This window comes from Oncorhynchus mykiss, chromosome 4 (genome assembly GCF_057628025.1).
Source record: "Oncorhynchus mykiss isolate SJ-2025 chromosome 4, ASM5762802v1, whole genome shotgun sequence".
Taxonomy (NCBI): Eukaryota; Metazoa; Chordata; class Actinopteri; order Salmoniformes; family Salmonidae; genus Oncorhynchus; species Oncorhynchus mykiss.
The window spans coordinates 65997426-66069136 of record NC_143025.1 but is presented as its reverse complement, the minus strand read 5'-3'; the positions used below and the strand labels follow the sequence as shown (position 1 = coordinate 66069136).

The window sequence follows — 71711 nt, the reverse complement described above, 5'->3', positions numbered from 1 at the left end:
TGAAAATTCGTAATCTACAAAAAGCTCAGGTGGTAGGATCTGTAAAATAGTTGATACGTTTGTTTGATTTGCCCTCAGTAATGAGCACTCATCCAAATGTATATGAGGGTAATGAGGGCATACTGTGTGTGTGTGCATACAGGGTGTGTGTGTGTGTGCGTGCTCTGTCGATTGATATGTGAGCTCATTGCCACTCTGATCACTGGTTGCCGAGGCTCCAGGGCCACATCATTAATTAGAGCTGGTATAATCTGTGCCCCATGCTGAACTTTGCAGGGATTTCAGGGCTAGTGCAGCTGCCATCAAATTAATGTCAATGTATTTGTATGTAAATGAGCGTCTCCTATTTTTGTACTGCCCTCACAGACATCAGTGGCTCTAATGCTCATTTCTCTGCCATTCAAGAAGTGAAGCTACACTAATTGCATAATCCCTGACACAACTATTTTTGGTAAATACATAAGTAGAAACTGTATACAAAACATTGATTTAGCATGATACGAATATGGTTAAGGTTATTGATTGGCACAAGGACAGACTTTGACCATGACAACAGATGGTTCACAAGTCTACCTACTGCTAATGAATCCATCCAGATAATGTAGCTTGACGGTAGCTCTCGATGTGAGGGCCACCCCTCCCCTTCTCCTCTCCTCTGCTGGTCATGCCAGTGGGATCAATAGCAGCATGACGAATGTGATCTTTCCAGGGTTAATGAAACTGGAGGAATATTTCAAATGGTAAAAGGAGGAAAGGGACAGGCTGCATTTACCATGCATGTCAGCGTCCCCACTGAATAATCAATCTCTCCATCTCCTCTTCTCTATTTCTTCCCTCACCTCACTCCATCCTGACTGGGACACCTCTGCACACAACAGCATTGGACTTTTTTTGTTATGTCATATTATTGTATTTAAATATTAGTTCAAATGCATTGCCTGCAGTATGGTGCTAGGGGGTGATTCCAGGACTTGCTTTTACAGGTGCAGTGTGATCTGATTTTGTTATCTCTTTTTTTGTAATCAGCAGATGAGATGCTGTTGGCCGTCCGTCGCTGGTGAAAAAAATATAGATGACAGAGGTCATGTTTATTGCATGGCTGAGCTCACCGGCCCATCCGATCTGATTACTCAGCCCATCTCGCTTACTGACCTTTCATCTCCTCTGTACAGGGAGAACTCCTGCACCTCACCAGGCCAAACTCATTTACTGTTGCACTTTTATCCCACTCTCTCTCAAACTGCCAAACTGATCCGCTGCTGATATCCAAAGGGGAATATCAAGACAGCCGACAAGACGCCATGGGAAAACGCCCTCGGTTAGTCATCGTAGCTATTCATATTAATACATTATTATTAGCTTTTGTTTAGCTTTATAGATTGCCTGGCTAAGAGCTAGATTCAGACTTTTAGTGAGTCTGCAAAGCCTTGTCATTATCAATCTAATCTCTTTGCATGACTTGCAGAGTGGACCACTTTTCCATGACTGGGAGCTTGCAGAGTGCACTCATACTCTGTGACATTATGATTCATATTTGACTGGAACTGTCCCTGGACTCTTGTCTCTCCTTCCCCTGGAGGGGCCTGTATTGATGCATGAAGAGCACTAAGTTCAGCTTGTTTGATCTGCCCAGTCAAGGCTATACAATAGAGAACAGTTGCATCCCAATTCACCGGTCTCATCTATCTTTCACCCAATGTTGTTTGTCACATCCCCAGCAAAGCAGGCCAGTGATTATTTTTATTGCCTTATGTCACTGTAATAAATCATGGTGAGCAGTAAGAAAAAGTGTCTCTGTAATCACATTGATTTTGTATGGACACCTTTATAAGGGTATCACTATACACAGTATACACAAACTGTATTCATGTCAATAAATAAAGCACCTTATCACTGGCATCGCCAACCCTGGATAAAATAGGTTTTAAGCACGTTAGAGTGGTACACTCAACAAATAATGTCACTTTCAGACCGACAGGTTTCTTTCTCTACGTACACTACTAAACCCCTGTAAACAATGAGTGACATTCAGCTCTGACCTTTAAAGGCAGCCATTGTTACGGTAAAGTTTAGCATCAGCTGTTGACCGGCCGTGCTCTGCTCCAAACAATGTCTCTGGAGTTGTGACATTCAACAGTACAGAGCAGCTAACGCAGCTATGAACACTCTGACACTAGCGTGACATTTCCTCACACCAATACAAGCTGTCAGAAATAGCCCTCGTCTGCACACTGATGCCCATGGACAGCATTTGAACTCAAAACGCTTGAGCCGCAGGTGCATAATACTACGACAGAGAGTTAAACGCATGCATTGTGAAGAGTTAAAGATATTAACTACCTGTAAGGCCTACACTAATCCATCATGACTGGACTACCGATGTAATCTGCTCGAGAGTTCTTTTTCCAACAGGACCCTCCGTCGCAACGTCCCCTGAATCTGCTAGCCTGCTAGCCACGGCCCACTAGCTGTCTAGAGCATTTCGGACTGTTAGCTGAATAGGTCCATCGGCCAATTTCTTGGGCCACTATACCTATTTTGCCAATTGGACTGGGCAGCTTTACTACACGGAACCTTACTAATCCATTACGGCTGGTCTGCCGACGGAACCACACGAGGATGCTACAACAAACTTCTTCCGTCACGACGTCCTTCAAAGGCCCTACCGCTAGCTTGCTAGCCCTGGCCCGCTAGCTGTCTGAATTGCCGTTCTCCAGCCAGCTTACAGTTTTTTTCGATTGCTAAACGACAGTGGGCACAACTGGAGTCACATGTGCAAAACTCTAACTACAGTCTGCACTACCAACAGTCACCTGAGCTAAACAGTTCACATCACCTGCAAAACTCATTCCAAGCAACACAACTCTTAACACATGGCTCAAAACACGCTCAGTGCAGCCAAACACTATGCACAACCCTCACTGAGATAACACACACTGTCACTCAGAACACACTGAGAGTAAAAACACTAGCATCAAACACCAATACAGAAAATACAAACTTTTCATCTTTACAGTTTGAACAATTTCAGTGACTTCATACAAAGTAATATTTTCTTCAAAGAAAAGAGTGACATTCTTTCACATGATTTATTAACATTTTTAGAACATAACAATTCTTTAAGGTAAATGAAAATTAGCAGTTTGCTTCAATAGTCTGTAGTAATTTACGGAATTACAGTAATGAGAAAAAAAAGGTAGAAACTAAAAGTACATACTGTAATTCGAAATAATTATTGAGGGGCTAATCCTGCCTCTTTCTAGCATCAGGCCACAGGTTTTCTTCAACATCACATCTAATGTTTTCTCTTGCCATGCACCTGGGGAAGAACCTTCTGGAGTGCCTTATCCATCCCTGGCAGTCCTCTGGACTCGTGTCCTCACATCCGGCACGCATGGCTTCCAAAAGAGACATTTGGTCATGTGGGTGGTGACCAAACACTTTCCACCTCCAGGCAGAGAAAAACTCCTCTATTGGGTTGAGGAAGGGTGAATATGCAGGCAGGTACAAAACCATAAATCTGGGATGTGCTGCAAACCAATCTGTGACAGCTGCAGAGTGGTGAAAAGCAACGTTATCGCAAACTATGACAAAAACTTGGGGGTTTCTTACTGGCTCCCCCTGTTCTGCTGGCACTAGCTGAGCATAGAGCTGTTCTAGGAAAGCAATAAGCCTTTCTGTGTTGTATGAGCCAATGAGTGGTGTGTTGAGAAGCAAACCATCATTGGCCATTGCAGCACACATGGTGATATTTCCCCCCCTTTGGCCTGGAACCTCCACAGTGGCCCTTTGACCTATAACATTCCTTCTTCTGCGCCGTGTTTTGGCAAGGTTAAATCCAGCTTCATCGATAAATACAAATTAATGTGGTCTTTCCAGTGCTTCCACCTCCATTACTCTCTGAAAAACAGTAAGTGCACAGTTTTACTGTAGAAATGCTAGTGTTTTTTTTTACTGTAAATATTTTGTATAGCTGTGTACGTAACCTCAGACGTCTTACCTGGACATATTGGTATCTTTGCTCTTTTACCCGTTCACTGTTTCTCTCGAATGGTACAGTGTATAACTGTTTCATTGTAACTTGTTGTTTCTTTAGGACTCGAGCAATAGTTGTTGTGCTGACAGAATTAACATTTTCAAATATATCATTATCAGCCAGCACTCTATCTTGAATCTCCCACAGTTTTATTGCATTGTTGACAACAACCATGTCAACAATAGCATTTTCCTGCGCATCTGAAAATATTTTTCCTCTTCCCCCTGTTGGGGGCAGCCTTTGGGTCCTGTTGTAAAAATATATTTTACAGTCAAACTTACTGTAATATATATCTGTGTAAATATTCTATAATTGCAATACAAAATAGATTCCTGTAATGTTTTAATTTACTGTAAGGATGTAACTCTCACCTGTTTGCATGATGGAAAATTCGCATTACAGATGCCACTGTGGATCTTTGCAGATTGGGTTGCACCCTCAACCCTGCCTCTCTCAATGAGAGACCATGGTTCACGACATGGTCTATAAGTGTAGCCCTTATTTCATCTGACATAACAGCTCTTTGTCTTCTTTGTCTTCCTCCACGCATCCGCCCTCTCCCTGCCACCCTTCTCCCTCCACGAACCCATCTTCCTTGTTCCATTTCCAAAATGAGTCTTTCTGAGCTCTACCTATATATACTGTAATATGTGTGTGTGTTCACTAACAAGTCTAAAACAAGACACCTGCTTAGCCTTTCAGCTGAAATTGCAATCAGCAGTGTTTGAAAGGCACAAGGCTGAAATCTATTCCGTTTTGAATGTGTGGTTCACAGTTTTGACAGCAGTGTGTTAGCATTTGAACAAAGTGCTGTAAATCCACAGTGTTGTGCAGGTTGTGGTTAAAGTCATGGGATAAGTGTGTAGAGTTTTGAAAACTGTGTTCAAGCAATGAAAAACGAACTAGAGTTTGGTCCACATGAACTGCTGCTGTGCAGACTGTAGTTAGAGTTTTGCACGTGACTCCAGTTGTGTCCACTGTCGTTTAGCAATCGAAAAAAACTGTAACTACTCACTGGACCCCTATGATCAGTCAGCTACGCATGCCTCTCCCTAATGTCAATATGCCTTGTCCATTGCTGTTCTGGTTGGTGATTATTGTCTTATTTCACTGTAGAGCCTCTAGCCCTGCTCAATATGCCTTAGCTAACCCTTCAGTTCCACCTACCACACATGCGGTTACATCACCTGGTTTAAATTATGTTTCTAGAGTCAATATCTCTCTCATCGTCACTATTTGCCTAGGTTTACCTCCACTGTATTCACATCCTACCATACCTTTGTCTGTACATTATGCCTTGAATCTATTCTATCGTGCCCAGAAACCTGCTCCTTTTACTCTCTGTTCCGAACGTACTAGACGACCAGTTCTTATAGCCTTTAGCCATACCCTTATCCTACTCCTCCTCTGTTCCTCTGGTGATGTAGAGGTTAATCCAGGTCCAGCAGTGACTAGCTCCACTCCCATTCCCCAGGCGCTCTCATTTGTTGACTTCTGTAATCGTAAAAGCCTTGGTTTCATGCATATTAACATTAGAAGCCTCCTCCCCAAGTTTGTTTAATTCACTGCCTTAGCACACTCTGCCAACCCGGATGTCCTAGCCAAGTCTGGATCCTAGCTCAGGAAGACCACCAAAAACCCTGAAATTTCCATCCCTAACTATAGCATTTTACGACAAGATATAACTGCCAAAGTGGGCAGAGTGGCAATCTACTGCAGAGATAGCCTGCAGAGTTCTGTCATACTATCCAGGTCTGTGCCCAAACAATTTGAGCTTCTACTTCTAAAAATCCACCCTTCCAGAAACAAGTCTCTCACCGTTGCCGCTTGCTATAGACCACCCTCTGCCCCCGCCTGCGTCTTGGACACCATATGTTAATTGATTGCCTCCCATCTATCTTCAGAGCTCATGCTGCTAGGTGACCTAAACTGGAACATGATTAACACCCTGGCCATCCTACAATCTAAACTCGATGCCCTCAATCTCACACAAATTAGCAATGAACCTACCAGGTACAACCCCAAATCCGTAAACACGGTCACCCTCATAGATATCATCCTAACCAACTTGCCCTCAAAATACACCTCTGCTGTCTTCAACCAAGATCTCAGCGATCACTGCCTCATTGCCTGCATCCGTAATGGGTCTGCGGTCAAATGACTACCCCTCATCAAACTGTCAAACGCTCCCTAAAACACTTCCTGTTATTCTTTAAAAGTGCCTCCCTCACCATCTTAAACAAGCATGCCCCATTCAAAAAATGTAGAACCAGGAACAGATATAGCCCTTGGTTCACTCCAGACCTGTCTGCCCTTGACCAGCACAAAAATATCCTGTGGGGTACTGAATTAGCATCAAATAGCCCCCGTGTTATGCAACTTTTCAGGGAAGTTAAAAACCAATATGCACAAGCAGTTAGGAAAGCTAAGGCTAGCTTTTTCAAACAGAAATTTGCATCCTGTAGCACAAACTCCAAAACGTTCTGGGACACTGTAAAGTCCATGGAGAATAAGAGCACCTCCTCCCAGCTGCCCACTGCACTGAGGCTAGGAAACACTGTCACCACCAATAAATCCACGATAATTGAGAATTTCAATAATCATTTTTCTACGGCTGGCCATGCTTTCCACCTGCCTACCCCTACCCCGGTCAACTGCCCTGCACCCCCCACAGCAACTCGCCCAAGCCTCCCCATTTCTCCTTCACCCATATCCAGATAGCTGATGTTCTGAAAGAGCTGCAAAGTCTGGATCCATACAAATCGGCCTGACCCTCTCTACAAATCAGCCGGACCCCCCAATCTGGACCCTCTCTTTCTGGAATGATCTGCCGAAATTGCTGCAACCCCTATTACTAGCCTGTTCAACCTCTCTTTCATATCATCTAAGATCCCCAAAGATTGGAAAGCTGCCGCGGTCCACTCTTCAAAGGGGGTGACACTCTAGACCCAAACTGCTACAGACCTATATCTATCATACCTTGCCTTTCTAAGGTCTTCGAAAGCCAAGTTAACAAACAGATCACCGACCATTTCGAATCCCACCGTACCTTTTCCGCTATGCAATCTGGCTTCCGAGCTGGTAATGGGTGCACCTCAGCCACGCTCAAGGTCCTAAACGATATCATAACTGCCATCGATAAGAGACAATACTGTGCAGCCGTATTCATTGACCTGGCCAAGGCTTTCGACTCTGTCAATCACCACATTCTTATCGGCAGACTCAGCAGCCTTGGTTTCTCAAATGACTAAATCGCCTGGTTCACCAACTACTTCTCTGATAGAGTTCAGTGTGTCAAATTGGAGGGCCTGTTGTCCGGACCTCTGGCAGTCTCTATGGGGGTGCCACAGGGTTCAATTCTCGGGCCTACTCTCTTCTCTGTATACATCAATGATGTTGCTCTTGCTGCTGGTGATTCTCTGATCCACCTCTATGCAGACTACACCATTCTGTTTTCCCTGGCCTTTCTTTGGACACTGTGCTAACTAACCTCCAGACGAGCTTCAATGCCATACAACTCTCCTTCCGTGGCCTCCAACTGCTCTTAAATGCAAGCAAAACTAAATGCATGCTCTTCAACCGATCGCTGCCCACACCTGCCCGCCCGTCCAGCATCACTACTCTGGACGGTTCTGACCTAGAATATGTGGACAATTACAAATACCTAGGCATCTGGTTAGACTGTAAACTCTCCTTCCAGACCCACATTAAGCATCTCCATTCCAAAATTAAATCTAGAATTGGCTTCCTATTTCGCAACAAAGCATCCTTCCCTCATGCTGCCAAACATACCCTCGTAAAACTGACTATTCTACCAATCCTCGACTTCGGTGATGTCATTTACAAAATAACACTCTACTCAACAAATTGGATGCAGTCTATCACAGTGCCATCCATTTCGTCACCAAAGCCCAATATACTACCCACCACTGCGACCTGTACGCTCTCGTTGGCTGGCCCTCGCTTCATACTCATCGCCAAACCCACTGGCTCCAGGTCATCTACAAGTCTTTGCTAGGTAAAGCCCCGCCTTATCTCAGTTCACTGGTCACCATAGCAGCACCCACCCGCAGCACGAGCTCCAGCAGGTATATTTCACTGGTCACCCCCAAAGCCAATTCCTCCTTTGGCCGCCTTTCCTTCCAGTTCTCTGCTGCCAATGACTGGAACAAACTGCAAAAATCGCTGAAACTGGAGACTCTGATCTCCCTCACTAACTTCAAGCACCAGCTGTCAGAGCAGCTCACAGATCATTGCACCTGTACATAGCCCATCTGTAAATACAGTGCCTTGCGAAAGTATTTGGCCCCCTTGAACTTTGCGACCTTTTGCCACATTTCAGGCTTCAAACATAAAGATATAAAACTGTATTTTTTTGTGAAGAATCAACAACAAGTGGGACACAATCATGAAGTGGAACGACATTTATTGGATATTTCAAACTTTTTTAACAAATCAAAAACTGAAAAATTGGGCGTGCAAAATTATTCAGCCCCCTTAAGTTAATACTTTGTAGCGCCACCTTTTGCTGCGATTACAACTGTAAGTCGCTTGGGGTATTGCACATCGAGAGACTGGCATTTTTTCCCATTCCTCCTTGCAAAACAGCTCGAGCTCAGTGAGGTTGGATGGAGAGCATTTGTGAACAGCAGTTTTCAGTTCTTTCCACAGATTCTCGATTGGATTCAGGTCTGGACTTTGACTTGGCCATTCTAACACCTAGATATGTTTATTTTTTAACCATTCCATTGTAGATTTTGCTTTATGTTTTGGATCATTGTCTTGTTGGAAGACAAATCTCCGTCCCAGTCTCAGGTCTTTTGCAGACTCCATCAGGTTTTCTTCCAGAATGGTCCTGTATTTGGCTCCATCCATCTTCCCATCAATTTTAACCATCTTCCCTGTCCCTGCTGAAGAAAAGCAGGCCCAAACCATGATGCTGCCACCACCATGTTTGACAGTGGGGATGGTGTGTTCAGCTGTGTTGCTTTTACGCCAAACATAACGTCTTGCATTGTTGCCAAAAAGTTCAATTTTGGTTTCATCTGACCAGAGCACCTTCTTCCACATGTTTGGTGTGTCTCCCAGGTGGCTTGTGGCAAACTTTAAACTACACTTTTTATGGATATTTTTAAGAAATGGCTTTCTTCTTGCCACTCTTCCATAAAGGCCAGATTTCTGCAATATTCGACTGATTGTTGTCCTATGGACAGAGTCTCCCACCTCAGCTGTAGATCTCTGCAGTTCATCCAGAGTGATCATGGGCCTCTTGGCTGCATCTCTGATCAGTCTTCTCCTTGTATGAGCTGAAAGTTTAGAGGGACGGCCAGGTCTTGGTAGATTTGCAGTGGTCTGATACTCCTTCCATTTCAATATTATCGCTTGCACAGTGCTCCTTGGGATGTTTAAAGCTTGGGAAATCTTTTTGTATCCAAATCCGGCTTTAAACTTCTTCACAACAGTATCTCGGACCTGCCTGGTGTGTTCCTTGTTCTTCATGATGCTCTCTGCGCTTTTGACGGACCTCTGAGACTATCACAGTGCAGGTGCATTTATACGGAGACTTGATTACACACAGGTGGATTGTATTTATCATCATTAGTCATTTAGGTCAACATTGGATCATTCAGAGATCCTCACTGAACTTCTGGAGAGAGTTTGCTGCACTGAAAGTAAAGGGGCTGAATAATTTTGCACGCCCAATTTTTCAGTTTATGATTTGTTAAAAAAGTTTGAAATATCCAATAAATGTCGTTCCACTTCATGATTGTGTCCCACTTGTTGTTGATTCTTCACAAAAAAATACAGTTTTATATCTTTATGTTTGAAGCCTGAAATGTGGCAAAAGGTCGCAAAGTTCAAGGGGGCCGAATACTTTCGCAAGGCACTGTAGCTCATCCAACTACCTCATCCCCATACTGTATTTATTTTGCTCCTTTGCACCCCAGTATCTCTACTTGCACATTCATCTCCGCACATCTTTCACTCCAGTGTTTAATTGCTATATCGTAATTACCTCGCCACTATGGCCTATTTGATTGCCTTACCTCCCTTATCTTACCTCATTTGCACACACTGTATATATACCTTTTTCCTACTGTATTATTGACTGTATGTTTGTTTATTCCATGTGTAACTCTGTGTTGTTGTATGTGTCGAACTGCTGTGCTTTATCTTGGCCAGGTCGCAGTTGTAAAGGAGAACTTGTTCTCAACTAGCCTACCTGTTTAAATTAAGGTGAAATAAAAAATAAAAAAACCACTATGCTCGGTACTAGCTTTGTTGCTAGTACGGAGCATGGTCTAAAAACATGACTGTTATTGGTTAGCCATAATCATCTGTCATTCATTACAGCCTGCGCAACATGTGAATCCCAATGAAGCACAGCTGAGACGAACGCAACACGACTAAATTATGTTTCAATGCTGACCATTACGAGGGCTGAGGTGATGAGAGCACTTGAGTCAGAATGAGAGGATCTATCCATTATTTGCGCAGCGGTCAGGCCCTTCTAATGATGTCTCCAGCTAGTGACCTTTCTCCGCGGGTGTCTGAGACGTGAGGAAGTGTCCCTGCTATCATGTTGCTGTGATGTATGGTGAGGAGCTGCTCTGACTTATTGCCCTTCACGCGCGTTACACAGTGCCTGTTAGTCAGGTACTGCTCCTTCATTTAACGGATGTATCCGAGTGACACTGGTACAACCCGGGCTCTCTAGCATCTCTTATTCTGCAAGTGCCAGCCTATTAATTATGACTGGGTTGCAGCTTGATTTCCTGTTTCATTGTTTTGGATGGATACTTGAGTGTTGGTTGGAAACCTAATGTTTGCAGGTGAGTGTGTGTGTGTGTGTGTGTTTATGTGTGTGTGCATGAGAGTGTGCGCGCTGTTATCAGTGTGTGTTCCTCTCTGTATTGCAGTTCAGGTCTGGGTTTCTTTGCCATTTCTCATTTATTTTTACTTTCAGTATTCTAACAGGACACATGGACCAGTGCATGTTGTGTGTTCTTTGGAAAGATGTCCTTCAACTGCAAAAGCAGAAGTTAAAAAACATATATTTTGTATAAATAGAAAGCAAAAGAGACCAGAGTTTTGACTAATTAAACAAGTGTTAAATGAGTGTTAACCTTTATCACTCACCTCAGTTGTACACCACCAAACATGTCTTGTTGGAAGCTCTTCATTACTACACTTCTGCCTGTGTCACCAAACCCTGACAGATACAACAGACAGCCGAACAAGGAGGTGTGGAATCTGGAATCTTTTGCAAAGAGGTAAAGAATATGAGGGTGCTGTGGCAGAGTGTTATTTGTGTGAAAGGGGAGTAATAAGAGCAAGTTGACCAGGGTGATTAATGCGCTATCGATCCACTCACCTCTCCTCTCTAAAGCGAGGAGTCTCCAAGCAATCTACAGGTCAATTTACAGTTCTCCTTCACAAGGTCTCCCAAAGGGTCAGAGTGCAACGGCTTGGATGACACAGAATGAAAACATGCAAAGCTGATTCCTTTGCCAGCCAGGTGCCACAGTCGTGCCTCTGCACCTTTCTAGTTCAGTCCTCCTCCACTGACCTGGGACCAGTGAGTGGAATAAACACTTTGGGAGTGTGGCCAATGCAGTGATTACAACTGATAGACACTTAGAGGGAGTTTGTTTGGCCGGGTTATCATTTACAGTTCACTCGTTGCCTTTGGTTCTCATTCTACCATTCTACTCTCTCATGGGCTCTATACAAATCTCTGTACAAACGCCTACAACTGCTTTTCAAACGGCAACAAACAATGATGTGGATCAACAGTGATGAAGTCGAAGTGTGACTGTGGACTAATACAATTATGAAACGTTAGATCATGGAGGCATTAGATTAGATGTGGAGAAATGGATAGGGCATATATAGCCAACCACTTAGCCACTATGTTGGGGACAGCAATGCTATTACAATCTTAAAAGACCAAGCAAAATGTTGCCTCGTGAATATCTACCAATTCAGAACCTGTGCCCATGACAAAGAATCTTTCTTCAAGAGTTGTTTCAAGTTTCCTGATTGGTCTCCCTATTATCTTGTCCTTTCCATCCAATTCCTTCTTCCACCTCTATCCAACGAAGAGAACGGAATGTATTATTTTCTCTCCGTCGTTCTGTTCTCTCTCAGACGGGACAAACTGTCAATCTAGGGGTTGACGTAAGCAGGGTTTAGGCAGAGGGACTACGAGAGTCTACCTCTTGCATTTTAATAAACACCAGCCCATTTCAAATTAAAGGGGAGGCAGCAATGGAATGGAAACTCAAGTTATGGAGTTTCTACCGCTGTTTAATGCACTTTTGGATCAATAAACAATTGTAAATTGTTATAGTCAGCAAAGACGTGGTTGTAAAATACTAAGTTAAGATGGCATCCAATGACCTATACTATTCTGTGAGTTGGTTGCCCATCAATATGTCTGATGTAATGGTGTGCGGTGTTGAGTTGTTATTCCCAAACCAACCGGCTCCACACACATGCAAGGTGAACAGTATACCGCACCAACATAGGCATTAGCAACCATTTGAAATACAAGTACAAAATAAATAAATAAATAATAAAATTGTGAATCTGCTAAGAAAAGGTTTGGCATGGTAGTGTCGCACAGCAGCTGAGGGTGTGCCTTAATTACCACAATCAGTGTAATGATAACTAATTAGCCAATTCAAATGAGTTCCTGTAATTTAAAGTCTATCATTGAGATGAACTATTAGAGTCATCATTACCGTAAAGGTTGCTGTTGTCATTTCTAAAAGGTAATCTAAGCGCCATCTCCAGCAGATGCAGCAGTGTTGGCCGATGAGATTTTTCACATCATTTAAATAAACAGCTCATTACACTGAAACTAATTGATTTAGCACAACGGAATTATGGGACGCACCAACAGGGGACAAAGGACACTGACAGACAATCAAACCTAGACTGAATGTTCAATTTTATTTAACACATGGAGATCAAAGATAAAGAAATAAAAGTCAAACTCATTTTAAAACCTCACTTCAAGTGCTTATCGGGTAAACATTTTGTGGCACTGATTTCTATCTCTTCTATCGACCTCTGCCCTACGTAGATGGTAAACAGTATATAATATTTAACAGTCGTGTTGGAGCAACCAAAGGCTTTAACGATCTCATTCATTATTCAGAGGCGTTCGTATCAGATGGTTCAGCTGAAAGAGAGAGAGATGGGCTGTTTACTAAGACTTGTGACAACAACACGCTGCCTCTCCACGGTCACTATCAAGCCTCTCAATGAGGAGATTGGACCCACAACATAGATACACTTGGTAAGCGACACTTGTAGCACGTACACAGACCATACACCTCCCATTACGGTTAGGAGCTTATGATCTGTAATGCATTGACGAGTAGAAGTGGAATTAAAAGGTGTGAACAAACAGTCATCATATTGTCTAGTGGAGGTATTAGTAGGGGCTGTATCGGATAGGAGAGGTCAGTAGGTTTACAGGTAAATATCATTATGCCCTTAAGGTTGGATTAATATAGAGAATGATCAGAACATTTCAAGAAGATCCATGAAGATGTAAATAGACAAGCAAGTACGTCAATCAAGAAGTTAATTACCATGTATTTCATAACATTCTCAATCCGTTAAATAACATGGCATACATACATTATATGCCACTGTACATCTTTAAATACGGCGAGAAATATCAGATCTTAGAGGTTAAAAAATACAAACATTTACAGAGAGCATACACAATATCAAATGTTAAACCCGTCTTGAGAATCCTTTACCTTGTTATAACCAGTCCCAGTGCAGCCTGGTGAGTGGAGACTATTGCGTGTCTTAGCACTGCTAGCTGACTCTCTGGGAGATATTGTTCATGTCTGTCAGTACCATTGTTCTGTAACTGCGCTCCAGACCCTCCATGTACTCAAGGTAATTACTCACTCTGAAGCCTTGGATGGGTTCCTCCTGATGGGAATCAAGGGGAGAGAAGAGAACACAACAACTCTGGTTAGGCTCCTAGTCCAGAGCTTAATGGGCTGTGTGTGCGTGTGTGTGTGGTAAGGAGGGTGGCATAGCAATATACAACCAACAACAACGTGGACTTAACAACCTGTAATAGTGCAGCCAGTATGTGGTATGACCTAACTTAACAACCCCAATTGGATCAAGGCCAAAATGCTAGGGACAAGAAGATAACATTTAATTTGGTCATTTGTACTGTTGGCAATTTACTTTAAGGTATTATAATTACTCTGAGTGACACATCCTTTATGGGGATTCTCAAGTTCACAGACAATGAAAATGAAAAACACTTGGTGTGCAGTGCAAGTGTATTCTGTTTGCTACCTACAGAACACAGCACCCAAAGGGCAGGTTGGCATTTATTGTCATGAATCTTGACCTGGAGGCAACTATGCAGAGTGGTCACTAGCTAGCACAGTCACAAAATCTTAAAATCTGATTTAAACCGAACCTTAACCATACTGCTAAGCCTAATCTGAACGCCTAACCCTAACCTTCAATCAAGATCAAAAAGCACATTTTACTTTTTCATGAACAACCCTGATCAAACAAGTGCAAAGCTAATTTCACATTCTTAAATTCATGCTTTAAATGATGTAGAGAGGTACAGGTACGAGGTCTTTGTGTCTGAGTACATTGCCAGACATAAGATAGACCTGTTATTTGCAGTATGTTCAGGAGTACATTCACTTAATCACCCTGTCAAAACATGAGAGTGCCGTCATGATAAATGTGAGATTAGCCTGAAGAACATCCTACATCCTGTTTTTTTCTCTGTAGACGCCAATCTTTGTATGAAAATCCATCAAAATGACCAAAGCAATTTCCCTTTATCACTTGTCACCCAGAAAAGAGCTGTAAACACCGTCAAACATGTGGAAATAGTGAACAGATAAGAATTCATACAGCAAGAAGGTATACCAACTGTACCGCAGCCTTGATCTTATTGTTACCGTGAGAGAGAAGTAAGTAGGGGAAGAAGTGGACATGTTGGAAGGCACTTTAGAAAATGTTTCGGAGCAGTTCTTTGGGTGATAAAACCTATGGCAGCATTGTGTAACGACAGGCATCTTCTTTAGAATTTTCACAAAGAAAGGCTTTATTTTCAGTTTTTCCATGTAACATCTGAGTCACTGACGATGCTTTTTCACTTTGTGTCTTCCACCGCATCAAGCTGCAGACTGACATCAAGAACAATTGTAACAAGTCATTTCCATTTCAATGTTTTATTGACATGAAATATAGACTCAGAAGGTGTAGATACGTGAAAACCCAACAAACCCATCCGAAGTCCGGCTTAAACCCTTCTCCTATTACTCAAAGTGTGAACCTCAATGAGCATATACAAGATGGCATGTTTCAAACTTTCCAAGTTGAACCGAGGACAGTGAAGCGACTGCGTAAGTGTGTTTCTGTCAAGCTGTATTTGCTACAAAAATGCATGCTACAATTCATCACAAGCATATCTCCAGATACAGCCATAACATGATCTTTTATTCAAACTACTGTCAGAGGCTGTTGATGGAGCGTGGACTCTGCTGTTATCTGCTGAAGACCCGATTCACTAACCCCAGGTAGACAAACACTCACCTTGAGGAAGACCTGCAGGTCCTGGGTCTGTGTGTGCTGCAGGATGTCCTGCTGCAGGTGTTTCAGCACAGCCACACACATGTACACCTGGTAGTCCGGCCCCATCACCACACAGGTGGACACGTAGTGGCAGATCTCAGACCAGTCCAGGTAGTTCCAGAAACACTGGCCTAGCCACTGCACACACATCTGGAAAAACATCCGCCCACACATTAAATCAATTATATAAAGAATGTAAACCATAAAATTAGATGGTTGAAGTGATGAAAATAAAGGGCTATGCTTTTTAAAAAATCTAATGAAAAGAGTATTAAGGCTTTGAGGCAATAGCTTTGTGGAGCATGCAGAGTGGTTGTAAGTCTACCATGTGCTTTAATAACTGGGGTTACATGAAAAATAACTGGACAGTCTGACTGACCATAATAAACTGACTTAACACTCTACCTAGGATACTGCAGCACACAGAGGACAAGAGGTAAAAAAAAGTTTTTTAAAAGAAACCTCCCTTTTTCAGGACCCTGTCTTTCAAAGATAACTTGTAAAAATCCAAATAATATCACAGGTCTTCATTGTAAAGGGTTTAAACACTGTTTCCCATGCTTGTTCAATGAACCATAAACCATTAATGAACATGTACCTGTGGAACGGTCGTTAAGACACTAACATCTTACAGACGGTAGGCAATTAAGGTCAAAGTTATGAAAACTTAGGACACTAAAGAGGCCTTTCTACTGACTCTGAAAAACACCAAAAGAAAGATGCCCAGGGTCCCTGCTCATCTGTGTGAACGTGCCTTAGGCATGCTGAAAGGAGGCATGAGGAGTGCAGATGTGGCCAGGGCAATAAATTGCAATGTCCGTACTGGGAGACGCTTAAGACAGCGATGGAGGTTCCGTCATGGTCTGGGGCGGTGTGTCACAGCATCATCGGACTGAGCTTGTTGTCATTGCAGGCAATCTCAACACTGTGGGTTACAGGGAAGACATCCTCCTCCATCATGTGGTACTCTTCCTGCTGGCTCATCCTGACATGACCCTCCAGCATGACAATGCCACCAGCCATACTGCTCGTTCTGTGCGGGATTTCCTGCAAGACAGGAATGTCAGTGTTCTGCCATGGCCAGCGAAGAGCCCGGATCTCAATCCCATTGAGCACGTCTGGGACCTGTTGGATCGGAGGGTGAGGGATAGGGCCAATCCCCCCAAAAATGTCCAGGAACTTGCAGGTGCCTTGGTGGAAGACTGGGGTAACATCTCACAGCAAGAACTGGCAAATCTGGTGCAGCTGGTGGTCACACCAGATACTGGCTGTTACTTTGATTTTGACCCCCCCTTTGTTCAAGGACACATTATTCAATTTCTGTTAGTCACATGTCTGTGGAACTTGTTCAGTTTATGTCTTAGTTGTTGAATCTTATGTTCATACAAATATTTACACACGTTAAGTTTGCTGAAAATAAACGCAATTGACAGTGAGAGGACGTTTTGTTTTTTGAGTTTATTTTCAATGCATAATGGATTACTATCAAGCTCATATAATGCACCAATAAAAACAATGACAAATCCTAATTGGTTTTCCTGTCAGAATTACCAGTACACTGGACACCCTTTACAGTTCTTTCTAACTGGGCCTCTAAGAGCATGTTGAGAATGCATTGTCTTCTCAAGTTATTTTCAATTACAGTATTTTGAAGGGAAAGAAGTGAATTCAACTTGAACTATTCAGTCAGACAGAGCTAACTCAAGTCCCAGCCTGTTCTGCTAGGCCCTCCACCTCTGCCCACCAACTCCACACTGCAATTTACTCTGTATGTTTACATTCTCTGAATATCTTTCCGAGCAACTTCAAAGGATGTGGCGTAGCTGCAGCTGGAATTTTAACGAGGCACCCAGGAGCACAATAATATCTTGCCCTTCCTGATGGAGGAATGAATCTGACCTTCATCCGATGGTCAGATTCATGACGTGATTCCTGATTTGTCATGTTTTCAAAACTCAACTTATTAGGGTATATTTTCATTTATGGCAAAGAATATACTGGATTTATATATAGAGCTGTGATTGGGAAACTGGGAGGAAGTGCATTCAATAGTTTGCACCCAATGACTTTGACTTAAAAGCTATATTATAAACTTTTTTTTTATTGTGAGAGACTCTTTGGCTTATAGTCCCTGTTGACACACATTACGTCTGAGATGACAGTCCGCCTGAAACACTGAGCCAAAAGGAGATGAGATCAAAAGGAAGATTTTTCAAGGTGAACTCTTTGTTTGAGGATGAAAGTTGACGTCAAGGGAATCAACTGTGGCAAGCCGAACAACAGAGGGATTCCGCAGCCTCAGTTCTGAACTTTTATATGGAGAATAAGTACTACTGTCACCTTGAGGAAAACGTATTATGCCGGTTCATGAAAACTCATTTTCTATCCCATTTTAATGGTCATAAACATGGTCAAAATAGTCCCTTAGGGTGTCCATTTCATTATAATAGCACCCTGACGAGTGAAACATTTGGACGAGTGAAAGGACGGAGGGTGATATTATACCTGGGAGGGGGTAAAACCAGACATCCTGAAGGCAGAGAAAACTAGAGGCACTTCAGTCTTCAGCAGCATCTCGACATAGTGTGCTGTGCATGAGTAGACCGGATGGATGCTAGACTGAGCAATCTCCATGGGCAGGTGAACCTAAAAGGCGAAGAGAAGTTCAGATTTACAACGCATAGTAACTAACTACAAAAGCCAAGCTCTGTAGGTTAATAGCTAAACTTGCCAAATGTGAACGCCAAATGCCACACAAACAGCAGACAGCGGATTGGTCTGATTTTCACTCCTTAATTTCCTCCAAACAGAATTGTCAGAGCCCAATGCTTTCGGAGAACGCAGTGTGCGTGCGTGCGTGTATGTATGTGTTTCACTGGGTACACTGTGTGAATTTGCTACTATCACTTAATCACTTGTCCCTCTGTTCTTCTAGGTATTGACAGCATCGGCCGCATAAAATTTACAGAGGATTGTGTCGCCACTGTTTAGTAATTCTCCCTCATCTGCGACATGGTGTGCTTACTCCCATCTGTCTGCATACATCCTGATTTGCATGCACTGCTGTTCGGATGGCAGAGCCATGAAGATTTGTAATCAGTTGTACAAACGCTTCCACCATTTCCGAGACATATTCTTACTGCTGAAGCACTATTAACGGCTGAGTATTCAACGTCATCAGCAGCCAGAGATGGCTGTTTCCAAATGTAAGTGGGGACATTGATAATGACTATTCCAGCATAATCTTATCATATCCACCATTTCCATCAAGAAAACACACAGTATTAAGAATCCCTAGTCTACACAGATACAAACGATAACATAACTCAAACGCGTATGATTTGGCTTGTGGTGCATAAATTGGGTGAGAATATTTAGCATTAAAATGCAACTCTAAAATGCATCTTTCCAATGTATGGCCATACAAATGACAGTATTTCATAAGAATCCAATTTTGCAGCAGGATTCATTACACGCTCCCACCAAATGAAAGACGTGTTTATCTCCTTACATACTTTTAACCGTCCTCTTCCTTGACTACTTCCAGAGCTGCCTGAAAATAGAAGGCAGGGAGAAACAAAGGGAGAGAGCAGGGAGAGAAAAGAGCTACGCTCTATCTGTCAGACTGGAGGCAACTTAGTATTCAGTCCCTTCCTGGAAGAACGAGGGGTGGGCTGCTGGACTCACCGATCCGTGGAGCCTGGCGGGCCAGAGGAAGGCTGATGTGAGCAGGGTGGAGAGGTGGAGGAGGAGGCGGAGTGCTCTCTCCATGTCTCCAGCCATGATGAGGAACACGGTGGAGGCGAACCAGTCATGACCGGGGTAGGCTCCCTGCAGAGTGTCTGGTGGGGGGGAGTTATGGAGAGGCTCTGACAGAGTGCAACATCTGGGCCTGTCTGACTGGACATCACCAGGGCCACTATAAAAACCACACCTAGAGCACCACAGGTCAGTCTCAGCAGGCAGGAGAGGGGTTAAAGATTGAGGGGCCCGAGGCTGGATGCAGTGGGCCTCCTCAATGTGATTGACAGACACATACTGTAGGGGAGTGGACGATGATGATGATAAACATAGACGTATGAATCTGAATTTAAAACAGAGCATAGTCATATGAGAGGCTCTTATCAGGGAATAAAGAGAGGAATCTCAGCAGAACTTCAAGTATCATTCAATTGACAAAAATGTAAGTTTCTGAAAGCCTCTTGAGGGTTCATGTTGCGTCCTTGAAAAAAGCAGGTGTAAAATATATTTTCTTCCTTCTGAGAGAAAACAATATATGATATCACTTTACTGACTCTGGAATAGTCAGCGGATGCTTAGTCAGTCCCATTGAGATTCGTATGGTTGTCAACATAGCTGATAAGGATACAAAGCTCCGACGTGAATTTCGCTCTCTGTTGAGATAGGAGCTCTTGGCAATGCTTCATCAAAAGACAGAGGTCCTGCTCAGAGTTATCCCTCAGTAAGTTCAGATGTCTCCCATACCTACAAACAAACAGACACAAATTCAAACATTCAGGATCTTACTGTAGATCACACTTTGACTCATCTATTTAACAAATGATGTGGTGTTCAATCAGAACAATTAGGGTTAATAGAAGGATATAATTAGCCTAAATTAGCCTTGTCTTAACGCTCATCTCTCATTAGCATATTGCCCAAAGAGTATGCAATATCTCATTTGAGTTCATAGAACGTTGACCTATTGTTCTAGAATGTCTGCAATAGTGCTGATCACCACATCATTCTGTAATAATCGTTTTTTTGTTATCTTTATTGGCCGTTGAGTACCTGCCCTCTCTGAGAAAATGGCTGGTGCCTACTGGGGAGATTGGAACAAAGCTGGGAGGTTCAGACTTTGAGGATGCAGATGGCGTTACCTGAGAGAGGCCCGAATCCCCAGCTGGTCCACAGACGACAGGCTGCCAGTCTTTATGCCGCTCCCCGACGCTATAAAACAGGCAATAAAGGAACTGGAAATTACCAGGGGTTTACTCACTAGCGCTCCCCAGCCATCAATAAAAATGTCAATTCAATGACTGTGGCAAAGCAAAGCGACTGTGCCTTTGACAATGCTCGCTCATTTGGCGAAATGACTCAAACCCTAATCTCGCATCAAGTGATACATTGCAGAGATGATCAGACGAGCGTTCTGTATTCATCATAGAAACCAACGCATGCTTTAATTGAGAAAATGGCCTTGATGAGTGTGAAGTAAACCTGCAGCTCTGTGGAAACTACTCTTCCCTCTTTATTAATATCAGTGCCACTCCCTGATTGAAATGACTATCTAATGGAGATGAATGGCTTCTCTCTCCCGTCTGCCATTGTTTCTTCTTGATAGATGAGCCCCTGAGAAAGGCCTGGGAGTGAGGTGAAGGAACTCCAGTAAATTATTCTCCACCAGATAATGGCAGCCCCTCGACATGAGCAAATCTGCGAGCCTGTTGTTAATGTCAATCACAAGCCATGACAGGAGAGGGGAAGAGAGCTAAACCGCACAGGCTATGACAACTGCTCCCCTGATGGACCATTTGGTGAAAGGAATAACTTCACGGAGGAAAGGACAAAAGGGGAAAACAGGGCATTGGAGTGTGTGTGTGTGCATGTGTGTCTGAGGGGGAGATGGAGAGTGTGAGGGAGAAATGGTTTTCTTGACTTTTCAAGTTTCTTTAGACTTTTTCTACGATTCACCCTCCTTTGTGAGCTACAGTACAGCCCAAGAGTTACAGCTCAGCTCTAATGAGCATGTCTCGCACAAAGAGACTCCAGTGTGTGTTTGAGTTAAGCAAGCGAAGCGGAGAAAGAACACTTCAAATCAAAATCAAATGTAATTTGTCACATGCGCCAAATACAACAGGAGTAGACTTTACAGTGAAATGCTTACTTTACAGTGTAGAGTTAAAAAGTAAGACACATATTTGCTAAATAAAAAAGGAAATAGTAACGCAATAAAAACAATAACGAGGCTGTACACAAGGAGTACCAGTACCGAGTCAATGTGCAGGGGTACGAGGTAGTTAAGGTAATACAGTATGTACATGTGGGTAGGGGTAAAAGTGACAGGGCAATCAGGATATATCATAAACAGAGTAGCAGCAGAGTGTGTGAAAGTGTCTATCTGTGAGTGTGTGTGTATGGCACCAATATGCATGTGTGTGTGTGTGTTTTGTGTGTGTGAGCGTATGTAGTGTGAGTGTGTGGGTAGAGTTTAGTGAGTGTGCATACAGCCAGTGCAATGGAGTCAGTGCAAAATAACTAAGATAAATAAATGATAATAAAGGGTCAATGTAAATAGTCCTGGTAGCCATTTGATTAATTGTTCATCAGTCTTAGGAGCTGTTCAGGTGCCTTTTGGTCACAGACTTGGAGCTCTGGTACCGCTTGCCATGTGGTAGCAGAGAGAAGAGTCTATGACTTGGGTGGCTTGAGTATTTTTAGGGCCTTCCTCTGACACTGCCTGGTATAAATTTCCTGAATAGCAGGGAGTTTGGCCCCAGTGAGGTACTGGGCCGTACTCACTACCCTCTGTAGCCCCTTGCGGTCAGATGCCGAGCAGTTGCCATACCAAGCGGTAATGCAGCCAGTCAAGATGCTCTCAGTGGTGCAGCTGTAGAACTTTCTGAGGATCTGTGGGCCCATGCCAAATCTTTTCAGGGGGAGGGGTGATGTTGTGCACTCTTCACGATTGTGTTGGTGAGTTTGGACCATAATAGGTCCTTAGTGAAGTGGACACTGAGGAACTTCTCGACCCACTCTACTACAGCCCCGTCGACGTGAATGGGGGCGTATCGGCACTCCGTTTCCTGTAGTCCACGATAAGCTCCTTTATCTTGCTGACGTTGAGGGAGAGGTTGTTGTCCTGGCACTACACTGCCAAGTCTCTGACCTCCTCCCTATAGGCTGTCTCATTGTCATCAGTGATCAAGCCTACCACCGTCGCGTTGTCGGCAAACTTAATGATGGTGTTGGAGTCGTGTGCGGCCACGCAGTCCTGGGTGAACAGGGATTACAGGAGGGAACTGAGCATGCACCCATTGGGGACCCCTGTGTTGAGGGTCAGCGTGGCAGATATGTTGTTGCCTACCCTAACCATCTGGTGGCGGCCCGTCAGGAAGTCCAGGATCCAGTTGCAGAGGGAGGTGTTCAGTCCTAGGTTCCTGAGCTTAGTGATGAGCTTGGAGGGCACTATGGTGTTGAACACTGAGCTGTAGTCAATGAACAGCATTCTCACATAGGTGTTCTTTTAAAACAGGTGGGAAATGGCAGTGTGGAGTGCAATAGAGATTGTGTCATCTGTGGATCTGTTGGGGCAGTATGCGAATTGGAGCGGGTCTGCAATGGTGGTGTTGATGTGAGCCATGACCAGCCTTTCAAAGCGTTTAATGGCTACAGATGTGAGTGCTATGAGGTGGTAGTCATTTAGACAGGTTACCTTGGCATTCTTAGGCACAGGGACTATGGTGGTTTGCTTGAAACATGTAGGTCAGGGCTGCCCAACCCTCTTCCTGGAGATCTACTGTCCTGTAGGTTTTCAGTCCAACCCTCTTCCTGGAGATCTACTGTCCTGTAGGTTTTCAGTCCAACCCTCTTCCTGGAGATCTACTGTCCTGTAGGTTTTCAGTCCAACCCTCTTCCTGGAGATCTACTGTCCTGTAGGTTTTCAGTCCAACCCTAATTTAGCATATCTGATTCAGCTAGTTAAGGTCATGTTGAGCAGCTAATTAGAATCTGGTGTGTTAATTTAGGGTTGGACTGAAAACCCACAGGACGGTAGATCTCCAGGTATGGGGTTGGGCAGTCCTGATGTAGATATTACAGACGGGGTCAGAGAGATGTTGAAAATGTCAGTGAAGACAGAGGTGCGCATGCTTTGAGTACTCGCCCTGGTAATCCCTCTGGGCCTGCGGCCTTGTGAATGTTAACCTGTTGAAAGCACTTAAAATTCTCTCACATCGGCTACGGAGAGTGTGATCATACAGTCGTCAGGGGACAGCATGGTTCAGTGTTTCTTGCCTTGAAGCGAGCATAGAAGGAATTTAGCTTATCTGGTAGGCTCACATCACAGGGCAACTCTCAGCTGGGTTTCCCTTTGTAATCTGTGATAGTTTGCAAGCCCTGCCACATTCATGGTATTGATCAGGACTAAAACCCAGAGGGCTCAATGAGAAACACTGACGCACCTCTGCATGTTACCAAGTCAACCATATACTATTAGACATTTATTAACAGAATTCTACAGGAACACATAACGGAACATATATAAGGGAAGGGGTCTCAAACAGTGATAAAGGCATGTTAGCCTAGGTTTGAGGAAACACTAAAACTAAGCTCCAAGAAAACATGAAAAAAAAAATTTCAAATCAGCACCAAAGCTTTAGAAATGACAGACCATCACTGACTGGTCTAAAGTTATTAGCTAGCTCCCATTAATAGATAATGGGCAGTGAGGTCTCATTGGACCCTGAAAATGTTGATGTGTGTTGATAGCATAATGAGGCTAAAAGAACACCAAAGCACTGAGGTTCCTTTGAGCTTCAAGGGAAAGTTAGTTAAATAACTAGTGATGAGATGGAGAGAATGTGCTCACTGAACAGTAAATAACCTGCCTTTGGATTTCTGGACAAAGAGCCAGATGTCATGATGGAGCACATTGCATGAGATAAATAATACATGGGAAATGATTATATCACTAGGGGGAGATGGAGAGTGAAAAACTAAAAAAACTATATTTGAGTTGGATTTAAAATGTTCCATTCTATATGAGTGGCGGATGGATGCTGATTTGTCCTGACATTAGATATCCACATACATTTGAAGTCGGAAGTTTACAAACACCTTAGCCAACTACATTTAAATTCAGTTTTTCACAATTCCTGACATTTAATCCTAGTAAGAATTCCCTGTTTTAGGTCAGTTAGGATCACCACTTTATTTTAAGAATGTGAAATGTCAGAATAATAGTAGAGAGTGATTCATTTCAGCTTTTATTTCTTTCATCACATTCCCAGTGGGTCAGAAGTGTACATACACTCAATTGATTAACTTTTTTTTTTACATACACTTTAAATTGATTAACTTGGGTCAAACATATCGGGTAGTCTTCCAAAAGCTTCCCACAATAAGTTTGGTGAATTTTGGCCCATTCCTCCTGACAGAGCTGGTGTAACTGAGTCAGGTTTGTAGGCCTCCTTGCTCGCACACACCTTTCCAGTTCTTCCCACAAATGTTCTATGGGATTGAGGTCAGGACTTTGTGATGGCCACTCCAATACCTTGACTTTGTTGTCCTTAAGCCATTTTGCCAGAACTTTGGAAGTATGCTTGGGGTCATTGTCCCTTTGGAAGACCCATTGGCGACCAAGCTTTAACTTCCTGGCTAATGTCTTGAGATGTTGCTTCAATATATCCACATAATTTTCCTACCTCATTATGCCATCTATTTTCTGAAGTGCACCAGTCCCTCCTGCAGCAAAGCACCCCCACAACATGATGCTGCCACCCCCGTGCTTCACGGTTGGGATGGTGTTCTTTGGCTTGCAAGCATCCCCGTTTTTCCTCCAAACATATTATGGCCAAACAGTTCTATTTTTGTTTCATCAGACCAGAGGACATTTCTCCAAAAAGTACAATCTTTGTCCCCATGTGCAGTTGCAAACCGTAGTCTGGCTTTTTTTATGGCAGTTTTGGAGCAGTGCTGAGAGGCCTTTCAGGTTATGTCGATATAGGACTCGTTTTACTGTGGATATAGATACATTTGCACCTGTTTCCTCCCACATCTTCACAAGGTCCTTTGCTGTTGTTCTGGGATTGATTTGCACTTTTTGCATCAAAGTACATTCATCTCTAGGAGACAGAACGCGTCTCCTTCCTGAGCGGTATGACGGCTGCGTGGTCCCATGGTGTTTATACTTGCGTACTATTGTTTGTACAGATGAACGTGGTACCTTCAGGCATTTGGAAATTGCTCCCAAGGATGAACCAGAATTGTGGAGGTCTACATTTGTTTTTCTGAGGTCTTGGCTGATTTCTTTTGATTTTCCCATGATGTCAAGCAAAGAAGCACTGAGTTTGAAGGTAGGCCTTGAAATACATCCACAGGTACACCTCCAATTGACTCAAATTATGTCAATTAGCCTATCAAGTAGCCTATCATCCTTCTAACCCACTGGAATACAGTGAATTAGTGAAAAGTGAAATAGTCTGTCTGTAAACAATTGTTGTAAAAATGACTTGGCAAAACCATAGTTTGTTAACATGACATTTGTGGAGTGGTTGAAAAACGAGTTTTAATGACTCCAACCTAAGTGTATGTAAACTTCCGACTACAACTGTAGATGAGGGACTCATCACTAATTAAAACAGTTAATTATAGATAACAAAACTGCGAATGTGACACCGATAGCAGCATTTTATCATTTGCTCTTTACTTTTGATTGATAAATGTGTCACCACTGGGAAAGCTTCAAGGCAAATTCCACAAAAATGCAAGATGAATCACTCACTCACAATGCCACACTCACCTATGTAGTCCGCAGGTGGGAAGAAACATTCTGATGGCAAAGCAGAAAGGTACGACACAGCCTTCTCCAGTAGATCAGCCAGGACTGGGGGCGGATACAGGAAACACATAGTGGGATTTAGGAACATCACAGATGCCTTTGAAAAAGCCATCTCTCTTCAATGATACATCACGCAAGTACAAATTGAGCTGCTTTTACTGTACACACAGCCGGGAAAATAGGAAGGTAATCAAGCATCTTGTTTATCTAATATATGAAGAGAGGAAGCTCTATGTAGACAATTTTTATAATTTAAGCTACATCAAAGGCCCTCGTCCTGGGCGCTTCTTTGTCTCTGAATTAAATAAGAAATCATGAAGTCTCTTACTCTGCACTCCGTGATCCCTTCACAAGAAATAATTCAAAATGTAACTACTTTAGATTGACATTCAGAGGAAGCAATTGAACACACAATGAATCATGACGGTTTCGATGATTAGCAACCAATGAATGACACGAACACCCTCAAAGACCGCAACAGTTGACACATGACAAGTATGGTCAATTACAAGTACAGTGAATGAAAATCTTATATGGGAAAGATAGTAATCTTAACAAATTGGTCATTGATACACTTGCAGTTATATGCAGATAGCTATTGGTTCTTCATTATCTAGTTGTCAGGACACTCAATATGGGTCTATCATTTCATCCACTGACAAATTGATCATCCACTGACAAACTGATCGTCCATTTATTCATGGGAACTTAACGGACTATCAAATGTTAACATACTGTGTCCTCCGTCTGTGGTTTGAATATAAAACACATGAGTTATAACCCAACTGAACTATCGTTCTCAAATACAGTGTGTAACGTATTGATTGTAGCATATCATGTAATGGCAAGAAATATTGATTCAGGGTTTTTATTGATAAACTATTCAGGGTCAGAAGTCTAGGTCTGGGTTTTTTCCCTTCTGACCATGTGACCTGACCAGGAATATCTCTGTATCGTATCTCGGGCCCAGAGGTGTTCCTGGTTAGACCATGTTGTCTAGAAAAACGTATTGCCCTACACATAACATCATTGTATATCACCCACCGTTCCCTGAGACAATGTTGGACTTGGTGGTCATGACTTTGCAGTACTGTCTCCTACAGGTATCCATCCAGCTCCCATCCCTCTCCGTGTTCTTGGTGGAGGCCAGGAAGGCACTTATCTCACAGTCTACAGACAAAACAAAAAGACATTGCTCACTCCGACTACCAAATGCATTTATTCACATTCTTATTAACTTCCAGGAGAGACTTTTGCCTCCATTATGCAATCAGAGATATATTTTCTTTCTTGACCCTGACCTTTTAAACAACACTGACATACAGTTGAAGTCGGAAGTTTACATACACCTTAGCCAAATACATTTAAACTCAGTTTTTCACAATCCCTGACAATGTATAATGTAATATTTACCCTGTTTACCCCAGGTTATCTTTGGAAGATTCAGTATGTAATGCTTACCCTGTTTACCCCGGGTTGTCTTTGGAAGATGCAGTATGTAATTCTTACCCTGTTTACACCGGGTTGTCTTTGGAAGATTCAGTATATAATACTTGGGCAGAGGGTATGATGAAAACATCGGCCATGGATAAGGGTCAGTGCCCTAAAAAAAGATAAATAATCATTATGTTAAAATGTATGTGATCTCTCTGTTTACAAACTCCTACAAGCTTACGTATCTCATATTATTGACACGCCTAATACAAATATGGTGTATTACTGATTGTCTGTAGATGCTATGTAATAAGTGAAATCTGAGCTATTCCACATGTAAAGATTTTGAATATAAATCACATATGAACCATGGTTTACTTTTCAGATTCAGTGTACTGTGTTAATGGAGTTTTGTTTGCTAATCCTTATTATCTTGTCTGTGCTATTTACATTCATTGAAGACATGGTGCTATTGAAAGCATGTCTTTCCAGGTCACGGAAGATCACAGCATCCCTGGAACAGGTTACCATGATGAACCTTTTGTATGCAGATGATAGCACTTAAGTGTAACACACAGTTCTGGAAAACCATTCCTTCAGTCATCAGGACTTCCTCGACTTGATGTAAGGCCAAGGGGTGTGAGTAGAAGGGCACTGACCTTCTGGAGGACCCTAAGGGGAAGTCTCCTCTCCGATGGTCCTCCAATCACACTCATACGCACCAGGATGTGGTTCCTCTCCACAGATAGACCATCAATGATGAAATCGCTGAGAGAGGAGAGGGGGGAAGGAAAGATGGGAGGAGAAATCTCCACTTCAGAAATAAAACTAGCGTGCATGCAGATATATATTTTTTTTGTGACAGGACAATATGGAGCATTTCAATTCATGAACAGTTGCAATATCCATTAAGGAGGTATTCAAAACAACCTTTTGGAAATTGCCTTTTGTTTACGCTTTATTTCCATGACAAGGCAAATGATCCATTTCTTATTTTGTTGTGATTAACCTCTAACGGTGGAACCAAAGCCTGCCATACCACTATGAGGCACAGGAAAACAAAACCCTTTTCAAATACCCTTCACCGGACGATGGATCGGTGATGTTGTCCTTCTGACATTGCAGCAACATGTCGGAAATGTTGTACTGTGACTCCAGAAGAAGGAGGGAGTCTAGGTTGCAGCACATCACACTAAGTAATCTGAAAGTACACCAAAATACATAGATAAACACATTTTTACTTCTCAAGGACATAGAATTACAGATCGTACAGACGTAATAGTTTTAAAATGACTCAGCCACAACCAAATGTTGCTCTGACAACCCATTGGGTGCTTGCTCTGACAACTCATTGGGTCTAGCTGCCTACTGCTTACACACCTACAATGGACATCATGTTGTCTTTTTCCCAGGTCTTATGAAATCTATCATTTGTTTCTGCTAGCCTGCCTTATTGCCTTGTATATTAACAGACTCCGCAGAGGACCAAGCCAGAGGGCTTTGCATAATAGGGAGAAAGAATCCCTAACTGAGTTGTGGAAATAGATTTCAACATTAATGCAGCAGTTGTGAGAGTAATAAATCATGAAAGCGGATGCAGGAGCGATGTGACGGAGACATTGTGTATTTTTGGAGAACATAGCTGGGAAATAAAACAGGCAGGTGGAAGTGAGCAGTAAAATATGACAACCTTGGGTTATATTGTTAAGTGACAGAGATGTCCCTCTCTAATGGCTATAATGAAGGGATTTCCTACCTAGCAGTCAGTTCATATCAGCCTGGTCCCTTTACAGTGACAGTGACACAATCCTACTGAACAGAATTTGGGCAGCAAACACAACATACTGTACTGAAGCTGCACTCAACCAAAATGGTTATTCCACTGCAGCCTGCTCTTTAACTCAAGACCAAAACCATCTTGGGACCCTCAGAGCAATTCTAGATATAATTCTTTCAACACAGACACCAAACTGCAGGAATGCAAGTTCTTGTAAACAGGAAAAAAATATCCAGTCCTTGAGCAGAAATAATCCCACCAGTCAAATCATTAACTACAAGTGAAAGATTGTGTAGAAGCCAGCCAGGAGGCAGTAAACATTATAAATGCTTGTTCTGCATTCAGGGAGTAAGGAGCTCCATCTTTGTTCATATCATTACAGGCTCTGATAAGGAGTGCAGCGTGAGGGCAATTCATGATCATTATTTTAAGCATGAAAAATGGGAGCCAACGTGTTACTGAGACACTTGTGAAATGAACACTGAATAAAACCGTTCAAGCAAATTACACAGCCACAGCGTTTTGTCAACAGGAAGCCATCCTCTTCAAAAACAAGAGTCTCCTAATTGATCCATTTTGCATATTTGGTGGAGCTGAGTGGGGCCCTCCTAAGAGAATGCAGCTCAGGCTCTTTCATCTGCAGTTTCCGCCACGCTCCCTGAAACACCAACACTGACTTGCCCTCCTTCTGACTGGGGCGGCCATCGCTAAGGATTCACTTTGACTTCAAAACCAGTGTGTCCCTCCGGCAGAAAAATACAGAACATTCAAAACAGCAGAGAGAAAATAAGTCTAAAGTAGTGAAAAATTCAGGGGCAATGTGTTAAAAAACAATAAGGTGTTTGTAAGAGAACAATCTAGAGACAGCCCTTTGAGATGAGGTACACAGGGATGTGATCTGGTTAAGCAAGGAGAGGTGTGAGTTGCGGCTGTGATAGAGCATTCTGTCAAAGCAAGATGATTCATTTCTGTGCTGCTGTCAACTGTCATCATGCCCTCAGTGTGATGGGCACCTTCAGTCATTCAGTTGGACGTCCATTGGAAGACAGAATGGCTTTGGTGAGTTCTGAAGGCTGTCCGTTTCCCAAGTCATCCTTCATTGTTTAGCATGCAGGTCAACATCTAACCTATATCTACAGTTCTTTTCAAGATGAGGATGTTATGTTCAGTTCCAAGAACAATTAGCGTGGAGAAACCCTAAAAAACAGTGGATGAGCTAACACCCAGTCAAGCCTGAGTAAGGCAGCTTGGAAGTGGAACAAAAAATACTTTCCTCATTTCCAAGAGCTACTTCCATGCCAGAGAATAAATACAGCCCCTCAGCATTGAGAAATGGTTATCAGGTGGTCTGTACTCACAGTGCTGTGCATTATTTATCCACTCTTCCTCCACTAGAAAACTGGTTTACTCACCCATAAACACATAGCAGCTGCTACATCTACACTGTGCTGTGCTGTCAGAGACTAGACATGTCTAGACTGTCCTATGGACACCGTACATGTCGCTCTGACAGGTCCTCCCTGTGATATCCTGCCAGCCAGTCCAGTGACACACAGGCGGCTGTGACAGTTGTTGGGTGAAATGAGGACGTGAGGAGGGACAGTGGCTCAGTAATGATGACCTCTCCTCAGAGAGACAGAGAGTGAGGCAGAGGTCATCCAGTGACAAGTCTATAACCACTAGAAGTGTGTAAAAGTGAAAGAACCAGCCAGCCGTGTTAACACTGAGGCAGCCTGGTGTTTGTTTGAAGTCAATGTGGAATACATTGCCCTTTCCAATCCATATACATCACTAGGTTGCGAAGAGTTCACAAAAAGAGTTCACAAAAGATGTGAGCGATATAAACAAAACAAAACACTCACATCAAATCATGTTTAGAATGAAAAAAATGACTTATCAAAAATAGGAATATCCTTTGTGGTAGCTTTAACAGTCGTAGGGTCTAATCTGTAGCAAATGATTTAGTGTTATATTAATTTGCTTTCTCTGTGTCTAAAATAGTGACTCAGTAACACAGCCTTAATTCAACTAAGAAAACATACGAGTCAATTCTGAGAAAAGCTCTTTTTATACAGTGGAATTATTCAGACAGTCGATGTCGCATGAAAATAGCATAAAGCAAAGAGTCAATCTCATATTGATCAGGCTAATCAGGCCAATCAGATGATAAACCACACAATGCATGCACTGCTGTGCCTTTGTGCTCCCACCACCCATTCATTCTGAAAGAAAGATCGGAGAACAGTATTGATCTTACCTCAGGCCAAACGTGTGAGATTGCTCGTAGTTGAACAGTGAATGAATTTTCACATCTGAGTTCACAGCAATCAGCCTATCAATCAAATCCTGTGGCAAAGAGGTACAACACAGAGTGAAAATGCTGAAAAGATTGTGATGATGTGAAAGGTTGATAATTACATTTCTACCTACATCCTGGTCGTGTACAGTAGTTATTGATTGGGCTATGTCTGTAGAAGTACACATGTGCTATGTTACAATAGCTGCGTTTGCACACAACCTATGTAAGTGTGGCCTCCTATGGCAAAACCTGGAACTGCAACCACATTAAAAAATTCTACCAGAGACAGAAGAGGAAGCGACACACCCCACTCCCTCATTTTTTTCTGGTTACATTACATTGAATAAACTAAGCAAACCAGACCCAGCTGCTACTGCATTGGTGTCTATGAGAGAACCACCCCGTTAAGCAGACCGGAACTGACCATTGTTTTCCAATGGTAAATGGCCCGAGTGAACAATCTTCATTTATTCACCTTTTGGTACTACCTTATCTTTGACATTGTCTGCATAATCTTATATTTCACATTTTCAAATATCTGAAGCAATACATTTTATTTATGGCATAATAGCATAGCATAATCCGAACAAACTGATGTTAAAACCATATCCAACATAGGAAACAGATACAAGTGTATGTCAAGTCCAGCATTCTCCTGGTAGGGTGTGAGGGTCGGGACTGACTGTAATGGATGTGGGCATCTCCCTTAGGTTGTACTCAGCCTTGTTGGGCAGAGGCTGCTGTCCCAGGAGCTCCCACATGGCATGGGGGGAGGACAGCAGGTTGACCAAGGACAGGAACGACTGGGGGGAAGGGAAGGGGTGGGGTCAAAACAGTCATACATCAAACAGTCATACAGTCATTTGGTTGTTCTGAAAAGCTAAGGTCAAGATGAAATGAGTTTGGGTTTATGACAAGGTTGGGGTGCAGCAATTTTTGTTGTTTCTTTCCTACATTCTATTTATTCAAAGAGCTTTTTATTTGCTGAAAATGGAACGTTGGAACGTTATAAGTCTAAAGATCTATACTGCATTTCAATAAAAAAGGATCAAAGGGATGACAATTACATTCACATGTGCTCCAGACAGTGTGTATTGCGGAGGTGTATCAGAGGACTGACATATTGCTAGATCATCTCAAACTGATGAACACCAACTGTGAATACCTGAGTAGATTACTTCCTGTAGATTGGTGAATATAAAAGACCGTATTGAAATGAAACATCCGAAAACAAGAGCTAGGCTATTATCTGTTGGATCCCGTTATTTAATTTAGGGGATAAATGGCAGCAAAACAAAAACATAATTGTCTTTCTTGTCATTCTGGTTCCTATCCTGTCTGAATATGGTATAGACCTACCACTCAACCTTTGACCCACCCACCATGAATAGCTAACAGAACAGGGCCCACAGTCATAACACCAATGTCAATCAGAGCACTGCTCACTAAAATAAACCATCCATCCTGTTCATGAGCACTCTCTGTAGTAAGTCCTCTCTCTGACCTGATGGCCAAGAAAGGCTGACTGTGAATACCAAGGCTGAGTTGTCCTGCTGATTATCCTCAGGAGGCTGCATGAGGAAACCATGGACGTTGAAGCACACGGCACTGTAAAGATCTGAGCAAAATCATTTACCTTCAGACAGCTCCTGTCAATGGGGTCCATGGGGGTGGACTTGGGGTGAACGACCCTGACATCCTCTCTCCCACACTCCAGGACCGACCATATCTCCACCACTAAGGCCTGCACAAAACCTGCCAGGACATACTGAGGGGTAACTCATGTGTTAACACTATATAACAATATGCTCTGTTTTACTAGTAGTATTACTGTACCAGAACTGTGTAAAGCCACCACACCGGGGGCTGTTGCTGCTACCTGTGTTACCATCACACCATAGCCAAACTTCTCACATCGGCTGACCTGGAGGAAAGCGTTTTCACAGATTTGAGAATAGCCCATGATTGCTATTAGCCAAAAGCTATTTACTATCTTGCATAATCAAAAAAGTGTTTGTGTGTGCATGTCTTTGTGTGAAGAATATTAGTTTATTCTGAAAATGGGAACACATTAGTTAGGCCAGAGGCATGGCTCTATCCTCTGGGTTATCGAAATGGCACTCAGATGTATAAATACACCGTATTTCTGTTAATTGATTTGATGTAAATCACTAGCTCAAACAATTGATCGAAAATAAAGATGAAAGTAAAACAACAAGTGGAAAACGCAAGAAAGACCTACAGAATTTAAGCCTCAGATACCAAGCACATTTTCACCAATATTGTGGATGAATCAAAGTAATGAGCATTATTAACTACAGATAGGACTAAAATCTGAATTGCAAGATTTAAAACATGTATAAATGTAAATACAAAGTGATTTCATGTGTAAAGATTCTTAACTAATTACAAAACAATGGCGCAAATTAAAAATAGATTAGCTTAATTACAATCTGGAGCAAAATGTACGCAAAACAAGGAAGGTAATTAAGAAGTGCATGTTAACAATTCTAGTCAATTAAGTCAGCAGGGAATTGTGCCCAGGTTTGCAGTACATGATGTATACATTGGGCAGTAAGGCTACATAAAAAGACATTAATACTTCAAATTCAGTGTAGCGGTACCAGCATACAGTGCATTGCGAAAGTATTCGGCCCCCTTGAACTTTGCGACCTTTTGCCATATTTCAGGCTTCAAACATAAAGATATAAAACTGTATTTTTTTGTGAAGAATCAACAACAAGTGGGACACAATCATGAAGTGGAACAACATTTATTGGATATTTCAAACTTTTTTAACAAATCAAAAACTGAAAAATTGGGCGTGCAAAATTATTCAGCCCCTTTACTTTCAGTGCAGCAAACTCTCTCCAGAAGTTCAGTGAGGATCTCTGAATGATCCAATGTTGACCTAAATGACTAATGATGATAAATACATTCCACCTGTGTGTAATCAAGTCTCCGTATAAATGCACCTGCACTGTGATAGTCTCAGAGGTCCGTTAAAAGCGCAGAGAGCATCATGAAGAACAAGGAACACACCAGGCAGGTCCGAGATACTGTTGTAAAGAAGTTTAAAGCCGGATTTGGATACAAAAAGATTTAAACATCCCAAGGAGCACTGTGCAAGCGATAATATTGAAATGGAAGGAGTATCAGACCACTGCAAATCTACCAAGACCTGGCCGTCCCTCTAAACTTTCAGCTCATACAAGGAGAAGACTGATCAGAGATGCAGCCAAGAGGCCCATGATCACTCTGGATGAACTGCAGAGATCTACAGCTGAGGTGGGAGACTCTGTCCATAGGACAACAATCAGTCGTATATTGCACAAATCTGGCCTTTTTGGAAGAGTGGCAAGAAAGCCATTTCTTAAAGATATCCATAAAAAGTGTTGTTTAAAGTTTGCCACAAGCCACCTGGGAGACACACCAAACATGTGGAAGAAGGTGCTCTGGTCAGATGAAACCAAAATTTAACTTTTTGGCAACAATGCAAAACGTTATGTTTGGCGTAAAAGCAACACAGCTGAACACACCATCCCCACTGTCAAACATGGTAGTGGCAGCATCATGGTTTGGGCCTGCTTTTCTTCAGCAGGGACAGGGAAGATGGTTAAAATTGATGGGAAGTTGGATGGAGCCAAACACAGGACCATTCTGGAAGAAAACCTGATGGAGTCTGCAAAAGACCTGAGACTGGGACGGAGATTTGTCTTCCAACAAGACAATGATCCAAAACATAAAGCAAAATCTACAATGGAATGGTTCAAAAATAAACATATCCAGGTGTTAGAATGGCAAAGTCAAAGTCCAGACCTGAATCCAATCGAGAATCTGTGGAAAGAACTGAAAACTGCTGTTCACAAATGCTCTCCATCCAACCTCACTGAGCTCAAGCTGTTTTGCAAGGAGGAATGGGAAAAAAATTCAGTCTCTCGATGTGCAAAACTGATAGAGACATACCCCAAGCGACTTACAGCTGTAATCGCAGCAAAAGGTGGCGCTACAAAGTATTAACTTAAGGGGGCTGAATAATTTAGCACGCCCAATTTTTCAGTTTTTGATTTGTTAAAAAAGTTTGAAACATCCAATAAATGTCGTTCCACTTCATGATTGTGTCCCACTTGTTGTTGATTCTTCACAAAAAAATACAGTTTTATATCTATATGTTTGAAGCCTGAAATGTGGCAAAAGGTCGCAAAGTTCAAGGGGGCCGAATACTTTCGCAAGGCACTGTATGTACAGTTGAAATCAGAAGTTTACATACACTTAGGTTGGAGTCATTAAAACTCGTTTTTCAACCACTCCACAAATTTCTTGTTAACAAACCAGTTTTGGCAAGTCGGTTAGGACATCTACTTTGTGCATGACACAAGTCATTTTTCCAACAATTGTTTACAGACAGATTATTTCACTTAAAATTCACTGTATCATAATTCCAGTGGGTCAGAACACACTAAGTTGACTGTGCCTTTAAACAGCTTGGAAAATTACAGAAAATTATGTCATGGCTCTATAAGCTTCTGATAGGCTAATTGACATCATTTGAGTCAATTGGAGGAGTACCAGTGGATGTATTTCAAGGCCTACCTTCAAACTTAGAGCCTCTTTGCTTGACATGGAAAAATCTAATGAAATCATCCTTGGGAGTAATTTCCAAACGCCTGAAGGTACCACGTTCATCTGTACAAACAATAGTACGCAAGTATAAACTCCATGGGACCACGCAGCCGTCATACCGCTCAGGAAGGAGACGCGTTCTGTCTCCTAGAGATGAACGTAATTCGGTGCGAAAAGTGCAAATCAATCCCAGAACAACAGCAAAAGACCTTGTGAAGATGTGGGAGGAAACAGGTACAAAAGTATCTATATCCACAGTAAAACGAGTCCTATATCGACATAACCTGAAAGGTCACTCAGCAAGGAAGAAGCCACTGCTCCAAAACTGCCATAAAAAAAGCCAAACTACGGTTTGCAACTGCACATGAGAACAAAGATCGTACTTTTTGGAGAAATGTCCTCTGGTTTGATGAAACAAAATAGAACTGTTTGGCCATAATGACCATCGTTATGTTTGGAGGAAAAAGGGAAAGCTTGCAAGCCGAAGAACACCATCCCAACCGTGAAGCACGGGGGTGGCAGCATCATGTTGTGGGGGTGCATTGCTGCAGGAGGGACTGGTTCACTTCACAAAATATAACATCATGAGGCAGGAAAATTACCCAACTTATTGTGGGAAGTTTGTGGAAGGCTACCTGAAATGTTTGACCCAAGTTAAACAATTTAAAGGCAATACTACCAAATACTAATTGAGTGTATGTATACTTCTGACCCACTGTGAATGTGGAAATAAAAGCTTAAATAAATAATTTTCCCTACTCTTATTCTGACATTTCACAATCTTAAAATAAAGTGGTCATCATAACTGACCTAACACAGGGAATTTTTACTAGGATTAAATGTCAGGAATTGTGTAAAACTGAGTTTAAATATATTTGGCTAAGGTGTATGTAAACTTCCGACTTCAACTGTATACTGTATATAAATACTAAGTAGGGTAGTGGACTCGATTTAGCCTATTCATCCCTACCATGGTGTTTTCTCTCCATACCTGTAGTTTCTTGGTAAACCTGGAGAACATGTAGGTGACACACTCATTGATGGCTCCAGTCTGCTGGAGGAGCAGCAGGCCTTTCGGTGTGGCAGCGAAGTTCAGCAGGTTGTCCAGCAAAGTCTCCTCCCAAACCACTCTGTGTGAACAGACAGCAGAAGGAATGATTGATGGGAAGACTCATTATTTTCCATCTTATTTATCCTTCCTAACAACATGCTAGAGGGGTGACTGAAAATAAAATCACAACATAATTATAATAGATGCTGTTTGCCTGCAGGGGGAGACACAAAGAAACTTACACATTCTGCAGCTCCTGAGAGGATGTGCCGGGGATGGCTCCGGGAACCGGGGTGGGAACTCTTTCTGACAGGGAGCTTGTCTGTGAGAGAGAAAAGAAACCTTCAGCTTGAGCCTTTGTTTTTCTCCCCTGAACCCGTACACTGAACTTCAACAATGAGGAGTTCAGCAGTCATGTTAGAGGCTCTTTATACCTTCCTCCATAGAGGCACAGGGCTCACAGGGATCCATTATTAGCAGTGTAGAAAGTTATCTGTCTCCTGTAGCTGCCTGCCTGATATGCAACACCCATCACAAAACAATGGCCTTAGACAATATGGTTTTGTTTAAACTTTCATGAAATTTGGTTTGTGGAGGTGCTATTGTGAAGGCAAAGTTTTGTTCTGGGGTTTGTGAGGGTAGTTGACAAGCTCTAATTGAGAATTGTTTAACACTCGCAAGGCCGCCAGACGGAACACCAGGACGCGTTCTCAAAGCATGCACAGACCAGCTGGCAAGTGTGTAATCCCAACATGTTTCAAGCTGACCACCATTGTCTCTGTTCCCAAGAATTCCAAGGTAACCTGCCAGCTGTCATTATGAAGTGCTTTGAAAGGCTGGTCATGAGACACATCACACCATCATCCCAGATACCCTGGACCCACTCCAATTAGCATACCGCCCAGCAGATCCACAGATGACACAATCTCAGTTGCACTTCACACTGTCCTCTCCCAACCTGGACAAAAGGGGAAATAACTATTTGAAAATGCTGTTCATAAACTACAGCTCAGCGTTCAACATCATTGTCCATCACCAAGCTGTGGACCCTGGGACTGAACACCACCCTCTGTAACTGTTCGGTGGTGAGGGTAGGCAACAACACCTCCGCCACACTGACCCTCAACACGGGGGACCCTCAAGGGTGTTTGCTTAGTCCCCTCCTGTACTCCATGTTCACCCTCGACTGTGTAGCCACCCACGACTCCAACACCATCATCAAGTATGCTGACGACACTCCGGTGGTAGGCCTGATCACCGACGACGATGAGACAGCCTACAGGGAGGGGTCAGATATGTCATGGGCCTCAACAAGTCGCACCATGGAGAGCATCTTGACTGGTTGCATCACCGCTTGGTGTGGCAAATGCACCACCCTCGACTGCAAAGCGCTACAGAGGGTGGTGCGGACAGCTGCCATTCAGGACGTGTCAGAGGAAGGCCATAAAAATTGCTGAAGTCTCCAGCCACAGACTGTTCACTCAGCTACCGTCCGGCAAACGGTACTGGAGTATCAGCTCTCGGACCAACAGGCTCCGAGACCATTTCTACCCCCAAGCCATAAGACAACTAAATAGTTACCTAATGGTTACCTGGACTATATGCACTGACCCTCTCTTGCACTGACTCTATGCGCACTCACAAGACTACACACACACACACACACACACACACACACACACACAGATACACTCACTGACACACACACACACAGAAAACCCACACACATACACTACATACGCACACACACACGCTTACCTTCGACACACATACACACACGCATATGAACATAACATATACACACATTCACACACACTTTTACTCTCATCATATACTGACGCTACTCTGTTCTTTAGTTTACTCTTATTATTATCTATCCTGATGCCTAGTCTCTTTACCCTGCCTTCATATAGATAAAGTACAGTATCTACAGTGCCTTGCGAAAGTATTCGGCCCCCTTGAACTTTGCGACCTTTTGCCACATTTCAGGCTTCAAACATAAAGATATAAAACTGTATTTTTTTGTGAAGAATCAACAACAAGTGGGACACAATCATGAAGTGGAACAACATTTATTGGATATTTCAAACTTTTTTAACAAATCCAAAACTGAAAAATTGGGCGTGCAAAATTATTCAGCCCCTTTACTTTCAGTGCAGCAAACTCTCACCAGAAGTTCAGTGAGGATCTCTGAATGATCCAATGTTGACCTAAATGACTAATGATGATAAATACAATCTACCTGTGTGTAATCAAGTCTCCGTATGAATGCACCTGCACTGTGATAGTCTCAGAGGTCCGTTAAAAGCGCAGAGAGCATCATGAAGAACAAGGAACACACCAGGCAGGTCCGAGATACTGTTGTGAAGAAGTTTAAAGCCGGATTTGGATACAAAAATATTTCCCAAGCTTTAAACATCCTAAGGAGCACTGTGCAAGCGATAATATTGAAATGGAAGGAGTATTAGACCACTGCAAATCTACCAAGACCTGGTCGTCCCTCTAAATTTTCAGCTCAAGACTGATCAGAGATGCAGCCAAGAGGCCCATGATCACTCTGGATGAACTGCAGAGATCTACAGCTGAGGTGGGAGACTCTGTCCATAGGACAACAATCAGTCGTATATTGCACAAATCTGACCTTTATGGAAGAGTGGCAAGAAGAAAGCCATTTCTTAAAGATATCCATAAAAAGTGTTGTTTAAAGTTTGCCACAAGCCACCTGGGAGACACACCAAACATGTGGAAGAAGGTGCTCTGGTCAGATGAAACCAAAATTGAACTTTTTGGCAACAATGCAAAACGTTATGTTTGGCGTAAAAGCAACACAGCTGAAGACACCATCCCCACTGTCAAACATGGTGGTGGCAGCATCATGGTTTGGGCCTGCTTTTCTTCAGCAGGGACAGGGAAGATGGTTAAAATTGATGGGAAGATGGATGGAGCCAAATACAGGACCATTCTGGAAGAAAACCTGATGGAGTCTGCAAAAGACCTGAGACTGGGACGGAGATTTGTCTTCCAACAAGACAATGATCCAAAACATAAAGCAAAATCTACAATGGAATGGTTCAAAAATAAACATATCCAGGTGTTAGAATGGCCAAGTCAAAGTCCAGACCTGAATCCAATCGAGAATCTGTGGAAAGAACTGAAAACTGCTGTTCACAAATGCTCTCCATCCAACCTCACTGAGCTCGAGCTGTTTTGCAAGGAGGAATGGGAAAAAATGTCAGTCTCTCGATGTGCAAAACTGATAAAGATATAACCCAAGCGACTTACAGCTGTAATCGCAGCAAAAGGTGGCGCTACAAAGTATTAACTTAAGGGGGCTGAATAATTTTGCACGCCCAATTTTTCAGTTTTTGATTTGTTAAAAAAGTTTGAAATATCCAATAAATGTCGTTCCACTTCATGATTGTGTCCCACTTGTTGTTGATTCTTCACAAAAAAATACAGTTTTATATCTTTATGTTTGAAGCCTGAAATGTGGCAAAAGGTCGCAAAGTTCAAGGGGGCCGAATACTTTCGCAAGGCACTGTACCTCATACATCTCTCTGCACATTGATCTGGTAATTGCCCTGTATATTGCTCCATTCTTGTGTATTTTATTCCTCTTGTATTACTATTTTTCTTTTTATTATAAATCTCTGCATCATTGGAAGGGCTCGTAAGAAAGCATTTCATGGTCAAGCCTACACCTGTTGTATTCGGGGCATGTGACAAATACAATTTTGTTCGATTTTTAAGACACCACGGATGCTGGAGGTTTACAGATCAACAAAATACAGCTTGTCCATCGTAAAGTATGGTTTTCGGTAACCTCCAGCATTCTTGGTCATTTAATGACTCCAAACATTTTATAGGGCTGCAGGAACTTTAACTTTCTGACATTTGACTAAACAGGTAAAATAGTATTTTTCTGATGTCTCCCCCCCCCCCCCCCCCCCCCACCAAGTACAATAGTTAATACTGTATTTCACATGTTATGTTTATGAGAACATTTTAGGAGGGTGGAGTTTGTTGGTATCTGAATGTGGGATAAGGATTACTTAGAATTCCTATTGATAAAGGCGTAGACAATGGCTCATAAAAGCAAACAGCATATCATACCTGCTTGCTGGCAAATGAGTAATCAAACTAGTAAAACTGCTGATACACTGGGAGTGTCTTAGGATAAGTTAAAGATCTTGCTTATGTAACCTTATATATATATATATATATATATATAGTATACACTGAGTGTACAAAACATTAGGAACAACTTCCTAATATTGAGTTGCACTCAAAACAGCCTCAATTCGTCGGGGTCATGGACTCTACAAGCTGTCGAAAGCGTTCCACAGGGATGCTGGCCCATGTTGACTACAATGCTTCCCACTGTTGTGTCAAGTTGGCTGGATGTCTTTCGGGTGGTGGACCATTCGTGAAACACACGGGACACTTTTGAGTGTGAAAAACCCAGCAGCGTGGCAGTTCTTGACTAACTCAAATGTGTGCGCCAGGCACCTACTACCATAACCCATTCTAAGGCATTAGTCTTGACAATTCACCCTCTGAATGACACATATACACAATCCATGTCTCAATTGTCTCAAGGCTTAAAAATCCTTCTTTAACCTGCCTTCTCCCCTTCATCTACACTGATTGAAGTGGATTTAACAGGTGACATCAATAAGTGATCATATCTTTCACCTGAATTCACCTGGTCAGTCTATGGCATGGAAAGAGCAGGTGTCCTTAATGTTTTGTACACTCAGTGTTTAATGGCTCAACACAAGTTGAGTCTCAGTGATGTTACATCTCAGTGGAAGTACTTTTGTCCCAATACTTTTGGTCCCCTAAAACGGTGGGACTACTACAGTGGTTCTCCCTTTAAAAGTTTTGAGCTTATGCCGTGACCATTTGTGGTAGATGGTGGCAGATTGTGGTAAATTGCATCATTCTGGCAACAACGGCTGACATTTAAATAACGTGCCATAGAATTCTGCGGCACCCCGCAAGCTGTGCTGCAGTACGCAGCAACTTTTAAAAGAAGAACCACTGTATGTACAAAAAGTGCAGTAACTAAAGCTGACAGTCTGCACTTTAACCTCATAGTCATTGTATCATTTCAAATCCAAAGTGCTGGAGTACAGATAGATACGTATAGATTGCATCAGGATTACTGTTAAAGTGCTATTTGGGTTGTTAATTGGATTTGTTCCATTATTTCTTGATTTCTTGTTCTTTCTATTTTTAATTGATTATTTGTGTACCTGTTTGACATTTTACTGCATTGTTAGGAGCTAGTAACATAAGCATTTCGCTGCACCAACTATAACATCTGCTAAACTGTGTACGCGACCAATACATTTAGAATTGATTAGTATGATGGAAAATTGCTTCCTTTTCAGTAGAGTAAAAACATACCTTTTTCCAAGCTGCAGCGATGCACTCATGCAGGCCATAGGGCCTGAGCACCTGCAGTCCTTCACATGTGTTGTACATCTGCCGACACACGAAGATAAAGGCCCCGCTCACGCCATAGGATGTCTCTGCATTCCGTAACAATGGCAGCTCTTTAGCCAGGAGCCTCTGGGTGAACTGAACGATTACATGGGCAGCTGAAATACTAGACCACAAATAAAACACCCTGATCGATTACATGAGCCGTCACTCATACTGGTATACCATTCAAATGTTTGATGTATAAGGATTAACAATCCAACATAAATTGTTGTGCTCTGTAAGTACACGAGAAAAATTGTCATACTTTTTTAGTACACTTAAGATGCTGAAAGTGCAATATTCATAATAATAAACAATGAATAAGTACCCTGTGTATAAAATACGTTTTTTACTTACCCTTCCCCCTCACCAGAAACTAGATTTCTTTCATATAAGAAAAGTGATAATCCTCGCTCAGTGGTGGCAATTCTTGCGAGAGTGTCTGCTATATGAATCAATGAAGTTTCTGGGGAGTTTAATTTAGCCTGTGACACAAAACACTTAATTGAAATGGCTTTGGGCACATTGCAGAATTAATGCAAAATAACACAGACAACTCATACAGTGCAAATGCAACTAACTTTCCACATACCATCAACACATTTCTACAATACTAATAAACATCATGCTGGGGATGTTGGTTCATTCATTTGTATATAGAACTGAAATATTGTATAAATAAACACTTGGATTTTCCCCAGCTTACACTGCATTACATATATTGAATAAATGCAGGTTTATAACCATTAGAGCTGAGAGATTGTATTATTTTACTGTAGTTATTTAGTGATACTGTACCAAGTAACCTAAAATGTAACAGATGCTTTATGGTGACCTGCTTTATGCTGACCTGCTTTACGCTGACCTGTTTTATACTGACCTGCTTTATGCTGATCTGTTTTTACTGACCTGCTTTATGCTGATCTGCTTTTGCTGACCTGTTTTAGACTGACCTGCTTTATGCTGATCTGCTTTATACTGACCTGTTCTCCTTTGAGCAGGGTGATGATGGGTGCCAGAAGTGTCTCTATGACAGGGGTTTGGTAAAGGCACTCCACTGCACACTCTGTGCGGTCACCCAGGGTCCTCAGCAACTCCATTACAAGAGTGGTGGGAGAGAGAGTGTCTAGAAACACAATTGCAACGACACACATGCAGACATGCACATACACCCACCCACACAAACATACGGGACAGCTCAGTTTAAGATTTTACGACACAGCAACGAAAATTCCTAAGTATCAGTAATCATTATTTGAACAAAGACCATGAAAGATATGTTAATTTTAAGCTATAGTTTGTGGCTTTAGCTGTGGAGCACTGGCAAAGGACATGCTGTTTGACAGGGAAGGTACATTACTATTGATCATTTAACTGGGGTAAAGGTATTGTAGTGTTGCTCATGAAAGTGAAGGAGCAATAAAATGGGTGTTGGTGTCACCAACAGATAATATACAATGAGTATACAAAACATTAAGGACACCTTCCTAATATTGAGTTGTGCCTGTCACCTACTACCATTCACCCTCTGAATGGCATTCACCCTCTGAATGGCACTCATACACAATCCATGTCTCAATTGTCTCAATGCTTAAAAATGATTCTATATCCCGTCTCCTCCACTTCATCTACACTGATTGTAGTGGATTTAACAGGTGACATCAATAAGGGATCGTAGTTTTCACCTGGATTCACAAGGTCAGTCTGTATCATAGAAAAATATGTAGTACACTCAGCGTATAACGGCTCAACACAAGTTGAGTCTCAGTGATGTAATGTCTTGTCTCAGTGAGTATCACAGTGTCCTCTTGACAAAGGTCTGACAGACACAAAGTGGGTGTACTCTAGAATACATATATCAAGATAAAGGGCTGTCATAAAAACTAAGCCACATACTGGAGTATCTGAGTTGTTCCTCCAAATTGGGTGCCTTTGAGTAGTGTAACTTGGGCAAAAACAAACTTAGATTTCACGTCATCTTTACATTCTGTCACAAATAACTAAATCTTAAAAAACACAGTTTCCCATCTCTCGAGGTGAGAACAGCCATAAATCCCCTTATGACAGGGGAATTGGAAGTTTGCTGTGGGCAACAGGGAGGGGCAATTGAAAGAAAGCTTCACAAAAATGGCTTCATTGTTAAAACATTCCTAGCTTGTCTATCTATGGGTAGCAAGGGTTGACAAGTTATGTTTGACCCTCTCACTTTTCAACCACAAAATACCAGAATACAGACACACAAAAAACATAGAACCAGCTCAGCTGCTTTTACACTGTGGTGTCAGGATTATATGTTCAATGTTATTTTAAAATATATATTTAACAATAAATACTTTCACCACATTAAAACAAGAGTTCAGTTCACGTAACAGGGTTGCCCTTAAAATGAGGGACAGACAGACGTGAACGACAAAATAAATAATACTACTTGGAAATTACTTTGTCAAAGCAGCAAAAGAACTAGGGCCGATGAAGGTGGGGGAAAAAAAGTATTCCTAGAAGTCACAAAGGGTGCATCGGGGGACATATCAAAATGCTGCATTTTGGGACTTTAGCCAGACTTCAGTCATTATAAAAATCTGATGTATTGAATTCTCCATGTGGTCTATATTAAAGGGCATGTCCATTAATATAACTTGCTTTTAAATGCAATATTTCTACTTGAAATATCAAAGGGATGCAAAAGGCACTCATTTCGTGGAACAACTCATCTGTTGTTACACCTTCTTGCATAGTTGAGTCATCATCTTAATGAGAGGGTGGGAAGCATGTGTAAAAGAAGGCTGGATAGTGAGCCAAGGGATGGGAGAGGCAACGTGAACCACACCTGCATGTGATGAGTCACTGTGAGGAGGCTTGGGGTGTTGGTACATGATGCTAATCAGAATGACAAGCAAGTCTGTCAGACTGACTGGATCTGTAAGAAAATGACACATGTATCAGACAGTTAGGGTGGCAACCGAGAGTAATGCAACAGCTCTTCCTCCAGGATGGGGGTCAAAGCAACTTCTGTGAAAAAACTGTCAAACTACGCTTTTTTTTCCAGTTTAAAAAAAAGTATTCACTTATGTTCATACCTTTGCGTTTCCACACTGTGACGGGAAAGAGCTTTCTCCCATTAGTGTACATGAGAAGCCTTCCAAGCACACATAATGAGTGAACGAAATACATATATTCCAGCTCCTTGGTAGTGTAGAGAGTCCTTTGAGCAGTGCCTGGACAGAAACAAGATTATGCTTCAACAGTGGGAACAAAAGAGATAACATGCTGTCTAAACCCCTTTAACATTTATTCAGGTGAAACTCCATTCACGACATGTAACAAATAGCATGCTGATGTAATTTGATATGAAACATAATACAATTTCTTCACCAACCTATATTTTAGCATATGCTGAAACAAAAAAACAGTACTGATAATACAGGTTCAAACAAGGGACAAAAAAAGCCTTTTGCACAATCACTGACAACGGGGTCAGTTTATCTGTGTTCATCCAATGCAAGGTCAAGAACGCAGCCTCACTCTACGGCAGAGCTGCCCCACAGAAGACAACACGAGGCACGCTCTGTTTTAAGGAGAACTATAAGGGAGAGAGACATTAGGCATCTTTTTTATTAGGCCTTCCATTCTATATATGAGGCTGTACGAAATATCAACGGCACTGTATTCAGGAGAAACAGCGTATGGGAGAGAAATAGTGGGCCATTCTTAGGTCTCAGTGGATATAGCATTGGGAAAGGAGAGAGAAGCTAGTCTGAAATAGAATACAGGCTTAGGAAAAGTTTTTTTCAAAAAGCCTAAGGGATGCTTAAATCATTTCTGCACTTCTACAACCCCAGTCTTCCTTACCTAATTACCTCCTACATAGCTTACAATTAGTTGTTTAGCACAATCATGGTGTTGTCCCGCCTACACCCGCTCCCCATGTCCAGGGCTTGACATCGCCGGTCTACTAATCACCGGTCCTGGCAACCATCATTACCCACACCCGCTCTCCATCATTACCCACACCCGCTCCCCATCATTACCCACACCCGCTCTCCATCATTACCCACACCCGCTCTCCATCATTACCCACACCCGCTCTCCATCATTACCCACACCCGCTCCCCATCATTGCCCACACCCGCTCTCCATCATTACCCACACCCGCTCTCCATCATTACCCACACCCGCTCTCCATCATTACCCACACCCGCTCTCCATCATTACCCACACCCGCTCCCCATCATTACCCACACCCGCTCTCCATCATTACCCACACCCGCTCTCCATCATTACCCACACCCGCTCTCCATCATTACCCACACCCGCTCCCCATCATTACCCACACCCGCCCTCCATCATTACCCACACCCGCCCCCCATCATTACCCACACCCGCTCTCCATCATTACCCACACCCGCTCTCCATCATTACCCACACCCGCTCTCCATTATTACCCACACCCGCTCTCCATCATTACCCACACCCGCTCTCCATCATTACCCACACCCGCTCTCCATCATTACCAACACCTGCTCCCCATCATTACCCACACCCGCTCCCCATCATTACCCACACCCGCTCTCCATCATTACCCATACCCACTCCCCATCATTACCCACACCCGCTCTCCATCATTACCCACACCCGCTCCCCATCATTACCCACACCCGCTCCCCATCATTACCCACACCCGCTCCCCATCATTACCCACACCCGCTCTCCAACATTACCCACACCCGCTCCCCATCATTACCCACACCCGCTCCCCATCATTACTCACACTCCCTCCCCATCATTACCCACACCCGCTCCCCATCATTACCCACACCCGCTCTCCATCATTACCCACACCCGCTATCCATCATTACCCACACCCGCTCCCCATCATTACCCACACCCGCTCTCCATCATTACCCACACCGCTCCCCATCTTTTACCCACACCCGCTATCCAACATTACCCACACCCGCTCCCCATCCTTACCCACACCCGCTCCCGATCATTACTCACACCCGCTCTCCATCATTACCCACACCCGCTCCCCATCATTACCCACACCCGCTCCCCATCATTACCCACACCCGCTCCCCATCATTACCCACACCCGCTCTCCATCATTACCCATACCCGCTCCCCATCATCACCCACACCCGCTCCCCATCATTACCCACACCCGCTCCCCATCATTACCCACACCCGCGCCAAATCATTACCCACACCGGCTCCCCATCATTACCCACACCCGCTCCCCATCACTACCCACACCCACTCCCCATCATTACCCACACCCGCTCCCCATCATTACCCACACCCGCTCCCCACCATTACCCACACCCGCTCCCCATCTTTACCCCCACCTGCTCCCCATCATTACCCACACCCGCTCCCCATCATTACCCACACCCGCTCCCCACCATTACCCACACCCGCTCCCACCATTACCCACACCCGCTCCCCATCTTTACCCACACTTGCTCCCGATCATTACCCCCACCTGCTCCCCATCATTACCCACACCTGGACTTCATCATCACCTTGATTACCTTCCCTTTATTTAGCTTTCAGTAGCCTCAGTCATCAGGCAGAATTGGTTTCTTTTCACGTTCAGTACACTACTCCTGGTTTGTTCACCTGCCTTGTCTTATTATTAAACTCTCTTTCTACACCTGCTTCCTGACTCCCTACATATTCATTACAGGTGAGCTCCAGTTCACACAAGTCATTCTTTGTATCATGGACCAAATGATGAATACATATCACATGGTCATACATAATCTGGGCTTCTCAAGACTCAAAAGACCAGACTTGAATATACTCTGGCTGCTGTTATAGACATTTTGCTATTCTACTCCCTGAGCTTGGCCAGTCAGTGATTTCCTCCATCCCCACCATCCCTAACAGTATTTCACTATGCAGCTCCTCTGCTCTTCCCCAGACTACACAGTATACACAGTGGTAATCTCTTTCAAAGCATGGGAGCCCTCCTCGGCCCTGGCGATAGATAGATAGCAGCAGAACCATCGGGCCTGGAGAGGAGGAGGACAGACTGTAAGACCACAGACAGAGGAAAACAAACCACCGGGTGTCTGATAACTGCAGATACGGGCCGCCTCAACAAGACTTTACTTATTCAGTATCTAAACACCCCACACTCAGTGGGATAAGGAGGCGTGTGAACCAGGTGAATAGGGAGAGGTGGAGGCGAGCTGGGAGGGAGGGCCTGGCGCCTGCATTGAGTTCTCAAGGGATGTACAGCAGGTGAAAAGCCAAAGAAAAAGCTATTAGCCTCTAATGATTAAAATGTCCTGTGTAATAATTAGAAATGTTCTCCAACAACCAAATACACTGCTCAAAAAAATAAAGGGAACACTTAAACAACACAATGTAACTCCAAGTCAATCACACTTCTGTGAAATCAAACTGTCCACTTAGGAAGCAACACTGATTGACAATAAATTTCACATGCTGTTGTGCAAATGGAATAGACAACAGGTGGAAATTATAGGCAATTAGCAAGACACCCCCAATAAAGGAGTGGTTCTGCAGGTGGGGACCACAGACCACTTCTCAGTTCCTATGCTTCCTGGCTGATGTTTTGGTCACTTTTGAATGCTGGCGGTGTTTTCACTCTAGTGGTAGCATGAGATGGAGTCTACAACCCACACAAGTGACTCAGGTAGTGCAGGTCATCCAGGATGGCACATCAATGCGAGCTATGGCAAGAAGTTTTGCTGTGTCTGTCAGCGTAGTGTCCAGAGCATGGAGGCGCTACCAGGAGACAGGCCAGTACATCAGGAGACGTGGAGGAGGCCGTAGGAGGCCTTTGTGCAAGGAGGAGCAGGAGGAGCACTGCCAGAGCCCTGCAAAATGACCTCCAGCAGGCCACAAATGTGCATGTGTCTGCTCAAACGGTCAGAAACAGACTGAGGGTGGTATGAGGGCCCGACGTCCACAGGTGGGGGTTGTGCTTACAGCCCAACACCGTGCAGGACGTTTTTCATTTGCCAGAGAACACCAAGATTGTCAAATTCGCCACTGGCGCCCTGTGCTCTTCACAGATGAAAGCAGGTTCACACTGAGCACATGTGGCAGACGTGACAGTCTGGAGACACCGTGGAGAACGTTCTGCTGCCTGCAACATCCTCCAACATGACCGGTTTGACAGTGGGTCAGTCATGGTGTGGGGTGGCATTTATTTGGGGAGCCGCACAGCCCTCCATGTGCTCGCCAGAGGTAGACTGACTGCCATTAGGTACCGAGATGAGATCCTCAGACCCCTTGTGAGACCATATGCTGGTGCGGTTGGCCCTGGGTTCCTCCTAATGCAAGACAATGCTAGACCTCATGTGGCTGGAGTGTGTCAGCAGTTCCTGCAAGAGGAAGGCATTGATGCTATGGACTGGCCCGCCCGTTCCCCAGACCTGAATCCAATTGAGCACATCTGGAACATCATGTCTCGCTCCATCCACCAACGCCACGTTGCACCACAGACTGTCCAGGAGTTGGCGGATGCTTTAGTCCAGGTCTGGGAGGAGATCCCTCAGGAGACCATCCGTCACCTCATCAGTAGCATGCTCAGGCGTTGTAGGGAGGTCATACAGTCACGTGGAGGCCACACACACTACTGAGCCTCATTTTGACTTGTTTTAAGGACATTACATCAAAGTTGGATCAGCCTGTAGTGTGGTTTTCCACTTTAATTTTGAGTGTGACTCCAAATCCAGACCTCCATGGGTTGATAAATTTGATTTCCATTGATCGTTTTTGTGTGATTTTGTTGTCAGCACATTCAACTATGTAAAGAAAAAAAGTATTTAATAAGAATATTTCATTCATTCAGATCTAGGATGTGTTATTTTAGTGTTCCCTTCATTTGTTTTGAGCAGTGTACAAAATAGGTCTACATGTTGGTTATTGGTGTTGTGCTACAGTAGATCTTGGTTACAATATAATTTGAATAGAATGGAGAAATACCAGTGTAGATGAAAGTTTAATTTACCGATGTGCTGGTGCTCCATAGAGTGGATGACCTCAGCCGTCTCATCTCTGACTGGGTCACAGGAGTCATAATAATGAATGCACTGCTGAAGAGCTGCCACAATCTGGGATAGAACAGTGCTCATTACAATCATCAAAGGAATGTTGAAAACACTGAAAAAATACAACTGAAGACCTGTAAAGTAAATCATTTGTTTGAGGGTAATACATTTTCCAGCACTCTACCTGCGAATAGAATATAACTAGATATATAGAAAGTTTAATGTCTTCAACATTCATCAACTGTATACTGCAAGACAATAGCTATAAAGGCAATCTAGACTTTAATCTTAATAAAACTGGAAACAAATGTATCATCACGAAGGAGGACAATCATCAGCTCGTCATCAATCACGTTACCACCACCCTCACTGTCACAGAACCATAAAGATGAGTCATCACTCACTCACCAGAGACTTGTACTTCCTCTCCAGGAGCCTAAAGACCACGGTCCTGCTGTAGTAACCATGCTGGAAGAGACAGGAATGACATCATATTCACTCAGCACTGACAATTGGTTTGACTACTTATACTTTTTTTGTGGTGTTTAGAGAAGGTTAACATTGTGCTCACCATCCACTTCTTAAACCAGGTGGCTTTGATATCCAGTAAGGCAATGAGGTGCATGGGCTTCAAGGCTTTCTCTGACCCTTGTGGCTCTAACCCGTGTTCAGGGTTTATGGACAGGAGGGAGAAAGTACTCTCTATTATCTCCTCCATGTACCTAGTGACAGAAAGAAGATACTAAATCTAATTCTAGATTAAACTATTAATTTGGATCACTTCATAAAATAGAACAAACATCTCACTTCTCTGGGTGCCGAATCCAAAAGGTTGTTACTTCCTTCTGAAAATCATTCATTAATCGCATCTGGCAAAAAAAAACAAAAAAAAGTGTAATAATTACATCATTTTCATATAGGTATAACTGCCATGCAAGTATCCCATTAGAGAGGGTGCATACTTGTTTTAGGAGACGGGTAATGTCCTGTCTGTTTACATCAATCCCCGCTGATCCAGTAGGGAGGCTCAATTTATGGTACAGGAAGTCAGACTCCAGACTTTTGGCTATTTATCAGAAGGCAAAATATGTATTATCCACATCAGACTTTGATTTTTTTTTTAAACATTACATTTCAGAAACATATACGGGAAAAACAAATGAATTACCTAAACTGGTGTAGATCTCCCTTGTTACATTCAGTGGCGAACAGGAGAATGTTTTTGCAAAAAAGCGCAGGACCTTATCCTGAGTAGAGAGTAAACAAAATAATACTGAGTAATCTGAGGAGAGAAACAGACAACCTTCGGGAAATAGGACTCATACAAATGTGAATTGTTGCAATTTCACTGTGACAAATGTTCATCAGACTGAAAACAACTAAAGTTGACCACAAGTTCCCTAGGGGGTGAATTCCCATATCAGAGTATCCTTTTCTATTTATGGACCTTGTATTCATCTGAGGTTTCAAATGTCTACTCTAAGTATGCCTACAAGAAATACCGACAATGTGTACCTATATACTATAGGCTTACTTTACTTTGAGTTAATATATTAGAAATCATCAGTTGCCAAACTAAGCTGGCCAGCTCTTTTCCTTGTATAAGCAAAACAAGGATGACAGTATTCATTCTCCTTTGTTGGCTCTTTAATATGATTTTCAAAATGTAACAAGAAAGGCATCTCTCTGAGAACATGTTATCTCCACTCATAGGAGCCAACCTTTCTGTGAGCATTATTCAGTGACTTACACTGAGGTCAGGGTCTGGGTCAGCCAAGGCAGCAGAGAGGTTCCTGCGCAGGCCACTCCAACTCTCACAGCTTAGCACATCCGAGGGCGGGGCACAGCACAGAGCCTGCAGGGCCTCCCAACGCACCTGCACAACACATCACTTTCACTCTCAGGGACCACACAACATTGGCTCCAATCAATTAAATCTCTGCCGCTAGTAATAACCTAGCAAATTATACAGGATAGAAATCATATTGAAATCCTTTTACCTCTTTAGGCCTACTAGGGTCAAGCTTTTCAGCAAGAACTTGCAGCTGTTCTTGTTTGATAAATGCATAACTCTGTATGGAAACATGGAAGCATTTGCAACTGTAGTTAATGTGTAATTACTGTACATTCCCTTTTTTGAGCTTGGTAAACTAAAATTAGACAGCATAAATTACACTGATTACAAACGCAACTCAGAGGCAACACAAACAAATGTAGCCTATAACGTAATGATTTACACATTTAATAGTATTACATATCCAAACCAAAATAAATATGTTAATAAGGTATAATGATACTGTTCTGATAGTGTATAAAAAGCCATTCAGTGGATAGTTGGGTGGATCCTCACTTTGTCCAGGCCTAGATTAAACCCCCTATAAATCAATATGAACTCTGCCAGCACAAACTAAAACACATCATGCGTTTATATAGCAATGCTGAGTAGCAGACCACAAAGTTGCAGACCAAATTCAATTAGGGCATCAAAAGTGACTTGTAGGCTATTTATTTTACATGCTATTACCTGATTGAAGGATGAATCACTGTCGGAGCAGTTGTCTGTGTAATGGCTGTTTGACTGCTGATGTTGGCTCTCCCTGTGCATCTCCTCCTTTCTCAGTTGGTCCTCTTCAAATTTATTAATCAAGGATTCAACGACTACCATCATCGTGTTCTTCAATGTCTGCATCATTTGCTTGTATCTACACATGAGAAAGTAAATGTGATGGGTGAATGCAATGCCATATCTAGTCTACACTCCTGCTTCAAGATTGTATTCGTTGTGAAGCATACAAGCACATACAGACTTCCCCTGTAAGCAGTGGAATATTCGGTGAAATAAGTGGCGAGTCATGTTAGTCATCTCCGATTCAATGGGAATGCTTAATGGACACTGGAAAAAGACACCATACATACTCTCCAGATTCTCTAGTCTTCCTTGTAACAGCATGGACCAAGGTGTCCTGAACAGACCCAACAGCATATCCCTCTCCTCGGGCACAGCTCTCTGTCTCCTCCTCGATGACTGCTCCCAGAGAGCTTTCCACATACTGCCGCAGGTACTTAACAAATTCATAACTAAAAAAAGAGACCAATAATAAACAAGAATGATATGAAAATGGACACAAATTACTACAGATTTGATGGGAACAATCGAGAAAGCAATTTATTTCTGAATACTTATGGAAGTTCTTGTCTGTCTCCTCCAGATGAAGCAAGATTTCCTCTGCACATTCAATGGATGGTGCACCAGAGATTCTGTCTTTGATGCTTTTTAGAAGTTGCCTCAACAGAGACTGAAGTTCAGCCTCAGCCTCAGCTGAGAACTGAGACATGGTCTTGATGTGGATTCACTCTTCTCTGCAGAAATACTGTAACGTTATCTGCAGAATTCAGATTAGAATGTGCCAACTTTGTTATCTAGCTAGCTACTATAGCGCTTCTTCAATGCGATAACTAGCTAGTTAGACAAGCGATGTAATTGTATTAAAAACCTGTACACGCATTGTATTGCTATGTAGCTAGTTGATTGTGTTTGTTGACATTTCTGCAATTAGGGCGCTAACATAGTTTGCTAACGACGGTAGCTAACGTTAGCTTGCTAGCTACGAAGGAAATGAGATAAAGTCCTTTGCATGACCTAACTTCGTTCAACATTTCCCCAAACCATTGCAAATGTATCACATTGTAATAAACGGTGTAAGACTTACTAGCTACATATGGTACAGCGTATTTAGTCATTATAGCTAGCTAACGTTAGCTAGTTGAATAGTTTGTAAACATTTCGAACCTGCTGCAGCTTGGCTCGACCACTGTTTCTATGGAAACAGGTAGCTAGCTCACACTCGTGCATTGTGGGATATTCAAAGCAGATGAAGGTCACAGGCAAAGATGATGCTGAGAAAAGGGTTGCAAACAAACACAAATGGTGGAGGATGTTTAAGGATGTTTGAATTTTTATGAAGTTAATATTGACAATGATGATATGCAAATTACAGCTACTACTTGTAAAAGGGTTTCAGACGTTATGCGTGTTACTGTGCCTTTAAATCCCGTTCCTGTGTTAGGTGTCACATGGTCCCCGTGTTTACAATCCCTTCCGGGAAAGGAGCGTCTGTCAAAAGCCAAACTAGCTCAAGATTGCACATGTCAGAACTGCTATTTACCTAGATGGCATAATACGAGACAAAATTGTCCTAAGTATCAAGTCAAGTATATAATCAGAAAAACGTTAGCTGGCTTATTGACGTACATAAGTAGTACAGATTGGCTAGGATTGGAAACCATTGTCTGTAGTTTTTTTTTTAGTTTAGCTAGCTAAATACCAACCCGTGACTGCTATGGCTGCTGTTGACAGTTTTGAGCTTTTGTACAAAGAAATTGCTCGGTCATGCAATTCATGTGTGGAAACCCTAGCCGTTGTGGGTGCTCTGTATACAGCCAGCAAAGCTGTCATCCTCGTGCGGGACTGCTACAGCTTTGTCAGGGTGCATTTCCTTCCTCGACTGATGCCAAGCACGCGCCTTGGCCGCCGTTTTGGTGAATGGGCTGTCATTTATGGTAAGGTAAATGCAATAGAATAGACAGAGAATAATTCCACAGTTCACATAAAGGGTTTTTATGTTGTGGTTCTCATCATGTCTTCTATGCCCATGTATTGCAGGTGCTTCAGAGGCCATAGGGAAAGCCTATGCAGAGGAGCTTGCCAGGCAGGGCATCTGCATCATCCTGATAAGCCAAGAGGGTGCCAGTGTCAGTGACACAGCCAAGGCCATATCTGAGACTCACCGAGTGGATACAATGGTGCTTGTGGCAGACTTCAGTCAGGGCCATGCAGCTTGCAAGCCTGTCAAAGATGCATTGCAGGACAAAGACATAGGCTTTCTAGTTAACTGTGTGGATGACTCCCTTCGCAACTCGCCAAACTTTACTGGCCTGTCTGAAGACCTGTTATGGGACGTAATCAACAGAAATATTGCTGCCACCACACTGATGACGCGCCTGGTTCTACCTGGCATGGTAGAGAGGAGACGTGGAGCAGTAGTGAACATCTCTTCTGGGGCATGTTATAGACCCTCTCCAAGCAAAGCTGCTCTCTCTGCGTCTACGGTCAGATTCTACACACACACATACACCCTATTAGGTGTGTGTGTGTGTGTGTGTGTGTGTGATCCTAATAACGTTCATGTTTTTAAATGCGTTGTGGCCTACTGTTTTGTTGTACTGAAATGGCTGTGATTCTTCTCTTTTTTTTTCTCAGGCTTACCTTGACAACTTTTCCCGTGCTTTGCACCATGAATATGGTCGTCAGGGAGTCTTTGTGCAAAGTCTGGTACCTTTCCAAGTGGCGCCCCATGGAGCATCAGCAGGCGGGTGGCTAATACCGCAGTCAGACGTGTATGCCCGTCATGCCATCTCCACCCTGGGCATCTCACACAGGACCACAGGCTATTGGCCTCATACACTGCAGGTACACAGATCAGTGCTGATTTCAAATGGGTCTTGGTAGAGTTGAGGGATAGACATTTAGTAGCCATAGTCCATTTTAAACTATAGACTAACCATGACTCTCTTGTTGGTGTTCTCTTTTCCAGTTTCGACTTGTGCAGTCAATGCCCGAATGGATTTGGGTCTTGGGGTCACGTATGCTCACAAGCTCATGCTGAAAGTTCTCCAGAAACGGAACTCCAGCCACTGAACTCATGACAACAAAGTTATGCCTTGCTGGTAGTCATACAGTCATCATACAGATGATATTACACTAGTGAGTGAATTAGTTTGTGTAATGGTTGTATCTTGAATTGCATAACAAAATGATATTTATTCATAGTTTATAATAATACTAAAATATCTCCAGGAGTGTAGTGCCCAAATTATGTTGATGACGTCCGTGAAATGCACAGATATGGGAGGTGATGGAGATATTTTTTTGCAGTGATTTGAGGTTTATTTGACCAACTGTGATCACTGAGGTGTTTAACTGGCATTCCTATGTAAAGAGTTGTTTTGGTACAACTGACAGTATACTTGAGAATAGATTTTGAAATGGGTTCTTTTTTGTTTAGTGATGTGCTGTGATTATAATTATTGGTGATATGATTGCAGAAACAACTTGTGTGCTCGTGAATGACTTTTCATGTAGTCGATGCTTGGTGAATATGCATATGTATTATGCATAGCATAATAAAAAAATGTATCTCAATAAAGATGGTCCTTACTAGATAACTATTTGTTGATGTACTTGATCAGGGTTTCATTTTTGAACATAACATATCTACGTTTTTAACAACAAAGATAGTTTTGTAAATCATTTCTATTTAGAAAGATCAACCATCTTGACATATGTAATATTATTTAGAAAAAATGTGGTCAGTCATTGTCTGTAATCCTCACAAGGACATGTGAAGCAAAGTCTGATGTTAAAAACAAAACAATTGATGGAAGAATTAGAAAGTAACAACTGACAAAGAAATGGCAAAATGTCTAATTATTAGACACACAAAATACATATTGTGTATGAAAATCAATATTTGATATGTAGTCAATTCAATCTTGTTGCAGGTTGGCACTGTCTCACTTTAGTTTTCTTTTAAAGCTTAATTTCTCGGATATTGGCATACCCTGCCTCTATGTTTGGTATAGCCATACAGTAGATATCATATGAACCTAAACGATCATTTTATGGTTTCACCTTGGGCAACAACACTACCACAGGTCATTGAATGGTGTCATGACTAAGAGGTGGGATATGTAGTCTTTGTTGTGGTTTGGATGGTGCCTCCATAAGAGGGGAAGGTTGAGAGGATTCTCGGCTTCACTCTGACATCACCCACCTGAGAGACTGAGAGCTCCAAACTTTCTGCAAGTCTTGTCCGTTGGTAAGTTGAAAAAGCAAGCAATTGACTTACGATTATTACACAATCAAATACCAGGTTTGTGCAAATCGCATTCATGACATTAGAAAGTGAGATGTAATGGTCTCTTCTTTTATTACGAAAATGCAAAGGTCTCTTAAAATAGTTAAGTGCATTGCCTCTGATTGGTAATACTATACTAGACAGTCATAATGCATAGACAGTGAGGTTAATCAATTGAAATTTACATATTACATATTTTGTAAGGGTTGATGAGATTTGCTGACCATGACTAAAAAGTAATGACATAGCCTATAATTATAGTATTTATAACATGTGAACATACCTGTTTAACAATACTTAGACTACGTGTACATTTTTGATGAAAAACCATCTGCAGTGAGAGGTTTTTCCTCAGAAAATGTTGATCGGCAAAGATTCAATTTTGAGTATGCGTTCAGTAAATGACCCTGAATTAAATTGTGGCACAGGAAACTGTAATGGAAAGGCAGGAAATAATTGTAACGTCTTGTGCCTCCTGAATAAAGCAATCAATGTTTGGGGGTTTAACAAGGTCAGGTCCTTGGTTCCCACCAGATTGCAAAGGTCTGTTATTGTAATGGCTCCTGATATCTGGGCCTCATGGGCCTTCACTTATCAATGTACTCAATGGTTCAAATTAACCGATAAAGAAGGACCTTGATTGACAAATCATTGATACATTTTAATTAGTACAGTTTACTTCATGCTGTTATGAGATCTATTCATTCTCTAAAACATTGCTTAAAACATTTGACAGTTGTAGTCATAACAGTAATCCACCATGTGATAAATCAATTATATGTTTTTCCACAGCAAACTGTCTAACTGATCGAAATGGGTGAATGGGACTTGCTGGGCCGGCTGCTGGACAAAGTGCAGTCCCACTCCACGGTCATAGGGAAGATCTGGCTAACGGTCCTGTTTGTCTTCAGGATCCTGGTCCTTGGGTCCGGGGCAGAGAAGGTGTGGGGGGACGAGCAGTCAGACTTCGTCTGTAACACAGACCAGCCGGGATGTGAGAACGTCTGTTATGACCACGCCTTCCCCATCTCACACGTCCGTTTCTGGGTACTTCAGATCATCTCCGTTTCCACCCCAACCCTGGTGTACCTGGGCCATGTCCTCCACATCATCCACGTAGAGAAGAAAGTCCGGGAGAAGATGAAGAAGCAAGCACAGGATGAGCAGGCCAATAACTTCCTGAAGAAGGGCTACAAAGTCCCCAAGTACAGCAACGACAATGGAAAGATTAACCTGCGTGGCCGTCTGTTACGCAGTTACGTACTGCACGTACTGGTGAAGATCCTTCTAGAAGTGGGGTTCATCGTGGGACAGTACTACCTGTATGGCTTCACCCTCCAGGCCCGCTTTATCTGTGCTCGCTTCCCCTGCCCTCACAAGGTGGACTGCTTCCTGTCCAGACCCACAGAGAAAACCGTCTTCATCTGGTTTATGCTGGTGGTAGCCTGTGTGTCTCTACTCCTCAACCTCATTGAGCTCTTTTACCTGTTTGTCAAATCGGTCAAAGAGTGTCTGGACAGGCGGCAGGACTACACGGTGACCCCGGTCACCCCTGTCCTGGAGAGGAAGGCCTTTGAGAACAAAGACCAGATGATCCAGAACTGGGTCAATCTGGAGTTGGAGCTGCAGGGGAGGAAGCTGGGCAGTGGGGTGACGAAAAGTGTGGCTTCTGAGGAAAACACTGCTAACATGGGGGAAGTCCACATCTAAGGTGTCAGCTTTTGTACACATTCTTTTTCACAAAACCTGCTTGTAATGTTGACTCAATGATTCGCATGCCAGTCTACAGCCATATATATTTATCCTAAACATTAAGTAACATATTCATCGTGTTTTTATGTGATAAAGGATTCATGTTTGAGCTTGTACCACGGGGAATATATTGTCTAATATAAATATGTTTCTTTATATTAGATGCATTTCTTAATTTTCTAAATATTTCTTTGGGATTTGTATTATTGGTTGTGACATTGCATGTATATGTAGATGTCATTCACATAACACTGTAATCTTGATTTAATAAATTATTATTTTATAAGGAAATTATTCTGGCTCGTATTGTGTTTGGTTTGAATGTTTCGGACACCATGATGCCTATTTTAGGAACAACTCCGGGCTCTGTGTTATCAATTCATTACAATACAATATTATTTCTTTAGATGTGTTCCTGTTAAGTCTGTTGAGTGCATGCTTCTTATTGTTGTGGGTGTGTATCTTTCTGTCAGTCATCATATATGGCTCTTCCTGTTAGTCCTTTACAGGTTAACTTTTAAAATTGAATTAGATGATTATGACAACGTGACAGGGAACCTGACGCAATCCTTACCACCATCCTCCAAAACTCAAGGTTCAACTCATGTTAGTGATCAGTTGGTCTAAGAGGTATATTCTCCATAGAGTCAGGACCAGGTAGGGTGGCAACTTTTTTCACTTCACATTTTCCTATCCTTTGAGTCATTTTTAAGAAAAACAAGTAGTAGTTTGTTCTGTAATTCTTTTGGATCTAATTCATTTTTATTTAAGTTATGATAGTGGTAGACTGTTCAGTACGTAAGGTGTTTGGGGTGTACTGATTACCATGCAATATCATAAAATCTGAACATATTATTAATAGTAAATAAGGCATACATCAACTTTTCCTCATAATCAATACATACTAGACATGAACTATGATCTAGCCTGTCATGTGTGTTTTTGTTGCTTTTCATTATGTGACTAACTGCTTACATTTTAAGTTTGTTTTTGAATGAGGGTTATCTTTCAATACAGAAGGGTTATTACATACAATGTTGTAATATATAAATATATATATATATATAAATATATATATATATATATATATATATATATATATAAATATATATATATATATATATATATATATATATATATATATATATATATATATATATATATATATATATATATATTGTATTGTCTTAATGATAGAGGGATATCAGTTTTAGGAACTTGGTCTTGATGCCATTGTGTGCATGCCCCAAAAATCAAATTAATGATTAAGGATAACAAGAGAAGTGGAAAACATTGACAACCTGACTCATTAATAAGATGGGCCTTCTCCTGTCAAATTAATTAACTGGTTATTTTCTTCTCCTCTTCAGAAAGCCATTGAACATCAGCAAACATGGGAGACTGGGGTTTTCTTTCCACGTTACTGGACAAGGTGCAGTCCCACTCAACGGTCATTGGAAAGATATGGATGAGTGTCCTGTTCCTGTTCAGAATCATGGTTCTGGGTGCTGGAGCGGAGAGCGTGTGGGGCGATGAACAATCTGGTTTCATATGCAATACGCAACAACCTGGTTGTGAAAATGTCTGCTACGACTGGATCTTCCCCATATCACACATCCGTTTCTGGGTCATGCAGATCATCTTCATCTCCACTCCAACTCTTCTGTACCTGGGCCATGCCATGCATGTCATCAGCCAGGAGAACAAGCTGAGAGTCATACTGCACAGCCAAGAAGATAATGGCACGTTGAAGAAGCCCAAATACACAGATGAAGCAGGGAAGGTCAGAATTAGGGGAGATTTGTTGGGCAGTTACATGACCCAGCTATTCTTTAAGATCATTCTAGAGATCGCTTTTATTGTTGGCCAGTACTACCTGTATGGGTTTGTCATGGTTCCCATGTTCCCTTGCTCCAAATCTCCCTGTCCCTATACTGTAGAATGCTACATGTCTCGTCCCACAGAGAAGACCATCTTCATCATCTTCATGCTGGTGGTGGCCTGTGTGTCTCTGGCTCTGAATGTGATTGAGGTGTTCTATCTGCTTTACACAAGAGTGAGATGTGGCGGCTCCAAGGGGCGCACTCATCACACTACGTCAGCAGCGAACCCCGCCACCCTCCACTCCTCTGGGTGGTCTGGTCGCGTGGATACTGAGATGGACCCACTGAGACAGAACAAGATGAACCTGGGGTTTGAGAGTGGGCAGAGTTTAGGGGGTAGTCTGGATGGAGCCACACAAGAGAAAAGGTTGCTAGGTGACCACTAAGACACTTGAAAGTTAATTAGCCATGATTGTATCTTGATCTTTTGTATTGTTGAAAATCTGAATGAATACACTACCTGTTTTGCTTTCTTATGTTTATTGATTTAAACACAGTGCACTAGTAGTTAGTGTATTTTATGTATTGATGTTGAATGTTTACTGTTCAATTGTGAATGTTTACTGTTCAATGCCAATACACCTTGAATAGAAGTGCAATTCAGTTATTATATCCCAATGGTATGTTCTATGTAACATTTTCTGTTGTAGGAAGCTTTGGGATTTTGTAAATCTATTTCCCCAGACAGATGAATTCGTGGATACTATTTCTATGTCTCCATGTCCAGTATGAAGGAAGTTAGAGGTTTAGTGAGCCCATGCTAACTAGCGTTAGCACAATGACTGGAAGTCTATGGGTATCTGCTAGCATGGAGAAGTTGATAAAGGGCCTCATTGCCAAAATCCCTACCACCTGGGGTCTTGAAATTATTTGTATATTGCCTGATGAATGTTAACAACTACAATACAATCTAGATATGCAGTGTTTATTTTTTTTGAAGGAATAAATAAAATATATTGTAAAAAAAATAATGTTTTAAATGTTTGTATTAATGGTGGTTGCATGAACCTTAGAGACTGAAAACTCATCAAACAATCACTGAAACATGTTACAATAATACACATGAATAGTTGAGTCTCTTAGGACAGCATTTATGGAAATATTGCTTTTAAATGAACATCACTGAAGAACAAGATTTAATTTGATCACTATTTTCTTGCTGTAGTGTATTTAAGGTTTATCAACCCCTACAAAAAATCCATTAATTATAATCCACCTAATAATTCACATTTCCTGTTGCTGCAGGATTATTTTCCTGCTGTAGTAAACTGGCTCAAATTAAGATCCTACATCTGTATGTCTCCCAACCCTCAAAATAAAGTGGCTTGTTATTATACCAGAACTTTGCCAAAATACCAATCCAGATAAATGTTCTAGGAGTGCAAGACTGCATATGAAAATATTGCTATAGGCACAACTTGAAAATGAAGAATGGCACATCCTCCAACCCTCACAATAAAGGGGCTTATAGCTATAGTATAATAAAATAAGTATCCTTATTTTTGCCAGAACTCTATTAATGTCAATCATGGCACATATTCTGAGAGAGCATTGTCAACAACACAAATACAATTTCATACGGTATACTCTGAAAACTATCCAAAGAAACCCCCCCTCCTCCCCCAAAATATTGATTTAAGATTTCATGAACTTATATTACCCTTTGCCTACCTAGACCTGGACCACCCACATTGTCAATGAGAATCATTAGCAAAGGCTATGGCTTAGATTACAATGCAATTTCATGGTTATTACTGGCTCATTTGGAAATACAAAATGACTCAACATTAAAATGTACCTTATCATTGTTTTGCCAATTATTAACTTGTACAATCATTCCCAGGAACACATAATTCTAAACAGAAGATGTATCATTTCCAAGCACAACGTGTCAGCTCGCACGACAAGACAATTGTGTAATTCGACAGAACTGAAGTTCAAGGTAAACTAGTAGCAGTACATAGCGTTTGAACATTTGCCACTTACAACTGGTGGATATTGTGTTCTGCCCAGAAGGTGTCTGTATAAAGGTAAGACATATTTGATGAACTATTTTGTTGTTTTCCCTTTACATGAAAACACATAAGAATGCTAATCTAATATCACCAAAAGCAAAATGATTTCTGGATACGCTTGAACCATTGTAAGAGGGATAACCTAGGCTTAAACATATCTTTAATTAACCTAGAAACAAAAGTTTGAGTTTTTATTGAAATAATGATTTTGTGGTATTTGGGACATTTTACACTTACATACTTTGGGCATATCATACAAATAAATCGAAATAATTTGTAAAAAAAAAAAATGATACTCAAAACAGAATGTACAGTCGGGCCCATCATTATTGGCACCCTTGATAAAGATGAGCAAGAAAAGGGAGTATGAAATACTGAGCTATATTGTAATTCTCAAACAAATATAGAAATGATTTTATTCTATGACAATTGCTCAGAGAAAGAGATATACAGTAGTTTAGAGATTTAGATTAGAGATCACATTGGGAGGTATCTTAGACCATTCCTCCATACAGAATCCAGATCCTTGATATCCTTCGTCTGTGCTTTTGGGATCCCCTCTTCAATTCAAACCACAGGTTTTCAACGGGGTTCAAGTCCGGAGGCTGAGATGATTTTGTTGTCAAGGAACCATTTCTTTGTGGATTTTGATGTTTGCTTGGGGTTATTGTCTTGCTGGAAGATGCACTTTTTGTCCCTTTTAGCCTCCTTGCAGAGGCAACCAGGTCTAAAATGTCCTGGTACTGGGTAAAGTTCATGATGCGTATGACCTTATTAACAATGGCCCCAGGACCAGTGGAAGTGAAATAGCCCCATAACATCAAATATGTTGGTGGTGGATCTTTGATGTTATGGGGCTATTTTGCCTCCCACTGGTCCTTGGGCCCTTTACCAAGTACCAGGACATGTTTAGTGCCATCATCCTCGCAAGGTGAGGTATTGAAAGCTATTGAAAACAGGGTTGCCAGTCATTTTGACCAGTATCTTTTATTCGATTTTTTAACATTAGATTTTTTAACTTGTTTAACAAAATCTCTGAGCAATTCTATTAGTATAAAATAATATTACAATATACTGTAGCTTAGCATTTGTATTATTTATTTTATAGAGTGTGCATTTATCAAGGATACCAATAATGTTGGGTCTGACTGTAATGTACTGCACATATATAAAATAAAAAAAGTTATATATTTTCCTATTGAAAAACTGAATTATAATGTCTGATGCTAAAATATTAAACATCAGATTTTGACTGATATACTTAATCTCTTGATAACAGACAGTGGAATCTCTCCATTTAGGCCATGTGTTTTATAGCTTACTTTACTCAAAGAAATAGCCTTACCATCCCATAAAGCGCTGGTGTTCTTCTCTCCGTAACACAGTCTGCTCTCTGTTCATCTTCTCTGGTATTTTTTTTCATTCATTCTCATCATAGATTTCCAATCATTTGTCAGAATGTCGCCAATAGTGTAACTGAACCTTTCGCTTTGTTTTCCCAAACGTATACATTTATGTTTTTTTCCTACGTCTTTCTAGCCAGAGCAAAAAAATGGGAGAGTGGGGATTCCTGTCGTCGCTGCTGGACAAGGTGCAGTCGCACTTCACGGTCATTGGAAAGGTTTGGATGACCGTCCTGTTTATCTTCAGGATCATGGTCCTCGGAGCAGGGGCGGAGAAGGTGTGGGGCGATGAGCAGTCCAATATGATTTGCAATACCAAACAGCCTGGTTGTAAGAACGTGTGCTACGACCATGCCTTCCCCATCTCCCACATCCGCTTCTGGGTCCTTCAGATCATCTTCGTCTCCACCCCAACGTTGGTGTACCTGGGACATGTCATGCACGTCATCCACAAGGAGAACAAACTGAGGCAATGGCTGAGTCAGGCAGGCAATGAGATGGGGAAAATGCCTAAGTATTCTGATGAGAAGGGTCATGTCAAAATCAAAGGTGAATTGCTGGCTAGTTACACAGTCAATATATTCTTCAGGATTCTGCTTGAGATAGCGTTTATAGTGGGTCAGTATTACTTGTATGGGTTTATTCTGGACCCCAAAATTGAATGCAGCAGAGCTCCCTGTCCGTTCACTGTAGAATGCTTCATGTCACGACCAACAGAGAAGACCATCTTCATCATCTTCATGCTGGTGGTGGCTTGTGTATCTCTGCTGCTGAATGTGGTGGAGATATTTTATCTGATATGCTCTAAGTGTGGCTCTGGCTCAAGAAGACGAGCCCAAGAAGTCCCAGCCATCGCAATGCACAGCTGTCTGGATGGGGGCAGTACTGCCTGAAATCATTGATCACCACTCAACTACTCAGTGGCAGAGAAAGGATGACACTGAAACTGTTCCGTCCTAAAATAATGCAGTGTCTAAAAAATATTGTTAGGCTTGGCTTGATTCTATAAGTATGGGTTAATACGATGCAGTAGGTGTAACAGGACTGAAACTTTGAGCTTGATTTATTGTCCTCTGGTAAACCAAGCCAACATGTTGTATTTGTTCATGGTGTGCACTAGAAGGAAATCAAATGCAACGCAACCTAATTTTCAGCAGTCTTGTTGCTCCTCAGTGAGATGGTCCTCGAATTGGCTTTTTGTGATCATGTGATCATCTTAATATAATGTGATTCATCATACATTGTTTGGGTTATTGAAACCACACTGACCGAAGTGACCAAAACAAAATCCAGAAAATATTTGTGACTTTCAATATTTGTAAATATGTCAGTTTGATTTTTGTATTTATTTTATGTGGTTGTAAATAAAATTCAAAAAATGTGAGCTTTGCCTAGAGTGTATTTTATGTTATAAGGTGAGGAAAACATTTAAATAACTATAAACAGGTGTCTGGTGTGATGTTTTATACCATAATATTTTCTCCTGACAATATACTGTATGTACAGCATATAAAAAAGTAAATTGTGCAGCAAAACTAGACTATGATGTGTATACTGTATCACTGATTTGATTGACTCAGACCAAAATGTAAGCTGTAAATATAGCATAGTCTTCTTCGGTCAAGAGGTGCAATAAAATCTTCATGGTGATAATGGACTATAGCAAATGTGTGTGCAATGAGGCTGTAGACTACACGCTGTATGTATATCTGCAGGAATGTACAGTATATTACAAGTCAATTATGGTTTAATTTTATAAGACGCCAGTATAAGTACCTCATCTGTTAGATTTTAAATACAAGTGAATCATCTACTGTCTGTACTATTCAGTGAAAGTTTGCTTGAGAGTCGGGAGATGATGTGGAAACTGGCCACTAGGGGCAACAGTGAGCGCTGTTACCTTCAAGTAGATTTCGGATTTGCAAGGGCATTGGGGATGGTGGATCGGTGTACACATCTGCTTCTGATTCCAAAGGTTGCAAGTTGAAAGCCAGCGATAGAAAGATGTTTTTGAGATTTTTGTTTTAAGCCTATCCCAAACCTTAACACTTACCTTAACCATTCGGCGTTAATGCCTAACCTTAACATTAAACACTTAGAAATGTTACATTTTCAACAACTTAAATATTTTACATTTGAGAAACATGGACGAACGTTTAATTCTAACGTGAGACTGTGAGAGCTAGCTGCATAAAGCACAATGAACTCCAGATGAATCTTTTACACCTGACGTGCTGCATGGGTAAATCTACTCAAACTCTGAATTACACAATAATTCATAATTGTTAACAAAAAGAACGAGCGATACAAAGACAGGGCACATAGTGTTGAACTTGAGGGTGCTACTAGGATATAAGACTATGATGCAAATAAGCTACTGGGTCATACCATGATACAGGAATAGATGTCAATAAATACTGGGAATAAATTAAAACCGTGATAGGATCTGAGGCTCTGAATGCACACTTTAAATAAAATTTGCCTGTACATGAGGCTGCCTCTCAACAAACCTCCCGCTCAAGCTCAGTAGCTTAATGTGACGCACACAAATATGTATGGTCATATTGTTGATGTTTTTTTAAGTTTGTTATTTTATTTTTTGCTCCTCTCTATCGTGTACCTGGGCCCCTAGTCCCGTGTCGCAGGCATCCGGGGAAAAAAGCAGTTTTGTGTTTGTCTTTCTCTGCCACCTCCACCTGGTTGAAGCCACTCACCAGCTCCAGCGTGGGGAACCAGCAGGTGCCACTCAGTGCATCCAGGATTGTTCAATTCTTGGGAGTGGGTAAGCATCTCATCTCGTTGTAGCATTCATTCTCCTGTAATCCATCCACATCTTTATTGAGCCACCCTTCCTCATAACAATGACTATAGGTGAGGAATACGGACTGCAGGTCTCCCTGATAATCTATGAATACAGTAGACCTACTCTCATCAGGAATATCTGTAAACATAACCTCTGTTTCTGAACTGCTAAACACCACCTCTGCTGACTGGGTGGAAGCTAAATGCATACCTGGTTCCAGATACACATTCTCTACCCCCACATTTATAACTGCCATTATTAACTGGCCTGTTTCTTGAGCTATAAAGGCACTGGTGATTAAGATACCCGCTGGTAAGTCACCTTCCTCTAGTGTCAAAGGTTCTAATAGTACTGGTGCCCCTGGGCTCAGCCCAACCTGGCAGCCAGTGGCTGAGACCAACTTCATAGTGGGATTAAAAGGTGTGCAGGGGAGAGAAGATTTACAAACTTGTTGTCCTGTTTGTCCTAGGCTCAACATACCTCTAAGGCCTGCCTAAATGTGGCTTCACACTGGTATCTGGCAGTACTTTGGACCATGATGCTGCTTGAGAATGCTGATAATATAATCATTTTGAATTACATTCATTCCCACTAGTCCTGGAACCTCCCCTTTTCTCTCCCTGGTATCTGGGTCCATGGAGTCCTTGACCACTAGAATTCTATAAGGACCAACGCTGGAGTCGAGAAGCAGGTACGGGGAGTCAACATTTAATTAGGAGCAGACATGGATCAAGACAGGAACAGCATCAGCACACGGATATACAAAGACAGACGGCAATCAATGCAGCAGAGGGGAACAGAGCTGGGGAACTGACAAATATAGGGGAGGTAATAAACAGGTGATTGAGTCCAGGTGAATCCAATAAATCGCTGATGCTCGTGACGAGGGAAGCAGGTGTGCGTAATGATGGTGGCAGGAGTGCGTAATACCGGGGGGGGGGGGGGGGGGGGGGGGGAGTGTGGGAGCAGGCATGACAGAATTCCCTGTTTCAGCCTCCCGAAATGGGTAGCAGTCTAAGGCATTGTATTGCAGTGTTTGAGGCCTCACTACAGACCCGGGTTCAATGTTGCAGCCGGCCGCGACCGGGAGACCCATAATGCGGAGTACAATTGGCCCAGGTTTGTCCGGTTTAGGGGAGGGGTTGGCCGCCTGGGATGTCCTTGTCCCATTGCGCTCTAGCAACTCCTTGTGGCAGGCCAGGCACATGTATGCTGACACGGTCGCCAGTTGTATAGTGTTTCTTCCGACACGTTGGTGCGGCTGGCTTCCGGGTTAAGTGAGCAGTGTGTCAAGAAGCAGTGCGGCTACACTACATCCAACTCTAGGTTGACTACATAAGGGATGTCTAGACCCTTTTCTGCCTCAGCACAAGCCAACTACAATCTGACAGCAGACCTACACTATCAGCTTCAAGGTGTAGGTTTCTTTAAAGAAACTTTCTGTGATCATGAACCCCGTGGAACCTGTATCAATCAAACAGTTTGTATCTTAAACCGTGTCGGTTTTCCACAATCGACACGCGGCCCTCGGCCGAGCTGGCATGGTTTGGCTCCTGCCCCCTTGCTAGGTTGGGGTTCACATTCTGGTTACAACACCTGGCTATGTGGCTAGAACATTAACATTTGAAACAAATTGGTTGGTTAGCCACGTCATCCACAAGTGTTTTATGATGAGTTTGAACAGCTTCAAGTAGCTGTACTTGTTACGGTGCGTGAATGAGGACCCAAAAGCGAATCAACTTAAACAGAGCTTCTTTAATTACCAAACATAGGTAGGCTCAGATGGACCGGCAGATTCCGACAGGACAGGACAAGGTTACAGCAAACATGACGACAGTCTGGTTCAGGCATGAATGACACAAACAAACAAGAATCCGACAAGGACAGGAGCAGAAACAGAGAGAGATATAGGGACCTAATCAGAGGGAAAAAAGGGAACAGGTGGGGAACGGGGTGAATGGGTAGTTAGAGGAGACAAGGGACAGCTGGGGGAAAGCGGGGGAGAAAAGGTAACCTAACACGACCAGCAGAGGGAGACAGGGTGAAGGGAAAGGACAGAGACAAGACAACATGACAGTACCCCCCCACTCACCGAGCGCCTCCTGGCGCACTCGAGGAGGAAACCTGGCGGCAACGGAGGAAATCATCAATCAGCGCACGGTCCAGCACGTCCCGAGAGGGAACCCAACTCCTCTCCTCAGGACCGTACCCCTCCCAGTCAACTAGGTACTGATGACCACGGCCCCGAGGACGCATGTCCAAGATTTTACGGACCCTGTAGATAGGTGCGCCCTCGACAAGGATGGGGGGGGGGGGGGGGAGACGAGCGGGGGCGCGAAGAACGGGCTTAACACAGGAGACATGGAAGACCGGGTGGACGCGACGAAGATATCGCGGAAGAAGAAGTCGCACTGCGACAGGATTAATGACCTGAGAGATACGGAATGGACCAATGAACCGCGGGGTCAACTTGCGAGAAGCCGTCTTAAGGGGAAGGTTCTGAGTGGAGAGCCAAACTCTCTGACCGCGACAATATCTAGGGCTCTTAGTTCTACGCTTATTAGCAGCTCTCACAGTCTGCGCCCTATAACGGCAAAGTGCAGACCTGACCCTCTTCCAGGTGCGCTCGCAACGTTGGACAAAAGCCTGAGCGGAGGGGACGCTGGACTCGGCGAACTGAGATGAGAACAACGGAGGCTGGTACCCGAGGCTACTCTGAAAAGGAGATAGCCCGGTCGCAGACGAAGGAAGCGAGTTGTGGGCGTATTCTGCCCAGGGGAGCTGTTCTGACCAAGACGCAGGGTTGCGAAAAGAAAGACTGCGTAAGATGCGACCAATAGTCTGATTGGCCCGTTCTGCTTGACCGTTAGACTGGGGGTGAAAGCCGGAAGAGAGACTGACGGAAGCCCCAATCAAACGGCAAAACTCCCTCCAAAATTGAGACGTGAATTGCGGACCTCTGTCCGAAACGATGTCTGACGGAAGGCCATGAATTCTGAAAACATTCTCGATGATGATTTGTGCCGTCTCTTTAGCAGAAGGAAGCTTAGCAAGGGGAATGAAATGAGCCGCCTTAGAGAACCTATCGACAACCGTAAGAATAACAGTCTTCCCCGCTGACGAAGGCAGTCCGGTGACAAAATCTAAGGCGATGTGAGACCACGGTCGAGAGGGAATAGGAAGCGGCCTGAGACGGCCGGCAGGAGGAGAGTTACCGGACTTAGTCTGCGCGCAGACCGAACAAGCAGCCACGAAACGACGCGTGTCATGCTCCCGGGTGGGCCACCAGAAACGCTGGCGAATGGAAGCAAGCGTACCCCGAACGCCAGGGTGGCCGGCTAACTTGGCAGAGTGAGCCCACTGAAGAACGGCCAGACGAGTAGGAACGGGAACGAAAAGAAGGTTCCTAGGACAAGCGCGCGGCGACGGAGTTTGAGTGAGTGCTTGCTTTACCTGCCTCTCAATTCCCCAGACAGTCAACCCGACAACACGCCCCTCAGGGAGAATCCCCTCGGGGTCAGTGGAGGCTACTGAAGAACTGAAGAGACGAGACAAAGCATCAGGCTTGGTGTTCTTAGAGCCCGGACGATAAGAAATCACGAACTCGAAACGAGCGAAAAACAGCGCCCAACGCGCCTGACGCGCATTAAGTCGTTTGGCAGAACGGATGTACTCAAGGTTCCTATGGTCAGTCCAAACGACAAAAGGAACGGTCGCCCCCTCCAACCACTGTCGCCATTCGCCTAGGGCTAACCGGATGGCGAGCAGTTCGCGGTTACCCACATCATAGTTACGTTCCGACGGCGACAGGCGATGAGAAAAATACGCGCATGGGTGGACCTTGTCGTCAGAGAGGGAGCGCTGAGAAAGGATGGCTCCCACTCCCACCTCTGACGCGTCAACCTCGACAACGAACTGTCTAGAGACGTCAGGTGTAACAAGGATAGGAGCGGATGTAAAACGATTCTTGAGGAGATCAAAAGCTCCCTGGGCG

General features: G+C 42.7%; 5 protein-coding genes across 11 annotated transcripts; 4 read left to right on the top strand and 1 right to left on the bottom strand.

Annotated features, from left to right (window-relative positions):
- Positions 1-12975: 12975 nt before the first annotated feature.
- tbc1d32 (TBC1 domain family, member 32) lies at positions 12976-54964 on the bottom strand. 7 transcript variants are annotated; one of them, XR_005051474.2, is made up of 35 exons: positions 54735-54964; positions 54125-54327; positions 53861-54022; positions 53469-53646; positions 52945-53016; positions 52695-52820; positions 52113-52191; positions 51907-52010; positions 51752-51813; positions 51516-51666; positions 51353-51412; positions 50905-51007; positions 45995-46132; positions 45745-45834; positions 43901-44043; positions 43275-43402; positions 42840-43041; positions 37670-37749; positions 37368-37506; positions 33590-33677; positions 33390-33508; positions 32437-32556; positions 31712-31800; positions 28756-28878; positions 28337-28445; positions 27753-27846; positions 27288-27413; positions 26205-26288; positions 20563-20632; positions 20052-20167; positions 19370-19524; positions 18188-18328; positions 15644-15832; positions 13816-13996; positions 12976-13226 (listed from the first exon to the last, which is right to left on the bottom strand). XR_005051474.2 is itself a non-coding variant. In XM_090232741.1 (34 exons), exons 2-34 carry the CDS (start codon positions 54277-54279, stop codon positions 13877-13879), a joined length of 3915 nt encoding a protein of 1304 aa, XP_090088867.1. In that variant the 5' UTR covers positions 54280-54327; positions 54735-54964; the 3' UTR covers positions 12976-13876. The 7 variants fall into 7 exon arrangements, 3 of the variants coding, with proteins under 3 accessions (XP_090088867.1, XP_090088866.1, XP_090088868.1); XR_005051476.2 differs by having other exon boundaries at positions 54125-54304; positions 54735-54800; XR_005051475.2 differs by having other exon boundaries at positions 54655-54774.
- A 56-nt stretch (positions 54965-55020) lies between these two features.
- Positions 55021-57169, top strand: hsdl1 (hydroxysteroid dehydrogenase like 1). The gene is made up of 4 exons (XM_021600407.3): positions 55021-55504; positions 55608-56053; positions 56205-56414; positions 56539-57169. Exons 1-4 carry the CDS (start codon positions 55285-55287, stop codon positions 56608-56610), a joined length of 948 nt encoding a protein of 315 aa, XP_021456082.1. The 5' UTR covers positions 55021-55284; the 3' UTR covers positions 56611-57169.
- Positions 57170-57753: 584 nt separating this feature from the next.
- Positions 57754-59898, top strand: gja11 (gap junction protein, alpha 11). Its single transcript, XM_021600399.3, has 2 exons — positions 57754-57822; positions 58654-59898. The coding sequence occupies exon 2, from the start codon at positions 58675-58677 to the stop codon at positions 59569-59571; it is 897 nt and encodes a 298-aa protein (XP_021456074.1). The 5' UTR covers positions 57754-57822; positions 58654-58674; the 3' UTR covers positions 59572-59898.
- Positions 59899-60118: 220 nt separating this feature from the next.
- On the top strand, positions 60119-62464 carry gja13.1 (gap junction protein alpha 13.1). Its single transcript, XM_021600400.3, has 2 exons — positions 60119-60270; positions 60984-62464. The coding sequence occupies exon 2, from the start codon at positions 61007-61009 to the stop codon at positions 61880-61882; it is 876 nt and encodes a 291-aa protein (XP_021456075.1). The 5' UTR covers positions 60119-60270; positions 60984-61006; the 3' UTR covers positions 61883-62464.
- Positions 62465-63324: 860 nt separating this feature from the next.
- Positions 63325-66298, top strand: LOC110522204 (gap junction Cx32.2 protein-like). The gene is made up of 2 exons (XM_021600402.3): positions 63325-63526; positions 65051-66298. The coding sequence occupies exon 2, from the start codon at positions 65064-65066 to the stop codon at positions 65805-65807; it is 744 nt and encodes a 247-aa protein (XP_021456077.3). The 5' UTR covers positions 63325-63526; positions 65051-65063; the 3' UTR covers positions 65808-66298.
- Positions 66299-71711: the final 5413 nt, after the last annotated feature.

What these genes read in the sequence shown, in the direction of transcription:
- gja13.1 (XM_021600400.3), top strand. Translation starts at nt 61,007, where the DNA reads ATGGGAGACTGGGGTTTTCTTTCCACGTTACTGGACAAGGTGCAGTCC.
- hsdl1 (XM_021600407.3), top strand. Translation starts at nt 55,285, where the DNA reads ATGGCTGCTGTTGACAGTTTTGAGCTTTTGTACAAAGAAATTGCTCGG. An exon ending in TGAATGGGCTGTCATTTATG is followed by an intron (nt 55,505 to 55,607) that starts GTAAGGTAAATG and finishes CATGTATTGCAG; the next exon opens with GTGCTTCAGAGGCCATAGGG. An exon ending in ATTGGCCTCATACACTGCAG is followed by an intron (nt 56,415 to 56,538) that starts GTACACAGATCA and finishes TCTCTTTTCCAG; the next exon opens with TTTCGACTTGTGCAGTCAAT.
- tbc1d32 (XM_090232741.1), bottom strand. Translation starts at nt 54,279, where the DNA reads ATGTCTCAGTTCTCAGCTGAGGCTGAGGCTGAACTTCAGTCTCTGTTG. An exon ending in CACAGTGTGGAAACGCAAAG is followed by an intron (nt 45,835 to 45,994) that starts GTATGAACATAA and finishes ATTTTCTTACAG; the next exon opens with ATCCAGTCAGTCTGACAGAC. An exon ending in GAAATTCACGTCGGAGCTTT is followed by an intron (nt 19,525 to 20,051) that starts GTATCCTTATCA and finishes CCCCCCCACCAG; the next exon opens with ACACTCTGCAGGGAGCCTAC.
- gja11 (XM_021600399.3), top strand. Translation starts at nt 58,675, where the DNA reads ATGGGTGAATGGGACTTGCTGGGCCGGCTGCTGGACAAAGTGCAGTCC.
- LOC110522204 (XM_021600402.3), top strand. Translation starts at nt 65,064, where the DNA reads ATGGGAGAGTGGGGATTCCTGTCGTCGCTGCTGGACAAGGTGCAGTCG.